At 47.3% G+C, this 71,251-nt stretch overlaps 1 protein-coding gene across 1 annotated transcript; it reads left to right on the top strand.

Annotated features, from left to right (window-relative positions):
• Window positions 1-24,567: 24,567 nt before the first annotated feature.
• Window positions 24,568-57,267, top strand: PPP2R1A (protein phosphatase 2 scaffold subunit Aalpha). The gene is made up of 15 exons (XM_059905926.1): window positions 24,568-24,825; window positions 36,547-36,637; window positions 39,591-39,691; window positions 44,657-44,889; window positions 45,889-46,036; window positions 46,156-46,311; window positions 48,134-48,248; window positions 48,358-48,428; window positions 48,862-48,996; window positions 52,336-52,509; window positions 52,783-52,843; window positions 53,564-53,718; window positions 54,558-54,700; window positions 56,575-56,666; window positions 56,822-57,267. The coding sequence occupies exons 1-15, from the start codon at window positions 24,748-24,750 to the stop codon at window positions 56,836-56,838; spliced, it is 1,770 nt and encodes a 589-aa protein (XP_059761909.1). The 5' UTR covers window positions 24,568-24,747; the 3' UTR covers window positions 56,839-57,267.
• Window positions 57,268-71,251: the final 13,984 nt, after the last annotated feature.

Raw genomic sequence — 71,251 nt, 5'->3', positions numbered from 1 at the left:
CCAATTTATATTGCCACCAACAGTGTACAAGGGTTCCCTTTTCTGTATAAACGGGCCAACATTTCTGTTTGTAAACTTTTTTTTTTATATTTATTTATTTGGTTGCACTGGGTCTTAGTTGCAGCATGCGGGCTCCTTAGTTGGAGCATGCATGTGAGATCTAGTTCCCTCACTTGGGATTGAACCCGGGTCCCCTACATTTGGGAGCACGGAGTCTTATCCACTGCACCACCAGGGAAGTCCCTGTTTGTAAACTTTTTTTTTTTTTTTTTTAATTATTTTTATTTTTGGCTGTGTTGAGTCTTCGTTTCTGTGTGAGGGCTTTCTCCAGTTGCGGCGAGTGGGGGCCACTCTTCATCGTGGTGCGCAGGCCTCTCACTATCGCGGCCTCTCTTCTTGCGGAGCAGAGGCTCCAGACGCTCAGGCTCAGTAGTTGTGGCTGAGGGGCCTAGTTGCTCCGCGGCATGTGGGATCTTCCCAGACCAGGGCTCGAACCCGTGTCCCCTGCATTGGCAGGCAGATTCTCAACCACTGCGTCACAAGGGAAGCCCCTGTAAACTTTTTAATGATAGCTCTTCTGACAGGTATGAGGTGATATCTCATTGTTTTCATTTGCATTTTTAAAGACTAACGATGTTGAATATCTTTTCACGTGCCTGTTATCCATTTGTATGTCTCCTTTGGAAAAATGTCTATTCCGGTCTTCCTCTCATTTTTTGTTTGGGTTGTTTGTTTTTTATATTGAGTTCATATCATTTGGATATTAAACCCTTGTCAATCATATCATTTGCAAATATTTTCTCCCATTCTGTAGGTTTTCTTTTCATTTCGTCAGTTGTTTCCTTTCCTGTGCAATAGCTTTTAGGTTTAATTGGGTGTCCTATTTGTTTATATTTGCCTTTATTTCATTTGCCTTAGAAGACAGATTCAAAAAAATATTGCTGAAATCAACTAGATTTCAATAAAGTTAAAAAAAATAGTGCTGCAATTTATGTCACAGAATGTTCTTCCTATGTTGTCTTCTAGGTGGTTTTCTTATAGGTACAGTACTTATTTCTCAGAGTCACATGAAACTGATGCTGACTAATTTCACATGCAGAATGGTACTGACACACTGATTTTGAATGTCTTACATTGTTTATATTGACAGGAGCCCCATAAAGAAAACATCTCTGTATATCCTAAGTGTGTGTGTGTGTGTGTGTGTGTGTGTGTGTGTGTATTTTTTAACCCCCTAAGATGTAGAATACATTCGCTGTTGGATTTTTTTAGCCTGGGATCCTAGACTTGGTAACAGAGCTTCTTACCACAGGATGACATTGCTGAAGATATTTTATTATTTAACATGTTTGGGTCAGAGGTCTCCAAGGCCCTCCTCAAGCTTGATGATGCATAGAGGACTCCCAATGCACTGTATTACAGTGAAAGGATACAGGCGAGAATCAACAAAGGGAAAAGGTGCACGGGGTGAAGTCCACAAGAAATCAGGTGTAAGTTTCCACATGTCCCCTCCCAGTGGAGTCACAATAAGGTGTGCTTGATTCTGCCTGAAAAATACGTGCCAACACATGGGAAGTGTTGCCAACCAAGGAAGCTCATCTGAGCCTTTGGTGCCGGGTTGTGCTGGGGGGTCGTTCACATAGCCACGCAGCACTCCTGTGACTGACGTCAGCTACTCATGTTACCGACCAGGGTTCTTGGACTCCTGAATAGAAATAGAGGCCAGACAAGAAATTCTGGCAAGGTTTTATTTGTTTATTTATATTTGTATTTATTTTTACTATTTTGGCAAGGTTTTATTTGGACTTGTGCTGCAGCTTGAGGGGGCCAAAACAAGTAATAGGTTCCCTTGCTTGCTCCCTGAGTGGGGCGAGCTGGTTCCCTATATGGGATGAAGGTAGGGATGGGTCCAGTGCTTGGGCTCGAGGGTAGCTTGGGTGGCCTGCCCACTGCCTTGGTGGTACATTGTGCAGGGCACACAGGCAGGACCCTGCTTTTGCTCCCAACTCCTCAGAAGTGGCAGTTGGCTTTTGCTCTTCTTGTATCTTGTTCATAATTTACCCAACTGCCCATGTACACAGTTATTTTTAGTCCTTTAAAGCTTCTTTGTATTTTGTTGCTGGAGAAGATGTTTGTCCGGGTGCAAGTACTGCAGCAAAGGGTCCCAGGTCCCAGGTTTCAGGTCCCAGCCTGTCTCACTCAGACCCCAGCCCTCCAGAGCAAAAATGGGCCTTCACCATTGTTAGGGTAAACTTACCTGATCTCACTGGTCCAGTATGGCCCAATGCCTCAAGTATAAGAAAAAAGTCTTATCCAGGAGAATATTCCCAGGGCTCAGAGGTTATCTTCCAAGAGTGAGCCAATCCTCGGGCTTCCCTGGTGGCGCAGTGGTTGAGAATCTGCCTGCCAATTCAGGGGACACGGGTTCGAGCCCTGGTCTGGGAAGATCCCACATGCCACGGAGCAACTGGGCCCGTGAGCCACAATTACTGAGCCTGCGCGTCTGGAGCCTGTGCTCCGCAACAAAAGAGGCCGCGATAGTGAGAGGCCCGCGCACCGCGATGAAGAGTGGTCCCCACTTGCCACAACTGGAGAAAGCCCTCGCACAGAAACAAAGACCCAACACAGCCATAAATAAAAATAAATAAATAAATAAATAAAACACTTTAAAAAAAAAAAAAAAAAAAAAGAGTGAGCCAATCCTGAAGACAGCCCTTTGTTTAAAATTTGCAGGTTTTGAGCAACCCAGGTTTGTTGAGTTAACACTTTCCTGCATGGTGATAGTGGATGGTTTTGTTGGTCTTTTTCTAAATGAAGACTGGGAATTTGCTGATAAGGTGAAGTGACACCAAGATAAGCAAGATAACCTGCGCAGTATGGAAAGCTGCCATGAATATGATGATTTGGGAGACATATATTGTCTAAACATAAAGCTTGATTCTTTAAGAGAAAGGTGCCAGAAATTTGACTCACAAGGGATGTTTCTTGAGGGAGGGGTACAGAGGGAATGCGAATTGGGCCAAGGTGAGTAGAACAGGGGAAAATATAGATCAAAGGGGAAGGGGGAGGTAGTGGAAGACAAGGCTGAGGTGCAGGGAATGGTGCAGGTATAGAGTTGACAGAGGGAACTAAATTCAAAGTAGGTGTAGAATGGAGGGTGGGGTATGGAAGTAGAAGGGTCAGGTGACGGTGGGTAGGTGAAAATGTAGATCCCAGGGTTTGAGTGTGATGGGGCAGGTGCTAAGAGATGGATAAAGACCTAAGGAGTCATGGAGTAAAGGTCTCTGGGCCATAGTGCTGGAGAGGGATTCATGATGGAGATAAAGGCTATGGAGTATCAGGGGCAGATTGGAGGTCACTAATTCGTCCCTCATTATTAATACCCTCGGTTACAGTGGAGTCACAAATCACTCATGGATCGTTTTTTACATTCAGCTCATGAGGTGAGAATCTTGCTCATACAAGATACTCCTACAGAATTTTTAACATACAGTAGGAGCACAGGTCGGGTGTTGAGTGACACCATGCATCTCTCTTTCACCCTTCCAGCGGAATCTCGGGCATGGGGAGTGACTGGGGTGGGTCTGACACTGGTCCTGGGCCCTCAGCGGGAAACCTGACCCCTTCCCAGTACTGTGTCTTCAACAACTTTTTTTTTTTTTTTAATTCAAACAGAAAGTCACAAAAATTATAATCATCCTCATCAGTTCACTAAGTCCCGTGTAATTAATTTTCTTTTTTCATCTTGATCTTTTGTTAGCACTTTTATGAGTTCATCAGTTTTTCATTAGAGTTCTGAAAATGCTTATTCATTCAGTTCAGCGGTATAGTCAGTTACCAGAAACCTGTACTTGTCAGAGTCTTTTCCATGAATTCCTTGAAGATGAAACCCTTTTATAGGAACATATTTGCAAAAGCATCAGAGTACACCCAGAACTGTCTGTATCTTCAACAACTTTTATGCCCCAAACTGATTTGATGAAACGCCCCTTATTTATTGTAGTATTTCTAAAATGTAATACATGCTTTATATAAGAAATAAAACATAACAAACAATAGAAAAATGTGTAGGTAATGTTTATTTCTTGTGTGAAACTGTCCTGAGAAGTAACCACTGGTAGTAGTTTTATGGATATGATCACAATTAAAAATGCTTTTCATTGAAAAAAAATCCTAGTGATGTAGGCAGATCTGCATCCCTGGTGTTACCCCTTAGTGGTTTATATTACATTACAGGCAAAAGGGACTTTGCAGATGTACCTAAGGTTACTAGTCAACTGACTTTAATAAAATAGGGAGCTTATACGCATTATCTGGGTAGGCCGTGTGTAGTCACATGACCCTAAAGAAGAGAAAGGCCCGTTAGATGCAACTGAAGAGGAACAGATTGAAAACAGGAGGGGGAGTCAGTGTGCTGACTCTGGCTTTCAAGATAGAGGGAGCTGCATAGAGACTGTGAAGAATTCTGCCAAAGTTGTGAACCAGCCTGGAATGAATTCTCCCCCAGAGGCTCCCGTTAAGAGCCCAGGAGAGCGGACAACTTGATTTTGGCCTTCTGTCTTACTGACCTGTGAGAAAATGAATGAGTGTTGTTTTGGGCTGCTAATATCATAGGAATTTGTTTCAGCAACAATAGAAATCCAGTCCGCATAGCAACACAATAATAAAATCAACAATAAAGTTAAGTAAAATTCCCATTTATTCTCCCACAACTTGATGCCATTTTGATCTTCACGTGTAACAGTTTTCTTCAGTTTTATGTTTACTTTTTTTTAAAATGTAGTTTTAGAGTATACTTAATATTATATCTGAAATGGCATAAAAATGAATTTTTTAAATATTCTGTTTTGGTCAGTGTTTACACATATATTGTCACACTGGACTTATTTTCCAATTAAATTGCTCTCCTCAATCACTGCTCTATGATGAAGATATTTTTAGTCCAGTATAAGTAGATCTACAATATTGTCTGAAACATCACGATTTACTCAATGGAGATTATTTTTCAATTTAATTTTTATTTTTTAATTGAAGTATGGTTGATTTAAAATGTGTTTCAGGTGTACAGCAAAGTGATTCAGTTATGTATATAGGTATATTTTGTCAGATTATTTTTCATTGTCAGTTATTACAAGATATTGAATTTAGTTCCCTGTGCCATACAGTAAATTGTTGTTGCTTATCTATGTTATGTATAATAGTTTGTCTGTTAATCCCATACTCCTAATTTATCCATCTTCCCACTTTCCCCTTTGGTAATCATAAATCTGTTTTCTATGTCTGTGAGCCTTTTTGTTTTATATATAGATTCATTTGTATTATTTTTAGATTCCACATATAAGTGATATCATATAATATTTATCTTTCTCTGTCTGACTTACTTCACTTAGTATGATATTCTGTGAGTCCATCCATGTTGCTGCAAATGGCAATAATTCACTCTTTTTTATGCCTGAGTAATATTCCATTGTATATATGCCACATCTTCTTTTTTTTTTTTAATTTTTTTTTAAATTTATTTTTGGCTGTGTTGGGTCTTCATTGCTGCACATGGGCTTTTTCTAGCTGAGACAAGTGGGGGCTACTCTTTGTTGCAGTGCGCAGGCTTCTCATTGCGATGGCTTCTCTTGTTGGCAGAGCACGGGCTCTAGGCGCGTGGGCTTCAGTAGTTGTGGCACACGGGCTTAGTTGCTCCGCCGCATATGGGATCTTCCTGGACCAGGGCTCGAACCCGTGTCCCCTGCGTTGGCAGGCGGATTCTTAACCACTGTGCCACCAAGGAAGCCCACCACATCTTCTTAAGCTGGTCGTCTGTTGATGGAAACTTGGGTTGCTTCCATGTCTTGGCTGTTGCAAATAGTGCTGCTGTGTACATTGGGGTGCATGTATCCTTTCTAATTAGAGTTTTCTTTTTTTCTGGATATATGCTTATGCTTATGAGTGGGATTGCTGGATCATATGGTAGCTCTATTTTTAATTTTTTAAGGCTCATCCATACTGTCTTCCATAGTGGCTGAACCAGTTTACATTCCCACCAACAGTGTTGGAGATTACTCTTTTCTCAGTGGAGATTATTAATGAGACATCTTTGTCAAAACACTCCCTGTTTATACATTTAAAGAGTGGAATGTCAGCTGTCACATCATGGGATGTGGATAGTTGGCCATGTTGCCTTGTATACACATGGATTATCTCAGTGGTTCTTAGGGATGGGACTGCTTCACCACCATGATTCACATTCTCACTGTGGGTGCATAATTGCTAAATTGCTCTTGCAATTGGCTGTAAAATGTAATACCCTACCATCTGTGTACCCACATACTCCCACCTTTCTTTTAACTATCACTTTTCATTTTGAAAAATTTAAACATACGGAAATTTTAAAATACAGCAGGAAATACAGACCTACAGAACCTTGAACCTACAGCATACTCTTCATCTAGATTCACCAAACATTACTATTTTTTGCAAACATTACTGTTATCACAAGTTTTTTCACCTGTTTGTTTCTGCTGTTTCATGTGAGAATAATTTGTAGACATTTTGACAATTTGCCTCTTGATATCTGAATATTTACCTCCTTATTTCGAGGTCATTCTCTTATCTAGCACAATAGAACCATCATACTTATCAAATCAACGCTATTGTGACACCATCATTGAATAGCTAGTCCATAAACAGATTTCCCCCAGTGAGACAATGATGTGTTTTCTATCTGCTTTCATAAATCTAGGATCCAGTCATGGTACGAAGATTGCATTCCATTGTCTTGATTCTTTAGTTTCTTTAATCTAGAATACTTGCAGCTCTTTTTTTCTTCAGTGATACACTTTTTTTTTTTTTTTTGATACACTTTTGAAGAATACACGCTCACTGTTTTGCAGAACATCCTTCAGTGTAGATTTCTCTGATCGTGTGCCTCATCTTGAGACTCAGGTTTAACATTTGAGTAGAACTTCCACACCCAGATGACGGTGGAACCTTCTTGTTGCATCACCTTGGAGGCACAGATTAGGGATATTTTCTGTTATTGGTGATGGGTTTGATTATTTGGTTATGACTGCATACTAGGTTTACTTTTTTTAGAGGTGACTTTTCCCTGTGTAAGTGATAATAATCCCTGGAGTGATACCTTCAAGTTGCCTGAATGGCTTAAATACTTTGACCAAATTATTCTAGCATCCACTGTAGATATTTCATCTGAATCAATCATCAGATGATGATTGCACATCATTTTTTAACATTCTCCTATCTCATATGTGTATTAATTGCCATTGCCCCGTAATGAAGAGGTTTTTCTTTTATCTTTTGATAGTGGATTCAAGGATTCCTTTTCATCTGAAGTGATATAATATTACTGTAATTTTCCTTTTTGGTGCTCTAATTTTTCCCAAGTTTTTCCACTGGGAGATTCTTCAGCCCGGCTGTATCCTGTCAGGATTTTTTTGTAAAAATTATTATTGAGCTAAAATACACATAGCGTGCAGTTCACCATTCTCAGGGGTACAGTTCAGTGACCTAGAATACATTCACAATATTGTGCAACCATCACCACTGTCTTGTTCCAGAACGTTGTCATAACCTCAAAAGGATATCTAGTTCCCTTGAGCCATGCACTCCCCCGTTTCCTCCGTCACCCTCCCTGTCCTGTCAGACCCACCGTGTTTGATCTGATACACGGTACCCTGAAAGAAAAGAGAAAATACTGTTGAGTGTCGTTCACCCAAAATTTTAGATGCTGTCCTCTCTTGTAGATTCCATTGAAGGGTACGGAGGGGCATTTTATCTGAGCAAGATTTTTGCCCATGAGCTGAAATTAAAAACCATAAGAAACAAAAACAGCTTATTGAAGAGGTATCTGCAATCCCTTGTTTATTACATCATTTTAATTTATTTTTATTTATTTATTTTTGGCTGTGTTCGGTCTTCACCGCTACGCGCAGGCTTTCTCTAGTTGCAGTGAACATGGGGCCACTCTTCGTTGCGGTGCGCGGACCCCTCACCGTCGTGGCTTCTCTCGTTGCAGAGCACGGGCTCTAGGCTCGCGGGCTTCAGCAGTTGTGGCACACAGGCTCAGTAGTTGTGGCTCGTGGGTTCTGGAGCACAGGCTCAGGAGTTGTGGCACACGGGCCCCGTTGCTCCACGGCATGTGGGATCCTCCCGGCCCAGGGCTCGAACCCGTGTCCCCTGAATTGGCAGGCAGATTCTCAACCACTGCGCCACCAGGGAAGTCCCTATTACATCATTTTTACAGCCTCCAAGATGTGGAAACAACCTAAATGTCTGGCAATGAATGACTGAATATATATTTGTATAATATATACACAGAATGGAATATTATTCAGGCATGACAAAGAAGGAAATCCTGCCATTTGAGACAACAAGGACGGATCTTGAGGACATGCTAAGTGAGATTATTCAGACAGAGAAAGACAAACACTGTGTGATATCATTTATATGTGGAATCTAAAGAAGCTAAGCTCATAGAAACAGAGTAAAATGGTGGTTACCAGGGGTGGGAGGTGGGAGAATAGGAGAGTTGTTGTCTAAGGGTACAAAGTTGAAACTAGTAGGCAACTAAGGCCTGGAGATCCAACACACAGTATAGTGAGAATAGTCCACAATATTGTGTTTTACTTATCCAGTGTAATCATTCTAACGACCTAAAGGAAGTGATCATTATGTGATGTGATACAGGTGCTATCACTCAATGGTGATTAGGTTACAATTTTATAAAGACATGAAATCAACACATTGTACACCTTAACTTTACACAATGTTATATGTCATATATAGGTGACTAAAAAAAGGAAAGGAACCAGGACTTCCCTGGTGGTGCAGTGGTTAAGAATCTGCCTGCCAATGCAGGGGACACGGGTTCGAGCCCTGGTCCGGGAAGATCCCACATGCCACGGAGCAGCTAAGCCCATGCGCCACAACTACAGAGCCTGTGCCCTAGAGCCCGCGAGCCACAACTACTGAGCCCAAGAGCCACAACTACTGAAGCCTGTGTGCTTAGAACCCATGCTCCACAACAAAAGAAGCCACCGCAATGAGAAGCCTGCGCAACACAATGAAGAGTAGCCCCCGCTCACCGCAACTAGAGAAAGCCCGCGTGCAGCAATGAAGACCCAACACAGCCAAAAATAAATTAAAAAAAAAAAAGGAACCATAGATGACTGCTGTGATTTGATCATAAATGAGGGACTAGATGGAAGGCGTAATCAGTTAGAGGTCTCCAGTCTCCCTCTGCCACCTACATCACTCCTGACTCATCCATGCTCTCACCCTACCGGCTACCTATCTTCCCCCTGCTACATCCTTCATCTCCAACCTGCGATGTTTAGGCCTCCACTGAACTTCCTCCTGCTCTCTGACCTCCATCCACCTCCTTTAGGTTTCCGTATTGCCCTCTCTACCTCCATTCTGGGACCTTTTTGATGTCCACCCCTCCATGACCATTATTCTAGGGACCTCAGTCTAACCCTCGGCAGCTGCATCACCCCAGCAAAGTCCATCGTCCATGCCCTCCTTCCTCTTGCTGTTCATCTGCACCCAGTTCAGAGAACTCATCCCATGCCCTGTGCCTTCTGTGCCCCTGCACTCTCATTTGCCTTGGCCCTCACCTCTCATTAGCACCCCCATGGACCCAGTCCACATGCTGCATCCTTTGTCCTCAGCCCTGTAATCCCTGACCCTTTGTCCTGGACTCCTCGGTTCACTCAGTGCCCACTGTCGTATCCAGGTCTCTCATGTCCTGTGCCCCTTATTTCCCCTGGGCTCCATCCCCTTTCCCACGCTCTATCTCACTGGGACTGTTACCTTCTACCAGGACTTGCCTACCCCACCTGAAGTCACCTTCTCCCCACACCGTGTTTTTGAAACCCATCCCACAACTGACCTTTGCTCACTTTTGCCCATTAACCTCTCATCCCCATTGGAACTTTTGTTCCCATGACTCTGCACCCCTTATCCCTCAGGTCCCCATATTCCCCATACCTCAACTTCCTTGCCCACTTTGCCCACTTATATTTTCATCCCTAGCCTTGCACTTTAATACTTAACCAACATTAAAAACTCTCTGCCTTTTTTCTCTCTGCTTTCTCTCTTCCCCTGCACTCTCTATAACCCCCTGCCCCCAGGCTCTTTTCACCCCCCCCTTATCCTTATGGCTCCTTTTCCCTGTGGCCTGTTCGTACTCCACTATCACATACCCTCACACAGTCACTCCCCCAAAGACTCTATGTTTCCCAGAGTGTGTCTTGACATTAGGTGGCAGTGTTCACTGCACATTTTAGGTGCTGTGCATTATAGTAAGTATTGTCCTTGTGATTGTTGCAGGGTTGGAAGAAATGTAAATTGTAGGAAGGCTCCCCCTTTCAGGCATCCAGAAGTTTGGAGATACAACTGTTTTTCTATGTAAGATCGTGTCACTCACACACACACGTGCATGTTGACTGTGCTTTTATGAAAGAGTGTAATTCTGGGTTTCTGTGTATGTGTTTATATTTATGAGTATTTGTACACGTGAGAGGGAATTTTCATGTGTTCAGTGTGTGCATTAATGCTTGTGAATGTGCAGTTGAAATTGTATGAGGACGTGAGTGATTGTGTATGTGCATAAGTATGTGAATGTGTGTGACTATATGTTTGAGTGTGTGAATGACCCTGCGTGTGTGTGTAAATGAATGTGTGTGTGTGTGCATGTAGGATGGGTTGTCCACCATTATGGCTCTAACAACTGACTTAACAATTGGGAGTGAATGTATAGTGACCCTGGATCAAAGAGTTGACTTGTGTGTAGGTAAAACCTAAAGAATTAAATTCAACTCATAAATATTTTTTCCTTGACCCTTCCAGAATGTATTTCTTTTTTTTTTAAACTTTAAAAAAAAATACATTTATTTATTTATTTATTTATTTACGGCTGCGTTGGGTCTTCGTTGCTGCACGCAGGCTTTCTCTACTTGGAGTGAGCGGGGGCTACTGTTCGTTGAGGTGTGAGGGCTTCTCATTGCGGTGGCTTCTCTTGTTGCTGAGCACGGGCTCTAGGCGCACCGTCTTCAGTAGTTGTGGCTTGCAGGCTCTAGAGCGCAGGCTCAGTAGTTGTGGCACACGGGCTTAGTTGCTCCGCGGCATGTGGGATCTTCCCGGACCAGGGATTGACCAGGGATTGAATTCCCTGCATTGGCAGGCGGATTCTTAACCACTGCACCACCAGGGAAGTCTGGGAATGTGTTTCTTAATTAAAAAAGCAATCACAATTCCCTAATGAAAATTTTGCACAGCAGTAAGTGTAGAGGACTGTATTGACCTCTTGATGGTCTTGAATTAAGTGAGTAGCATTGGCTTATCTGACAGTTATGGGAATAGTAGAATCTCCCTGGTAAACCATCTGATGCTGGTGCTTTTATTTGCAAGGGTCTCTTCTGGAACCTTCTCTCTTCTATGGGTATTATCTACTTCGGCTTCTAAAACTACTGTAGGTCAATATCAGTAAAGTTTATTTTCCTAACAATTTACATATTCACTGATATTGAGTTGTGCAAATAAGTGCAGTGATATCTAATGTAGAGTGTTGGCATCATGTGCTTCTTGTTACTTGCATCTGTTTTGAAAACCTTCTCAGATATTTGGACAAATACCATTTCTTTGCTGGTACGTTAATTGATGGTGCAGCTAGCTCAGTTGTATGAAATTAGGAAAGAACTCTCTTGGGTAGAATTTCTCAGTGAAGCAGAACCTCCACTGAGACACATACTTGCAGCCAGTCTCTTACCTGTCAATCCTAAGTACTTCCTGCTCCCTACATGTGAGCCCTGTCTGCCTCCAGAGATCATGGAAAAGTAAGTGGCTGTCACAGACCCTCCAGTAGCCTCTTCAGACATATCGGCTAGAAACTTATCATTGTCCTTGGTAATTAGCAACTGGGAAACCGTTTTCAAAAATAATCACAGCTCCCAAGCCTGTTCCTGCCGGTGCTGCTTCAGGTGAAGTGATAATTGCAGTTCTGAGGGCAGGTGAGGTCACAGGATCACAAACTCATATCTCAAGGTGGAGCTACCCCTCTTGCACGCGTACCGATTGCTTTGACCTTCGCCTTGAGCCCACCATCCAGGCAGCAGGAAGCAGTTGATGGTTTTCTCTGTATTCGTATGAGAAGTAGCATCTATAAAGGAAGGATTTGTATCAGGAATCTGGTGAGTGAACATATTGGACAAAGGGAATGTCCCGTGTATGAACCTGGTCCAGCACCAAAGCCGTGCAGGAAGGTGGGATAAATCCTGAGGTGTGAACTGAGATAGTAAAGGGAGTTGGAGTCCTAGACCTTCACCAACCCCTGATGGCTCCTAATGTAATGTATGCAATCCTCGCTAACTGATTTTTGTGGTTTAATGCAAGTGATAATGACATCTGATTTTTCATGTGCTTAAGGACTGTATTTCCCCAGTCCATCTGCTGTTCAGTCTACTTTTCAGGAATCATAGACATAGTTTTTAGGTTGAGAAGTACGGCCATAGTACTCCAGACTTGTAACAAAGAGTAGGATGAATCTGTAGGAATCATCTGACTGATACTGTGCAAAAACAATGTGTTTAGCAGCCATTGCTGGAATATATTATAAACGTTTTCTCTAACTCCTGCTTTATGAAGTACTGAGTAGATTTAATAATTGTGTCTCTATTAATTATGGAGAGGCTCTTCCCAGATAAAGTTAGGGAAGCAGAATTTAAGAGAAGTAGAACTTTATATGTTTCAGATACCATTTTTAGGCTCTGCAATATCTTGTGATATTTATGCTGCTTTTAAATATTATAATACAGATCAAAAAAATGTATGTCATTTATACAGTACACAAGTGGCTCACCATAACATTCAATTTTGCATGTGTCTTGTAGGTTCATATCTTTCACAAATCTTGCCGTACTGCTAATATTTTTATTTGACTTAGGTATTAATAAATATATATACATATGATCTGAAATTAATAATAATTTTGTTTCTACCATGCACTATTAATCAGGTATCAGTGTTTCCTTTCCCATAGTTCCTGTGACTTGTGCCATTGTACTTTTTTCCAGGAATGAAAGTAAATGAGTCTTTCAGTTTCCATCCTAATATTGAGCCATTCTTGTATTCATTAAATCCACCTTGTCATGGGGGCAGGTACCTGCAGTTTTATACTGCAGTCAGTACATTTACATTTAATTAAATCTCTAAAGCTTTATTCAGAGTTTGTATTTGCATATAGAATAAATCTTTTTCAATATGTGGAAACATGTCACTACCAAAATTTTAAAATAAAATACCACCAACATAAATTGCAATGACAAGGTGCAAAAGCAAAACTAAATTTAGATCTGGCTTATTGGAAGAACACAGGTGACCAGTATTTGAGTGTATTCCGGATTAAATGCACCCCAGCCAGGGTCAAATCTCCACTAACCATCTGCCCCTAACCAGTGAGTGAATTTAGAGGAAACACTTCACCTCTCAGTGCCGAAGTTTGCCTCGTCTGACTCATGAATTTGTGAGGAATAAAGAAGTTAACGCATGTGTGGTTTCATCCTAGTGATTTGTACATTGCATGTGTTCTTTAATGGATATACGTTCAACCCTTGGAAGCATTTACATGACAGGAAAACTTTAGGTAATTACTTGAAAGTAAGAACTATTGGTAAGTGGAGAATGTTGGATTTCAGTTGTGCTGGTACCTGTGGCCCACGCCTCATATTTTCATTCAGGATCCTCTAGCTCAGAAGACAACCATCAGTCACTGAGACCTGACAGCATGGCTGCGAGGGATTTGGCAGTAGGAATGACCTTTTTATTACAGACTATATTTGGAATCCTGGGGAATTTCTGTATTCTTTACCATTGTTTCTTGCTTTAGTGCACTGGGTATAGGCTGAGGACCATAGATTTTATTGTCAGGAATCTGATAACAGCCAACATCTTGGTTCTGTTTTCTACTGGATTCCACAGTGAGAAATTTGGGGTGGCACCACACGGACAGTGGTTTTACTTGCCGATTTTTCCCGTATGTTCGTGTGGTGGGCAGGGGAGTGTCCATTGGTACCACCTGCCTCTTGAGTGTCTTCCAGGCCATCAGATCAGTCCCCGGACCTCCAGGTGGGCAAAAGTGAATGCTCTCAAGTGCTTTGTTCCTCCAGTTATCCTGTGCTGGATCCTGAACATGTTGGTAAATGTCATTTATCCTACATAGAATATTGAGAATATTGTAGAATATCGAGAAACGAGAGCATCACAAACAGAAAAAGTTTCAGACACTGTTCTGCTGTTTGTCACGACCAAACCAGAGACACATTAAATGCAGCATTGCTGTCCTTCCCTGATGTCTTATGTTTTGTGCTCATGATCTGGGCCAGTGGCTCCACGGTTTTCATCCTGTACAGGCATAAGCAGAGGGTCCAAAACATTCATAGGATCAGTGTCTCCTCTGTATCCTCCCTTGAGTCCAGAGCCACCAAAACTGTCCTTCTCTTAGCGAGCACCTTTGTCTATTTTAACACCCTTTCCTCCATCTGTTACATTATTTTGGGTCTTTTGAACAATGGTAATTTGTTCATTTCCAACATCTCTGTAATAATCCCTTCATGTTTCCCACCTGTCAGCCCCTTTCTGCTCATGAGTTGTGGCTCCAGAATATCCAGGCTGTGCTTTGCTGGGAAAAGGATACAAATTCCCCTGCCCTTATGAGAAAGATGTAAATAGTATGTATTTTCACTATGGGTCCAAAACATTCATAGGGTCAATGCTCTGTATCCTCCCCTTAGTCCAAAGCCACCAAAACTGTCCTTCTCCTGGTGAGCACCTTATCTATTTCAACACCCTTTCCTTCATCAATAATATTATTTTGTCTTTTCTTTTAACAGTATTGGGTTTTTCTTTTTGAAAACCTCTGCAATAAATAGTTCATGTTTCCCAACTGTCAGCCCCTTTCAGCTCATGAGCTGTGACTCCAGAATGTCCAGGCTCTGCTTTGCTGGGGTAAGGAATAAAAATTCTCCTAATCCTATGAGAAAAATGTAAAATGTATGTATTTGGACTGTATTCATTTGGTAATTCACTCACTTCCCTCAGAGTCCTTAGTGAAATTGTGAGTGGCTTACCAGAGGATGGTAAACAGGACATGGTGAACATCTTCTTCAAAGTAAACAATGTTATAATAGTAATTGTAATTAAATATATAATTATCATGTAAATACTTATGTAATGGAAGTTTTACTAGTACTTTTATTGGAGGAGTTCAGAATTTATGCAGTAATAAACATCAGGTCCTGAAACAATCTGGATATTTTGGAGACGTGTAGGAGTGTATAACTTAAATGTATCATAGTACATTTCTGAAAAATGTAGTAGACATGGCATATTAAGAAAACATCTGTGAAAATGGAAGAGCATGTGGCAGATCATTACTGAAACTGAAGACAGTAGTGCTGGAGGGGAAATTCGGTCCTTGAGTAAAGCTTTTGGGAGCCGGTCATGAGTTTTGTCCATTATGTCCTTAGAGAGATGGCAGTTGTGTATTTGAAATGATATGTTATACAGGGAGGTGAGCATGTTTAAACATTCTCAGGTAGAAATGGCCAGATTGAACTGGAGTCAGCAAAGGAGAGCATAAAATTGCATTTTACCATATTTTGAAGCAATATCAGGTGGTTGTGACAATTAAAAAAGATGTGAATAGCATGGAATTGGGATCTGTAGAAGGCACATTTTTCTCTTCTTTTTTTTTTAAAACTTCAATGTCACACAAAGGGCTTCTTTTTTTTTTTAAATTAATTAATTAATTATTATTTTTTTTGACTGTGTTGGGTCTTCGTTTCTGTGCGAGGGCTTTCTCTAGTTGCGGCAAGCTGGGGCCACTCTTCATCGCGGTGCGCAGGCCTCTCACTATCGTGGCCTCTCTTGTTGCAGAGCACGGGCTCCAGATGCGCAGGCTCAGTAGTTGTGGCTCACGGGCCTAGTTGCTCCGCGGCATGTGGGATCTTCCCAGACCAGGGCTCGAACCTGTGTCCCCTGCATTGGCAGGCGGTTTCTTAACCACTGCGCCACCAGGGAAGCCCACATTTTTCTCTTGTGTGAAGATGACTTGGGCAAGTTGTCAAGAAAGAGGTTTGTAGGTATTGCTCATGTCCCTAAAGCAATGAAATTAGTTTCTGCTGGAGACTTCCATTAAATTCAGAGCATTGCAGGAAGAGCCATTTGAAAGGGAAAGACATGGATCCATTTTGTGTATGTGGAGTTTGTAGTTTGGGGCTCCTTGATTATTTTATTCTTGTCCCGCTGCTCAGTTTGTGGGATCTTAGTTTCCCGACCAGGGATCAAACCCAGGTTCCCTGCAGCGGACATGCAGAGTCCTAACCATGGGACTGCCACGGAATTCCCTGGGGCTCCTTGATTTTAAATGAGTAATGTGGATATTGCCTCAAAATTAGGAGAGAGTTTTATATGGTTTTCTCTGTATTGATATTCTGAAGCCAATGACAGTATTGAGAATTCAACAGTTTGAAAAGCAAAAGAGTTATTTTGACCGAATTGATATATAGATTGAACCTTGTATCACAAGGAGAAATCAATATTTTTATTTCACATGAGACACTTAAATATTTACCAGAAACTAGATCACAAAGGAAGAAGAAAAAAATATAGACACATACCTACAAATGTGTATATGTGTCTGTGATCTGTGTGTATATATGTATGTATGTGTGTGTATATATATACACACACATATGTACACATATAAAGTCAGTCATGTTTGTTATCCATCAGTCAGTATATTGGAAAGTTGTACATTAAGAAAAATTTAAAATAGTACTAATTACAATGGCAAATCTCAAAGTGTATGTTATCTGAGGAGTATATTGCCATGCTAGTTGCTTCTTAACACTCCAGGAAATGTTTTTTCATTTTCCTACTTTAATTCTATTATTTGGCCATATCTCAAAAAAAAATTCAAGAATATAATAAAAATTTGTGATTAAAAATTATGTAAATTTAATACAATAATTGATAGTATAATAATAGAGTATTCTTTTAAATTAATTTATCTTATTTATTTTTGGCTGTGTCGGGTCTCCGTTGCCACACGCAGGATCTTTGTTGCGGTGTGCGGGCTTCTCTCTAGTTGTGGCCTGCGGGTTTTCTCTTCTCTAGTTGTGGCACGCAGGTTCCAGGGCATGTGGGCTCTGTAGTTTGCAGCACACGGGCTCTAGTTGAGGCTCGCGAGTTCAGTAGTTGTGGCGCGCGGGCTTAGTTGTCCTGCAGCATGTGGGATCTTAGTTCCCTGACCAGGGATCGAGCCCGCGTCCCCTGCATTGGAAGGCAGATTCTCTACCACTGGACCACCAGGGAAGTCCCCCCTAGGGTATTTTCTTAGTTTATCTATGCTAACTTCTTTTCTATTAATTTTTAAATATAATTCTACATTATAATTCATATCTTTTCTTTGAAAAGTTGTATACTCATTATTTGTTAGCTTTTACCCAGAAATTACAGCATGTATTTAGAAGCTAATCACAGTGCCATTTTTACAATATGAGGACGTTGGAACAATAATCTATTTTCTGTATCTCATCTTTTTTTTTTTCCAGAAGCCTCCAAAGAGGGATTTATTTATTTACTTATTTATTTATTTACTTATTAACTTTTGTTTCCACTTTTTATTTTTTTAATTTAGTTTAGTTTTTTTTAAATTGAGGTATATTCTGTAATATTTACAATATTATATAAGTTTCAGGTCTATAACATAGTGATTCACTGTATTTAAAATTTATACTCCTGTTATTGTTAGTATAAAATATTGGCTGTATTTCCTGTGCTGTACAATATATCCCTGTACCTTATTTATTTTATACATAGTGGTTTGCAACTCTTAATCCCCTACCCTCTGCCCCTTTACCTCTCCCCACCGGTAACCTCTAGTGTGTTTTCTGTATCTTTGAGTCTGTTTCTTTTTTTTTTATTAATCTATTTGTTTGTTTATTTTATTTTTGGCTGTGTTGGGTCTTTGTTACTGCTCATGGGCTTTCTCTAGTGGTGGTGAGCGGGGGCTACTCTCTGTTATGGTGCATGGGCTTCTCCTTGTGGTGGCTTCTCTTGTTGTGGAGCACGGGCTCTAGGCGCATGGGCTTCAGTAGTTGTGGCACTTGGGCTCAGTAGTTGTGGCTTGCAGGCTCTAGAGCGCAGGCTCAGTAGTTGTGGTGCACGGGCTTAGTTGCTCCATGTCATGTGGGACCTTCCCGGACCAGGGCTCAAACCTGTGTCCCCTGCATTGACAGGTGGATTCTTAACCATTGCGCCACCAGGGAAGTCCCTGTTTCTTTTTTGTTATATTCACTAGTTTGTTCTATTTTTTAGATTCCACATACAAGTTATATCATGTAGTATTTGTCTTTCTCTGTCTGACATATTTACTAAGCATAATACCCTCCAAGTCCACCCATGTTGTTGCAAATGCAAAATTTCATTATTTTTTACTGCTGAGTAGTATTCTACTGTGTGTGTGTACATATATATCTGTATATATATCACAATATTCTTTATCCATTCATCTGTTGGTAATTCAATTTGCTTCCGTACCTTGGCTATTTAAATAATGCTGCTATGAACATTGAAGTGCGTATATCTTTTTGAATTAGTGTTTTCATTTTCTTCGGATATGTACCCAGGAGTGATTTTTTTTTTTAAATAAATTTTATTTATTTATTTTTGGCTGCATTGGGTCTTCGTTGCTGCCCACAGGCTTTCTCTAGTTACGGCAAGCAGGGGCTACTCTTCGTTGTGGTGTGCAGGCTTCTCACTGTGGTGGCTTCTCTTGTTGTGGAACTCAGGCTCTAGGTGTGTGGGCTTCAGTAGTTGCAGCACATGGGCTCAGTAGTTGTGGCACATGGCTTAGTTGCTCCGCGGCATGTGGAATCTTCCCGGACCAGGACTTGAACCCATGTCTCCTGCATTGGCAGGCGAACTCTTAACCACTGTGCCACCAGGGAAGCCCAGGAGTGATCTTTTTGATGATAGTCATTCTGACAGCGTATCCTATCTTTTTGATTGGCAATATGTATTTTAAAAATGTAAAGACACATGCACAGTTTATACGTGCAGAGCTCAATGAAAATTCAGAGTGAACACATTTTGGCACTCAGTACCTAGATCTGTAAATCGAATATTGTCAGGCTCCCAGAAGCTCTCTGCTCTTCCTTCCTATTCACTATTCCTCAGGGTAACCACTGCTCTGACATCCAACAGTATACATCACTTTAGATTGTTTGACTTTTATGTAAAATAAGTGATGAAGCGTAAACTTTTTTTGTATTTGGCTTTTGTCATTTCTCATGTTGTTTGTGAATTTATTGCTGGGTGTTGTTATTGATCATCCGTTTGCATTGCTGTGTAGGATTCTATCATGTGAATATAAAACAGTTACTTAAATCGTTCCACCGTTAGTTGGCGTGTGGGTTGTTTTCAGTTTGGGACTGTTAGGAATAGTGCTGCTATGTAAATTGAGGACATGTTTTGATGAGGCACGTACTAATTTCTGCTGGCTATGTATGTAATAACAGAATTGTTGGGTGACAGATTTACATCTTTACCTTTTAGAGACAGTGCCAAAGAGGTTTGGAAAATGTTTGGCCCAGTTTCCACACTCACCAGCAGTGTAGGAGAGTCTTGGTTTACCCACATCATTGTCAACACTTCCAATTTTTAATTTTCATTTTTATTTTGGACTTCTGATTGGTATGTGATGGTATCAAGTAGTGATTTTATTTCCTTCACTGTTATGGAAGTTGAGCATATTTTCACATATTTATTTCTCTTTACTGAGAAACCTCTTTTTGAAATGTATGTTTTAGCTTAGTTTATCCATTTTTTTTCTATTGTGTTGCCTTTTTCTTATTGATTTGTAGTAGTTCTATATATCTGCTGGACATGATGCCGTTCTTGTTTTTTTTTTTTTTATAAATCACATTAAGATTTTTTTTTAAATTTATTTATTTATTTATGGCTGTGTTGGGTCTTCGTTTCTGTGCGAGGGCTTTCTCCAGTTGCGGCAAGTGGGGGCCACTCCTCATCGCGGTGTGCGGGCCTCTCACTATCGCGGCCTCTCTCGCTGCGGAGCACAGGCTCCAGACGCGCAGGCTCAGCAGTTGTGGCTCACGGGCCCAGCTGCTCCGCAGCATGTGGGATCTTCCCAGACCAGGGCTCGAACCCGTGTCCCCTGCATTGGCAGGCAGATTCTCAACCACTGCGCCACCAGGGAAGCCCCATGATGCCGTTCTTGATTTCCTTTATCTCATGTTCTCTCTGTCTTCCTGTGTGCATGTGTGTGTGTGTGTGTGCCAATGAGGAGAAAGCCTTAATTTTAATGTAACTTAATATTTGCTCCTTTATAATGTTTATTATTCTGTTTAAGAAATATTTCCCGGGGGCTTCCCTGGTGGCGCAGTGGTTGAGAATCTGCCTGCTAATGCAGGGGACGCGGGTTCGAGCCCTGGTCTGGGAAGATCCCACATGCCGCGGAGCAGCTGGGCCCGTGAGCCACAACTACTGAGCCTGCGCGTCTGGAGCCTGTGCTCCGCAACAACAGAGGCCGCGACAGTGAGAGGCCCGCGCACCGCGATGAAGAGTGGCCCCCGCTTGCCGCAACTAGAGAAAGCCCTCACACAGAAATGAAGACCCAACACAGCCAAAAATAAATAAATAAATAAATAAAATTTAAAAAAATATATTTCCCCATTCCAAGACTACAGAGATGTTTGCCTTTGTTTTAAAATTTTTATTTAGTTTTAAAATTTAGATCAGCAATCCGTCCAGAATTGTTGTATGTGTGGACAGTGAATCATACATTCTTCTGATAAGCCAGCAAATTTCAGTTCATTCAGAATATGTGACATTATTCTTTCATTTGCTCTCACCTCTCACTGCTCACCCAGGTTAATGTCACCTCGCCCACAAAGTCTCCTGATAAATCTGTCTCTTTCTTACTTGTCCAGTCTTTTAACAATCGCACTGCACCACACAACCAAGGTCAGTCTTGGTATCAGAAATCTTCAATGAATCTTTTTACTCACTTTTTCCCAAAAGTTGAAGGGGAAGGTGCACCTTATTGGGAGACAGTTCTCCATGAGCCTCTCGATTTCTTTTTTTTTTTTCATGTCTTATATCAGCTTCTGTTCTGGACTATTTTGAAAGGGTTTTTGTATAACAGCCTTGGAAGATAGCAGTAGTGTCTGTCTTGGGGGCAAGGGCAGATTCGTTACCTAATAACTAATATAATAAAGAGAATGCCTTCCTCACAGGCAAAGGTTTGCTGGTGTACTTATAATCCACATTAAAAGATGAGGATTTCTTAAGCATAATGTTCTCCATCTGTGACACGAAACCCCACTTTGTGTGTGGCATGCACTGGCCCCCATGGGGGTTGTGGGAGCAGTGGGGACAGGTGTGAACTTGAAGCTCTTGCTGCCTGTTGTGCCACAAATAATAATATCCTGTCTCAGTCCCAGGCGTCTCACGTCTTGTGCCAGCATCTGTGAAACTGGCAAGTAACTTGGTTTGCAAATGGGGTAAAATCTTACACCCTTTACATTTCTTGAAAGTCTTGGCAATGAGGATGGGGTAGTGACTGAGCCATACAACGAACAGCCTTAGTGCATTATCACAATTGCAGACGGAAGGTAAATCGATGAGGTGGTTGGGGGTCTATCTCAGTCTGTTTGGGCTGCTATAAAAAAAAGTCCACAGACTGGGTGGCTCATAAACATCAATTTATATCTCCTAGAGGCTGGAAGTCTGAGATGAAGGTGCCAGCATGGTCAGGTGAGGGCCCTCTTCTGGGTTGCAGACTTCTTGTTGTATCTTCACAAGGCAGAAGGGGGCAAGGCTCTCTCAGGCCTCTTTTGAAAGGTCATTATAATCCCATTCATGAGGGCTCTGCCCTCAATGACCTAATCACCTGGCAAAGGCTTCACCTCCTAATACCATCACCTTGGGGGTTAGGTTTCAATATTTGAATTTTGAGTGCACACAAACAGACCACAGCAGGATCCTTTGGAAAAATTCAACATTCCACATCAGAATATATCAGGAATTGTTGTGTTACATGCTTGTGTTTCCCTATCCCACAAGGGCCAGAGGTGAGTATTCCAGTAAGGGTGAGATGCTGGTAGACAAGTGTTAGTGAGACAAACTACCTTTTTACTTGTCACCAGAGGTAACAGAGGGTGGGTAAGGATTTCAATCAAGTGCCACTAACCTCTGATGTACAAAGTTTTCATTATATAAATGATATCCTCTTTGTTGGCAAGTGAGAGGCCCCAGTCTCCACAGCCCTGTCTAACTTGTCATCACATCTCTGCCAGTTGGGGCAGCTGATATAACCTGGCCAAATTCAAGTCCTGTTTTCCAGCGAAAGTTTAATGGGACTCAGTGGGACTCATTACAATGCTCAATCCTTCCAGCAGTGAAGGAAAAACTGTTGTCTTTGACTCCCCGTTATCCAAAGGAGGCTCAGCCCTTACTAGACTCCTGGGACATGGGAGACAGTGTCCTGATGATTTTGTCAGTTAGAGCCTCTGGCAAAGGGATGCAGCCTCCACCTAAAAGTCCCCATTGCTTTATGAACTCAGGGCCACTCTGACACTACTAACAGGTGCACTGCTTTTAAAAAAGCAGTAATTAGTTTGCTAGTAAATGCGCCTCAAAACTGAAGCCTGATATGTAGAAGCCTTGTGACTCTCTGGCTTGATATTCCAAATCTGGGGATGAATCAACTTGGACTCCACTACCAGCAAGGTAGGAAGGGCCCCCAAAGTCCTGCATCTCATGCAAAGCACTTATTCAAGAATGAACCCAGACTGGCTCCAGCAACATCCTGGCTTTACAGGAATAAGTGGTACCTCTCCCTTTGGGGGAAATTTTAAGCTCTACACTGTACCCAAAGCCACTGGCACTACCAACCCTCAGTCCTCTGAGACTTCCCTAAATGCGTGGTCTGACTATACGGATGGTTTAAGTAAGCTGAAACCTAAAGGTGTCCCCTGGGCCACTGTGGCTGGTTAGTCTTAGTGCCAGCTCTGCAAGAATAGAAAGCAGATGTGATTGTTCTCATCACTGGCCGGAGACCTGGACTGCTGCCACTGTGTCCAAGGGGCACACAGGTGTTTAGTGTGCCACTTGGACATCCCTCTTTTAGGATGTGAACTGTGGAAACAAACAAATTGCAGTGCTGAGAGAATTGTCTGGGTCACTCATTTAGATGCTCACGGTCAGGGCCTGTTCTTTGAAGAGTCTGACCAGAATCAAGCTGCTGACTGCATCTGTCCAATGCAGAGACTATCTCTGCAAGGCACACTTGGGACGTTTTTTTTTTGGTGGTGGGGGGGGGGCTTTACTGAGGTATAACTGACAAATAAAATTCTAAGGTATTTAAAGTGCATCTTTAGCTAAGGAACCTGTAGTCTCAGTGGGCTGGCAGGGTTGGGTTGGGGGAAAGATCCTGGGAATGAGGGCAAGGATTGAAATAGGCAACGTCTCCCCCCCACCCTCCCGCCCCCTTTTATAGGGAGTAGTTTCCTAACTGGAGTGGGTAAGGGGTCTTTGGAAAAGATGCCTGGACCTGTCCTGGAGTCCTAGCTCAGCTGTGCCCTTGAAGTGACACGATAAGGGGGAAGGTGCATCCCAGGCCTCCGCATCCCCCAACCCTGTTAGCGTGGTTCTAAAATTGCGGGTGAGGGGCTGTGTTGAGGCAAGGAACGGAGATTCGTCAGCCCCAACCCTGCTCTCACGCTGTGGACGGTCACGGCCCCAGCCAAGGGATAGGAATTCTGAGAGAGCGAGCGAGATTTGATTATGTGGCTCTGGGGCTTGAGGACCAAGCCTAAAGAGAAGAAGGGAAGGGGAGATATTTACGTAGAGATAGGACAATTTAATAGGAACTGCTCTCCAAATAGAACGTACGGTTTGGGCAAAGACTTGTTGTAATGAAAAAGCATGATGTGCTCAGGTAGCTAATTTTCCAGAACCGCTGAAGAGTAAAAAGGGGAGGTGGGAGACGTGCGTTCGGTAAGCAGATCCACATACCAGCCTGAGGGGCGTGAGTTTTATCCAGAGAGTAAGGCAAGTCGCCACTCTTCTCTGGGCCTCGGCATAATAAGGCAGAAATGAAAGACTCACTCTCTCCTCCTCCCGCACAAAGGCTCTGGGAGTCCGCCCGCCAGCCGGAGGGGCCATTGCCTCCCAAGCCGAAACCTGCAGACTGTTCTGGTTTCCCCCCCCCCATGACGTCACGCACTCCTAGCAACGCACTCGCAGAAGCTTTCTCCGGGACTCGGAAAACGGGCTTCGCCACCTCCCAATCCTGCCCCTCATTGGCTAGAAACAACTGCTCGTCTAGGCCGTTGTTAGCGGCGACGTAGGCGGGCACAATCTTTGTCGCTAAGATACTGCGTACTTCCGTTTCCTCTTCCCCCTCTTCTAGGCTCTGGCAAACTTAAGGTCGTCTCTTCGGCCAATGGCAAATAGGTGGTAGGCGGGACTTCATTTGTTCGGACCAAAGAAACGCAGGCTTGGCCCGGTCATTGGGCAATGACTGTGGGGCAGCCCCTGTAAAGTGGCTCGGGCGTCCCCACGCCCTCTTTTCCTCCTCCCAGCCCAGCCTCTGCCTACTGCAGTTTTAGTAAGGCGCTGGCCGCAGTCTGACAGGAACAGGACGGAGCCAAGATGGCGGCGGCCGACGGCGACGATTCGCTCTACCCCATCGCGGTGCTCATAGACGAGCTCCGCAACGAGGATGTTCAGGTCCGGAGGCAACGGGGGACTTGGGGAAGACGGGAAGGGGGACCTGGGAGCACGGGCGTCCCTCGGGGAGAGGGTTCAGTGTTCGCTGAGAGTGGCGGAAGGGGGCGGCGGCCAATCAGCGTTCCGCTCTCATCTTTCTCGGTCCCCGGACTCAATGAGACGCCGCCTAGGATTGGGTGTCGGCCCAGCGGCGGGCGGGAGCGAGGGCGAGCTTGGAGGGTCCCGGGCCTGCCAAGTGCGCGCGGCGGCCCCGGGCCTTGGGGGCCGCGGCCCAGGAGAGGCTCGGACGACTGGGTCGGGGAGAGGCGAGGGGAGGGCTCGGTGATTGGCGGCGGCCCTTGAATGGCCCCTTGGGGATGGGGTGGGCGCGTGACTTGCTCCGAGTTGGGGAGGGGCCGCCTGGTTGATGGGGACCCGGGTAGGTTTTCTCCCTGCTGGGGCTCAGCGCTGTGGGGTAAGCCCTCCAAATGGGGACTGAGATGTGAAAGCTGACTTTCTAATTCCTGCCCTCCCACCCGCCTCCACTTGTGGTGTAGATCCCCGAAGGGGAGAGGGAGGCGAAAAGCCCGTTCCCAAAGGGGCAACTAGCTAAATTCAGCAGCAAATTACGAGGTGGAAAGCCGCCCCATTTCTGGGAGCCTCCCATTACCTGGGGGGTGGGCAGTGTACTAAACGGGCTAACATTTCTGGTGAGGGGGAGAGGGGGCTCAGGACCCTGAGCCCAGCCGGCGAGGGATTGAGAAGAGCTAGGGTTCTAGGGTTTGCCCATCCCAGCCCCGCCTCTCACCCGCCGAGTGACCTTGTGCCGATTTCCTCAAGGATCTGGGCCTCTGTTTTCCGTAGACTGTGGTCTAATAATAGTCCCGGCCTCATTGGGTGGTTCTGAGGGACTGAACGAGTTAATAATACGAGTCACGTAGAATGGCGCCTGGTCTGTTGTAAGGGTCCAATAAGTGCGAGCTGTAATTATGGGGAGTGGTGACTGAAGAGTTCGTATCTGGGCCTCAATTTCCCCGTTTATGAAGTTGAGCGGGTTGCACTGGCCCAGCCTCCGAGGTTCCGGCTCTGTGACTCTAGTTCAGTAGTCAGACAGGCAGAGGGTGTGCTCTTGGCTCTTGCACTTCTTGCTGATTGACATGGGTAAGTTAATCTTTCCAAGCCTCGGTTTCTTCTCTCAGATAGAGGTGATTGTCTGACTCATAGGGCTGTTGTAGGAATTCGTTTGTTCAATAGACACCTGCCACATATCAGCTGTGGTGCTGAGAATGTGATTGATCGTGATGCCAGTTGTTATACAAGAGACAGATGTGAAACGGAACCGAATACATTATTCACACGTATGAGACGTGGTGGTGGGCAGGAAACAGCAGAATGTTGTGATAATGAGTCAGTAAAAATTATTGGGCCTCTGCTCTGTGTTGGGCACTGTTCTAGGCACAGGTGTACAACAGGGAAAAAGTCAGACAAAATCTGGCCTTGTGGAGCTTACCTTGTAGAGAGGGGAGAAAGACAATAAACAAGGGCTTCCCTGGTGGCGCAGTGGTTGAGAATCTGCCTGCCAATGCAGGGGACACGGGTTCGAGCCCTGGTTTGGGAAGATCCCACATGCCGCGGAGCAGCTGGGCCCGTGAGCCACAACTGCTGAGCCTGCGCGGCTGGAGCCTGTGCTCCGCAACAAGAGAGGCCGCGATAGTGAGAGGCCCGCGCACCGCGATGAAGAGTGGCCCCCACTCGCCGCAACTAGAGAAAGCCCTCGCACAGAAACGAAGACCCAACGCAGCTAAAAATAAATAAATAAATAAAGTAGCTATTAATTTAAAAAAAGGCAATAAACAAGACAATACGGAAAATACATATCATGTTAGATGGGGATAAGTACTATGGAAAAAATAAAGGAAGCGGGTGGAGAATGCGGCTTCAGAGGGGTCATGGAAGGCCTTGCTGAGAAGGTGGTGTCTGAGCAAAGATGCGAAGGGGGCAGGGGAAGGAGCCTTGAGGCTCTCTGGGCAGAGTACCCAGCAAGCACAGAGTGGGGTGGGGAGGATTCCTCTTAAGAAGGTCAGTCAGGGAAAAGCCCTGTGAGGATGCAGCGTTTAAGACAAGACCAGAAGAAGGAGTCAGCTCCCAAAAGAAGATGGGGAAGAGCCTTCCCGGAAGAGAGAGGAGACAAATAATGCCACTAGCTCTCAACCCAGGGTGATTTTTGCCCACGAGGGAACATTGGCAACGTCTGGAGACATTTTTGCTTGTCACAAGTGGGCAAGTGCTCCTGGCGTCTAGTGGATAGAGGTCAGGGATCTGCTAAACTTACAATGCATAGGACCGCCTCCACAGCAAAGGATCATCCACCCAAAATGTCCATCGTGATGAGATATTGCGAGAAGCTCTCTATGGGAAATCCTGAGGTAAATGTAGTGGTTTAAAAGAACACAAATTTATTATCTTACAGTTCTGGAGGTCAGTAGTCTAACACGGGTCTCACTGGGCTAAAATCACAGTGTTGGCAGGGTTATAGTCCTTTCTGGAGGCTCTAGAGGAGAATCCGTGTCTTTACCATTTTCCAGGTTCTGGAGGCTGCCCGCATTTCTTGGCTTGTGGCCCCTTTGTCCGTCTCTAAAGCCAGCAGCGTTGTGTCTCTGTGACCGTTCTACTGTAGTCACATCTCCTTCTGACCAGCCGGGAGAGGGTCTCTGATTTTAAGGATCCATGTGATGAGATTGGGCCCACCTGGGTAATCCAGGATACTGCCCCCATCTCAAGGTCCTTAACCTTGATCACACCTGCCAAGTCCCTGTTGCCATGTAAAGTGACATACAGCTTCTAGGGCTCAGGATATGGACATCTTTGGGAGGCCATTATTCTGCATACCATAGTCGCTGGGTTGGAAGGTCAAGATTGAGAGGGAAAGTGGTAGGAGTTAGAGGATGGTGGTGAAGTGCCTTTTTTTTTTTTTTTTTTTAACATTTTCAAGCAATTTAATTTTTCTTTTTGTTTATTTGTACTTTTATTGCATTGAAGTCTGAAGGGGAATTATTTATTCAGGGAACACGTAAGGAGTGCCAGGCGCGTGCTGGCGCCCTGAGATGGGAGCATGCTCAGTGCGTTCAGAGAACACCAAGGCGGCGTGGTAGCTGCAGCTCAGTGACTGGCAGAGCGGTGGCAGGTGAGCACTAATCCAGGGCTAGATCAGGTGAGGCCCGTGGACCGGCAGGGCGGAGACTCTGCTGAGGCGGGGGAGCGAGTTCAAGGCTTCGCGTAGAGAAACGACACGCTCTGACTTCTGGCCGCCGAGTAGGGGCCGGGCAGGAGCAGACAGACTTAGCAGGATGCCAGTTGCAGAGCACCCAGGACCAGCGCTGGCAGGCAGGTAGGGGGAAGTGGTGGGATTGGGGGTATCTTGAAAAGGAGGGTTGTTGTTGAGATTTGCTGATGGATTGGATGCGCCGTGGTGAGTGACGTGGAAGGAGGAGGAGTCAGGGATGACGGCGGTTTGAATCCCATCTCTACCAGTGTGCTCCCTTTGTGCCCCGCACCAGTGCCTTCCCCTTTTTTGGGTACAGATTCCTCATCTGTAAGGAATAACGATGAGGAAGCAGCATCTACCTGGTTGGGAAGTTGCAGCGGAATTGGCATGTTAAGTGGCTGCCTCAGAGAAGGCGTTCAGTAAGTGATGACCTTGTTCGGTTGTCATGGTAGCTTGTGGTCTTCTACTTGGGAAAGTGAGCTGCAAAGAGATCGCCTCCCCAGCCAGTAAGAGGCCGTGGCTGGACTGCATTATCTCAGGGGTGTTTGGGGCACCATGTTTCTTAAAACGTGGTCCACTGGTTGAGAGGCCAGGTTTCTGTGTTACTAATACTGCCTCTCTGCCTCAGTTTTCTCATCTGTAAAAGGGAATAGGGAATTCCCTGGCGGTCCAGTGGTTGGGACTCGGCACTTTCACTGCCGTGGGGCCGGGGTTCAGTCCCTACTTGGGGAACCAGGATCCCTCAAGCTGCGCAGCTTGGCAAAAAAAAAAAAAAAAAGGAAAGGAAAAAAATGGGAATAATTTTTAATTTAGCAGTTCAGAGGGGTGTTGTGAGGATTAAATAGGTTAGTACGTGGAAAACGCTTAGAACAGTGCTTGATGTATTTTAAGTTTTCATTAAGTGTCTGCTGGTGGTGGTGGTGAAATAACGAGGGCCTCAGTTGTCCGAGGTGAGGTGCTGCAGCAGGCATTTTAAAAACTATGCTTCTAATGGTTACTCTAGAGCAGCGGTTCTTACCAGGGGACAGATGTCTGGGGATATTTTTGGTGGTCACGACTGGCGGGGGCAGTGCGGCAGGCAGCTAGCGGGGGAGAGACCAGCGATGCTGCCCGACGTCCTGCGATGCTGCCCAACGTCCTGCGCCGCCCGGGCCCCTCCCCGCCGCAGAGGACGGCCCCGCCCCAGAGGGCAGTGGTGCCAGGGTTGAGAAACCCTGCTCTTTGCCAGCCTGCTAAAAGACATCTGAGATAGGTGCTACTTTTCTTTCCAGTAAATGGTTTTTGATTGTCAAATTTCAAACAACAGAAAAAATAGTACCAAATCCAGATTCAGCAGTTTTTTAAAAGTTTTACCACATTTTTTCACCGGTTCCTCATCCTTCTCCACCACCCCCCCACCCCGTTTTTTTATTTTTGACTGAATATTTTAAAAATAAATCCCAGGTCCCAGATATTTTCTCCTACGTATTTCGTTATGCACCTATAAAACAACAGACATTTAATAACCACAATGCCGTTATCATAGCTAACAAAGCTTTTGTTTTGTTTTTTTATCATAGCTAACAAAGTTTTTACAGTGATTCTTTGGTATCATCTAGTAGTCGGTTCATAATCAGATTTCTCTGATTGTTCCAGAAGTGTTCTTTTACAGTTAGCTTGTTTAAATCAGATTCTGAATGTGACTATGAATCTTCAGTCTGAAATTCTTCCCATTTTTTTACGTAAGGCTACTCAATCATTGTCACACCACCCAGTAAATAATGAAACTAGGACTTAGCCAAGGGCACTGGGTTTCAGGGCAGCACTCTTCACCACCGAGCTGGGGCCCTGTGGGGACAGTGTGTAGGCCCAGAGGAGACGCAGAGGAGACAGTGCCCTGGGTGGACGCAGTCCAGGATTTCAGATCCTGGACTGGCCACTTTACGAGTTACTCAACTCTTCTGGGCCTTGATTTTCTTGTTAAATGAGGAAAAGGGTGGAAGACCCACCTGGCAGGGCTGTTGTGAGGATTAAATGAGATTAACTGTAAAGACAGCAGGTACTCACCACGGTCAAAGACATCGCGGCAGCATATGCCCCTGCGTCCTCATCTTAGAAACATGACAGCACAGCCTCCGACTTCTTTTCAGGGAGTACATGGGGATTTGAAGCAGAACTTAGGAATAAGGCTGCCCTCTGAGAGTTTAAAAAAGAGAAGTTGGTATAGGGTGATGGTGAAGAACATGGGTTCAAGTTCTAGGCTCTACCATGCCTTCACTGGGGGACCTGGCATTTTTAAAAACTTGAAAAATATTTATATTTTTGCTTTTTGATGTGCCCAGCCCAGTACTAGGTTCAGGAGTCACCAGTTGCTAATAGTCGTGTCCCTTCCTCATCCCAGAGACAAGTCACCTTCCAAATGGGGGCACAGGCACATCCATAAATAATTATAACACCAGGCAAACTGCTAGGGAAGTATTTGTTTGTGCCGCAGTTTCCAGGGAGGTGGTGAGATTACTTTTTCTGTTTCAATTTACCTTTTTCTTTCCCCTGCTCAAGAAATACAAATATGTGAGAAATAACGATGAGAATAATGGTTAACACTTGGGTGCTTGCTACGTGCCAGGCTCTGTCTCTGTGTCTTCCTTATTTGATTATCCCAGCAATCCTGTGAGGCAGGCATTGTTGTAATAACCATCTTACAGTGAGGAAACTCAAGCTTTGAGGGGCCTGGGATTTATCTGGAGACCCTTAGCTGATTGGTGAAGCCAGAGTACCTGCTCATTCGTTACTTTAAAAAAAAAAAAAAAAAAAAGCTCCAGAAATAGAGATTGTGGTGCCCATTTCACTCTTGGGTGATGCAGAACTTTTCACACCCATCCACCCACACATACCCACACACATTATGTTGATTTAAAAACATTCTTCATGGAATGAGGTGGAAGGATGTTTAGGACATTTTTTTTTTTTTTTTTTGGCTCTATTGGGTCTTCATTGCTGCGTGCAGGCTTTCTCTAGTTGCGGCCAGCGGGGGCTACTCTTTGTTGCGGTGCGTGGGCTTCTCATTGCGGTGGCTTCTCGTTGTGGAGCATGGGCTCTAGGCGCGCGGGCTCTAGAGCGCAGGCTCAGTAGTTGTGGCGCATGGGCTTAGTTGCTCCGCGGCATGTGGCATCTTCCCGGACCAGGGATCGAACCCGTGTCCTTTGCATTGGCAGCCGGATTCTTAACCACAGTGCCACCAGGGAAGTCCCGGATGTTTAGGACTTGATAGGAGGTGAAGAGGCACTTGTGTCGCTCACTGAGCATTTCCCCGGGCTGAGGCTCACTGTTAAAGCACCCACGTTGCAGACCCCTCCACACTGCTCATTATCAGTGACCCGCTCTACCAAACAGTAACAGTTTGGAGCATATTCCTCCAGATTCTTTTCGACTCTTACTCTTTGCCAGGCGCTGTCCTGGGATTTTGGGGCACAGAGTGCAGAAGACAGAGTCCCTGCCCTTGTGAGGCCCACTTTCTAGTGGGGAAGAAGAACAGTTGACCCTTGAACAACACGGATTTGAACTGTGCAGGTCCACTTATGCGGATTGTTTTCAGTAGTAAATACTACAGTGCTACATGATTTGCACTTGGTTGAATCCACAGATGTGAAACTTCAGATACGGAGGGACCACTATAAGTTATACTCAGGTTTTCAACTGGTGGGAGGTTTTCAACTGCACCCCTAACCCTCATGTTGTCCAAGGATCAGCTGCATATGTCGGAAGTGATGAGATAAGATGTATAGAGAGTGACGGGGGCGTGCTCGTTTACCCAGGGTAGTCATTGGTGAGGATTAAGCAGGGGCCTGAATGCAGTGAGAGGGGCCCTGGGCTGTCTGGGGGGAAAGATGTCTCAGGCTGAGAAAGCAGCAAGTCGGCAAGCGTGAAGACCTGGGCTGACAGTACGTTTGCATTTTAGTTACTGTCAAGGGAACCACTGTGACAGGAACCCAGGGAGCAAGAGGAGGGGGTGGGGAGTGAGAGTGGATCCGCGCATAGGGACCCCGTCATGTTGGGCCTTGTAGTCCATAGGAGGGCCTTCGGGTTTTACTCAGCTTGTGGAGGGAAGATGTACTACCTGTGGGCTCGTACTGTACGTGGTCATGTCAGGGAAGCTCCATGGATTGAACGTGATGTGGGTTTTAAAAAGTGAGTAGTTTTTCTGTGTGGATGTAGTGGTGGGAAGGGAGATTTTATTTATTATTTATTGTGTCTCATGTATTAGCCTGAGGGCTGCTGAGGACGCAGGCAGCCCCAGCCCGTGGTGATAAGCGTGGCCATGGAACCATAGATGAGCATTGTGGTAGGTCTTGGTGGGGACATGTGTGGGGACAGTGCACAGTGAACTCTTATGGCTACAACGTGATGAAAGGACAGTAAAGGTTTCTTATTGATTTTAATAGCTGCTCTCTCAGGAACATTCCAGAGAACTCAACCAACAGTCATTTAAATAAGGGTTCACTTTTTCCTCATATAACAAGTTCAGCAGCTCAAGGATATCACAGAATTGGGTCAGAGTGTGCAGTTCTTTTGGTCTGCTTCGTGTGGTCACGAGATTGCTGCATCATCTGCTGTCTTTGCGTCCTCGCGGAAGCACCCTGAAAGCGGGGGCCGGCCGCAACAAGGAGGTGGTTCTTGTCCTCCTCCCTTTGGTCAAAGAGGAAAATCTTTCCTGGAAGCTCCTTGGCCAGTTTGTCCTTACGTCTTTGTGTCCAGAACTAGGTCATTGACTGGGTTAGTTGGGATTAAGGTTGGCTGTAAATAATAGGAAAATTCTATAAATATATGAGACTTAAATGAGCTTGAAATTTATTTCTGACTCACAATCAAAAAGTCTGGTGGCAGTCCAAGCTGGTGTGACACTCTAGGTGTTAGGGTCCCAGGCTCTTACACATTGTTTTCTGTTTGGCCTCCATCCTGCCCTCCCCATTCTCAGGTTACCTCAAGGCCCCAAGATGGCTGCTGAAGCCCCAGCCATCCTAGCCCCATTCTAAACAGGAAGGAAGGATGAAGGATGTGACCCCATCTCCCCATAAGGACACTTCTAGAAGTCACACACACCACTCCCACTTGGATTTCACTGGCCAGACATTAGTCTCATGGTCATATCCAAATGCGCAGGTGATTCAGAAATACCTTTACCGGGGGTTCATGTGCACAGATGAAAACCAGAGGTTATGAGCGGCAGTATAGCCCAGTGCAGGAGCTCTTAACCTGGGGCCCATCTGGCATTCAGGGCAGGTCCATGAATTTGGATGAGAAAAATAACATCTTTATTTTCACCAATCCCTAACTCAAATTTAACTTCTCTTCTATTATGAATTACATTTATACATAATAGCACATTATAGCGTATTATAAATAGTGTCAGCAAAACCTATGACTCCGTCCCCGGTGGTAACGATGACTCCTCAGAGCTCATTTCAGCTGTTGCAAATGCTTCTAGTGCCGTTTCTGCTCACCTCTGTTTCAAAGTTGTGGTCATTTAAAAACCTGCTGAGGGGTTCATAGTGCACCCCCCAGCTGAAAGACACCAGAAAACAGAAATACGAATTGATAGTGTTGGCTCAGGGCCAAGTGGCTGGGGTTCCAATCTTGCCACCGGAGAGCTGTGTGAGGTTTTGTTTTCTCTGCCACAAAATGGGTGATCCTGTGGTTACCTCACAGATGTTGTGAGGATCAAATGAGTGAAAACGTTGGCACCTAGTGAGTACCAAGGAAATGTTTGCAATTATTACTCTGTCCCTGTGAGAGAAGGGAAGAGAGACGTGGGTGGACAGCTAGCCAGCTGCTGCCCGTGTCCTTGAAACCTGAACGAAAATCGGCGTGCTGTCCACCGAGCGAGGTTGCCATGGCTGCCATTACTCTCCTTCCTCTGGTGCCAGGCTGTTCCCAGTATCATGTCACTTTGTGCTCACAAAGTACGAAGGATAGGTATTATTACAGTCCCCCATTTCACAGATGAGAAAATTGAGACTCAAAAAGGTACAAAGGGTGGCCCAGGATCCCACAGCTAATGTGAAAAGCAGCTTCGCCTTGAACCCAGATAGTGTATCTAAAGCCCGCCCTGTTGCTGCCTTTCTTAAGTGTTCACGGTGCCATTTATGCTGAAGAAACCAGCAGCTATTCTTAAAACCAAAACCGGAATCTCCAAAGACGGCAGTGGAAGGAAGGGGGCTCTCCACCATGGCAGAGTTGGCCTGGTTCTCCTGGGCCGGTTCCCTGGGCATCGTTCCTAAATGACAGTGTGATGCTGAGATTAATAAGAGTCAGGGCATCTGGCTTCTGGACACGGCTCTGCACCTTCCACCAAGTGACAGCTTCTCTGCATATCAGCGTGCTCGCCTTTAAAAGGGAGGGTTCTAGTAACACTGCCAGCCTCAGAGCACGGTTCTAAGGAGCGAATGTATTAATTATCCGTGTCAAGCACTTGAATGCTGCCAAGCACATAGTAAGCAATCAGTAAATGCTAGCGGCTGTTGTTACTGTCATTATGATTATCCCCTGCCAGCATCCTGTGCCCTGGCCCACGTGTACTTTTCCCTGTAGCCCAGCTGAGAGAAGAACACAGAGATTAAACTTGAAGGGGACAGAGAAACAGGCAACTAAGTCAATACTTACTCCGATATATTCTTGAGGAAAATTTCAGACATACAGAACATCGAAGGACTAGTACAAGGGCCAGAAAACTACAGCCTGTGGGCCAGATTCGGCCCCGCAGCCTTGCAGGTGTGGTTTTATTGGAATGCAGTCATGCCCACTTGCTTACATATGGTCTGGGTCTTTGGCTGTTTTTGTGCTACAGAGACACAGTTGAGTAGTTGAGATAGAGACCGAGTGGCCTGCAAAGCTGAAAATACTTACTTCCTGGCAATTTACAGAAAGTCTGCCCACCTCTAGACTGGTACAGTGGGCAGCTGTGTGCTTCTCGCTCAGACTCACTGAGGGTTCGTGTTCACCATGTTTAGTCGTTCATCTGTTTCTATAGGTCTGCCTTTATATACATTTAATTTGGGGCTAAAAATAAGATGCAGGCCTGTAGTCCTTAATCTGAAGATCCTTTTACTACCAGGATGGTGAGTGCTCGGACTACCTCAAGCCCAGGTGGTCCAAAAACCCAGTGACGGGGTATGAAAAGTGCGGTGTGTGTGTTTTTCTGAGGTGAGGCCACTGTAGCATTTCTTGAGGTTCTCATCACTGTGATTCCCAAAGAGAGTCTTAACCCCTTAAACCAGAGGGGATGCAGGACGCCAGTCACTTGCAGACCTCTTCGCAGCCGCGTGGGGCCTGGGAAAGAATAGGCTGAGGGAGCCCTTGCTGCTCTCCTTGACCTGGTCCCTCCTTATTCTTTCCTTCATTCCGGGAGTGGGAGGAGGATTCCCGCTTGGCCTGGCACGGCTTACTCACCCTTGAGGGCGTCGCCTTCCACTCACACACGAGCTCACTGCGTTCCGGCTGCAGCCCTGGGGGCTTGGCAGGAGCGGCCCTGTGGTCAGGATGGAGACACAGGAAGAGGGGTTTCCCAGTCGCACGGCCGCAGCTGGGCTTGGGCCTCAGCGCGCTCAGTGCTCGCTCAGGCAGGTTTCTGTGCCTCCGTGGTGGGGGAGGGGTGGCGCTACTCACGCTCCCGGGGCCGAGAGGGTCAAACGAGGTCCTAACGCAACAGGCTGAGCCTGAGACCCGCTGTGTGTCAGCGGGGTGTGTGAGGTTCCGAGGGTCACCACAGCAAAGCATCACATCTTTGGTGGCTTAAAACAGCCAGTGTTCTCTCTCAGTTCCGGAGGCCACAAGTCTGAGATCAAGGTGTCAGTAGTGTTGAATCCTTCGAGAGGCTGTGAGAAGAGCTGTCTGAGCCTCTCCCCGAGCTTCTGGCTGCCGCCATTGTGGCATTGTTTGTTCTGTTATCACTGTTAGCCAGCAGTCCTGGTTACGGCCCCGCTCTACACCGTCTGAGCTGTGTGACCCTTGGAAGGGACTTTCGTTCCCTGAGCCCGTTTCCTCTTTTCTGCGGCAGGGCTTGTAACCCTCTGCTGGTTGTGAGCGTTAAATGAGGCAGTGCAAGTGAGCGCTTGGGCTGGGACTGGGCCCAGAGTAAGCTGGGGACGTGGCTGCCGCTGGTAGCGTCCAAGGCGCAGTGTGTTAGCCTTGCTGAGCGCAGCAGGGGGCAAAAGCAGGAGGAGGGTGGGGACGGTGGGGAGGCGGGCGCAGTGGTCCTCCAAAGTGCCACGAGGGGTGTTGGCTCAGTGAGACCCAACGGATGCTTTTGCTGAGGCTGCCGCTGCCATTGTAATTTAAATGACTCAAGGTCACAGGGTGACTTGGTAGACTTGCCAAGTTATTACTCAGCACCCCACACATGTTTAGGAGGCTTCCAGGGCCTGACTGGGTCCCGAGGTGTCAGACTCCCTTAAGTCTGGACTTGCTAACATTCTCCCTTCCTTTCCTTGTTCTCTCATTAGCTTCGCCTCAACAGCATCAAGAAGCTGTCCACCATCGCCTTGGCCCTCGGGGTCGAAAGGACCCGCAGTGAGCTTCTGCCCTTCCTTACAGGTACGGGGGACTCCTGGGGCCCAGGTCGAGTGGGGGCTCCCGGGGGTGGTTCCTGCCAGGTAAGAGAAGCCCCTCTGGATTTAACAAGCTGTTTTTAAGTGCCGTGTGCTGGGTGCTGGGCCTGGGGCAGGGACTGGTGAAAAGCGCTCTGGAGGCAGATAGAGCCAGCTTTGAATCGAAGCCCCAGTAGTTAGAAGCTGGTGACTTTAGGCGAGTTACCTCACTGTTCCGTAGAGTTCTTATGTGTAAAATGGGCATAGTCGACATGCGATGTAGCATTGATGTGAACATTCAATAATAACAATAACAGCTAACGCTTATTGTATATATACCATGTGCCCGGTGGTGTTCTAAACCCTTTCTTGTGAGGATTGAGTTCGTTCACATAGCGCTGTGCTCAGTAAATGTACACCACCATCGTTGTCCAAGTTAATCTCACAGTAACTCCTTAAGGTAGGTAAGACTGCTGCCCCCATTTTATAGATGAGGAAACCGAGGCGTGGAGAGGTGAGGTAACTTATTTGGTCCTACAGTTAGGAGGTGCCCCAGAGGGGATATTTATCAAGGCACGCTGGCTCCAAACTGGACAGTGTTGGGTAATGACTCATAGCACAGACTTGGGCCCCAACTACCTGGGCTCAAATCCTAGCTCTACCACTTTCTAGCTGTGTGACCTTGGGCGAGATATTTCACATCTGCCCGCCTCTGATTCTTCACGTGTGAGAAGGGCATTAACAGTACCACCTAGTATGAAGATGAAATAAGACCCCCTGTGAAGTGCTCAGCATGTGGTAAGCGCTGCTCAGGTGTTAGCGATTAGGCAGTTCCTGCGCTCTCCTGTCTGTGAAGATGTACTTAAAGCCCTTGACACAGTGTCTGATACAGACTGGATCACTGGTGAATGGTAGATCCTCTGTTCCCATCACTCTTATTATGACTTCGTACTTCATACTAATTAAAATCGCCAGTAAAGGCTCAGAGTTAGCTGTGCTTTGTCCCTAGTGAAACTCTTTCATCTCTGATCCTCTCACTTGGGCCTAGTGATGGTGCTGGTGGGGGGGGGGAGGCAGGGAGTCTCACCCCCTCATCATTTCACAATGGGGGAGTTGAGGCTTGAGGGGATGTGCGGGGACTTGCCCACAGTCGCAGCTGATGACTGAGGAGCTCAGGGGTGTCTGCCTCTGGACACCACGTGGGGAGGAGGCATCTGCACACGTGACATTGAGCAGATGACCTCAAACCAGTGGCTTCCACTGGTGAACTGTTGGAGAGACTTGAAGGCTTTAGAACGCTGAGACCCGGACGGCCTCGGGGGCAAGGGGTACAGGGAGTGTGGTACGGCAGTGTAAAGCAGTGGCTGAAAAGTTGTAGAGAAAAGAGTTGGAAGGACCTGGGTGTGAAACCCTGCTGGGCACACGTGGCTAAGCCATCCCACCTCTCCCAGCCCCGGCTCCTTCTCCGCAGAGCGGGATAAAGCAGGCCCTAACTCACAGGGGGGCTGGAGGGTCCGGTGGTCCGCGCAGCACGTGCTTCTGGTAGCTCTTCGGTGGAGGTGGCGGGGAGGCTGCCTGGGGGGCAGCCGGCAGGAGTGAGCGGCGAACGGAGCCAGGATTGAACGTGGTGCTTTGCCTGATGAGGGCCGCAGGGAGAGACGCAGGGGCAACGTGCAACGTTAGGGTGGAGGTTGACAGGTCTGGGCCAGAGAGGCCGGGAGGGCAGTTGTGTAGAGGTGGGAAGGGTGGAGATCTGAGGTGCTGGCAGGTCCCGTATATTTGGCTTTCAGGGATGCAGCTTGGCCAAGGGGTCTGGACTGGGGGTTGAGTTGAGTAGGAGTTGAGGGTGTCCTAAGGTCTCCAGGAAAGGAACAGAGCAGGGAGGCGATCTGAGCCGTCCACAGGGGGAGCCGGCGAAACCGAGGCTGGGAGGGAGCCTGAGAGCAGGACACGCCAGAGCCACGCCGCCGGAGTTTACTAAAGCACTAACTCTCGTGCTGGGCCCCACGCTGAGCTCTTCACAGAAAGCAGTTATTTCCCCTCAGTCTCAGAACAACATTGTTGTTGGATTTGGGGGATGAGAAAAGAGTCTCAGGCCGGGTGAATTGCCACACACCCAGCCAACGGTAGAGCAGGATTTGAACCTACCACAGGATGGGCATATGCCTTACGTAAACTCAGGGAGCTGAGATGCCAGCCTAGACGCGAGGGATGCTAGCGTCTTCTGCCATAGTCGTTGCCATCGCCTCAGCGAAGGGAGGGTGGAGCTCGAGAAGGGCCTTTGGATTTAGGTGTTAGGACGGAGCAGTTCTCTCTGCGCACGATCATCCCTTCTTTCAGCAAAGTTGAGCGGATTGAGTGCCCACTGTGTTCATCTCTGGCAGAAGCTGGGGCACAGAGAGGAGCCAGTCCTGGACTCGGGTGATCATAGCTCGTGGTGAGGTCTCTGATAAGGGGGGCCTGGTTGGGCAGTGAGCCTAGAGAAGGGACCTGACCTGTCTGGGTGGCATCCTGGAAATCTTCCAGGAAGGAGTAGCTAAGCCAAGTGTCGAAGGACAGAGAAGACTTTCTCAGGCTGAAGAGAGCGAAGTTCCTGGCAGCGAGAACAGTGCTGAGGGTAGAAGCAAAAAGAGCTCCCGTTTACCAGGCTCTGCACTTGTGCACATGGTCTTATTTGCTCCTCACTCTGACCGTCGCTGCGGGCAGAGGTGACTGGCACCATTTTACAGGTGTGGAAACTGGGATGCAGGGAGGTGGTCTCACTCCCCCAGCGTCCCACACCTAGTCACGGGCACTCTGCCACCTGCCCCCAGCCTCTGCCTTCATCTCTGCCCACCCCGCTGGAGGGCGGCTGCCAGTTTGAGGGAGCGGAGTGGAGCCTGCTTGTTCCCAGCTTGGGTTACTGAAGCCTGGGGTCATACGTGGGGTGGAACCGTCACCCTGTCTGTCTCGTCCCGCAGATACCATCTACGATGAGGATGAGGTCCTCCTGGCCCTGGCGGAGCAGCTGGGCACCTTCACCACTCTGGTCGGAGGCCCCGAGTACGTGCACTGCCTGCTGGTGAGTCTGGAAGGTGGGGAAGGCCCCTGCCTGCCCCTGGCAGGGTCAGACCCATGGTCCTGGCAGCCAGGGCGGGGAGGGGAGAGTGCAGGAGAGGCTGGGGTCATCTTCTCGGAACAGCTGGGCCTTGGACATTCACTTTAATCCGGCAAGTCAGCAGTGACATTTAATACATCAGCACGAAAACGCGGGTGTCTTCCTTACCGTTGACTGGGCGTGCCTGACCAGCGCCAGGCCCCCCCTGGCACTCCACGCGTGAGGCTTTCAGTTTGGAGTTAGGCTGGGTTCTTCTACTGATTGCTGTGTGACTTGTAAGTTACTTAACCTCTCTGTGCTGTACTTCCCTTATCTGTAGAGGGAGAGTCATTAAAACTTACCTAGAGAATCGACTCAGGAAGCCCTTAGCACAGCACTTGGCATGTAGTGAGTGCTCACAGATCTTAGCTCCGTTGTCATGAATGCCATATGTTGTGAGGTCGTGTCCACCCTTTGGGGTAGAGACAGCCGCCTGGAGCAACGAGAGGTTCCGCGTCGAAGGTTGCACGGCTAGCGAGTGGCAGAGCTGGGGTTCCAGGTGTGTCCTGTTGACTCTCCCCCAGGCCCCACCCACTTCCTGCCTGTGTGACCCTGTGCTGGGTGATGGCTGGGGACAGAGATGGTCAGATACTGATAGCAGCTGCTGTTTGGGAGAAGAGAAGGGAGGAAGTGCTCCAGTCCTGTGACCTGGGTTGAAAGAACCTTGGAGGTTGCTCAGTTTTCACTGTTCTTCAGAGCCGTGGAACAGCTCTGCCTCCTTTTTTTTCCTCCCAATAATTCTTTCATGGTTCCTGAAGGCATGTTATCATACTCTGGCATCTGCACTTGATGGTGTTTTACAGTTACTGTCAGCAGGCTTTGTTCCTTTTAGTGGTATGTGAAATAATGTGCTTCTTATTGGGGTCTTGGATTTGAGCAAATATGGTCATTTGTTTTCTTCCAAACACGCATTAAGCATTAACTCTAAGAAACTGTGATAATTATCATTAGAGTCTGGTATCCTGTCTCTCATCTGAGTGCACATGTATAATTTGTATATGTACACACAGAAAATTGTATGTGAATGAGGTCATTTCATACATTTTATACAGAACAGGATTGCTTAACACCAGGAACGTGATGAGGTCCCTGGACCTACCTGAAAGGGGTCCCTTGAACTCCATGGAACTGTCTGCAGCCCGTGGTGTTTATCAGTCTTTCTGAGGAGAGAATTAATAGCTTTCAGCAGCTTCTCAGAGGACTCAGGAGCAGAGAACACTGTTGAGTACCCCACAGCTTCAACCAGAGCCACAGGCCTGCAGACAAACGGCTGGAACCCGGGGTCCTTCCCCTGCCGAGTCAGGGTCTTCCGCTGATCATTCCCAATGAGGGAAGCCCCTGTCACCCCATGCTTCTGTTTGGGGAGCAGTCCCGTGTGACCTCTGGGACTGGTGTCCATGAGGATCCTCTGGGCCAGGCAACACCGGGAACCCGCAGGCAAGTCAGGTCAGGATAGCTTCAGCTCACTCAGCACCTGCAGTGTGTGTTCTCAGTGCCTCGTGTACAGTAACGCATTGTGTCCTGCAGCGACCCTGTGAGACTCGTGCTGGTGTCCCTTCACAGATGAGGAAACCGAGGCACAAGCTGGGCAGAGGCAGAGCCAGGGTTTGAACCCAGGCCCCCAACTCGTCGCCACTACCACTCTTCTGTACCATCTTCAGAGGGCTCCTGGTTGCCCCACAGGCTGATCCAAGCTGGAAAAAAGGGAAACCAGGGGCCCTTAGAACCCAGAAGAGGCGGCTAATCTGGGTTAGATGGGATGGGGGAGCTGTCGAGGAGGAGCTCCTGGAGGAGGTGGAGTTTGACAAGTTATGGGAAATGGCTCTTTTGCAACCTGTTCATTCCATGAACATGAGCAAGGCCTGTGGGCTCCGGGAACCCAGAGGTGTGTCAGACCTGATCCCGGCCCTTGTTCTCTGCAGTGTGAGTGAGATGGAATTTCACAGAGATCCGTGTAGCTATAGTGTGAGGATTTTTTCTGTATCAGCAGCTCTTAACCCTTTTGGAATCATGGGTCCCTTAGATGAAAACTCCAGGCCCGCTCCTCAAATGAGTGTAGATGATTTTAGGAGGTTCACGCCTTTCCCCCTCCTCGGGTTTGAGAGCCCCACCCTCCATCGCACAGAGGCCTCATGGCAATGGGTCTTCGTTATGCAAAAGCATCATTTGGGGTTTCCTCAATGTGCACCTTCCTGGGCCCTGCCCCCAGAGTCTGATTCTTTAGGTCTGTGCTGGGAGAGGCCTCCTAGGTGATCCTGCTGTGGGTGGTCTGGGAACCACACTGTGAGAACCTCTCCCTGCAGTAACCCACTGGGGCAGAGGCCCTTGGGTGATGTAACTACTGCTTAGCCTTGGTCCCCACCCCAGGCCTCTGTGATCGTGACAGGTTACCATAAGTTCCACTTACAGTCACTTGCTAAGTATTAATCAATTATTAATCAATATTTACTGAGTGACTCTAAGTGGAAGATTGAGTGCCTCCTGTGTGCCAGCCTGGGTAGTGGGAAAAGAAGGAAATAAGAGGAAACTGGTCCCTGCAGGACCCGTGACACCACGTCTGCAGCCACACCTCTGTGAGCCAGTCGTGCGCCCAGAACCCTACGACAGCGTGTCCCTGTGACACAGGCCGCACGCTGAGGGTCCCCAGGCAGGCATGGCATCACGGTTTCCTTTTGCATCATTGCCCCCTCCCTCCCTCCCTCCCTCCCATGGCCGTGTTGGGTCCCCGCCACTGCACGCAGGCCCTCTCCAGCTGCGGAGAGCGCGAGCCACTCTGCACCGTGGTGCGCGGGCCTCTCATTGCAGTGGCCTCTCCTGTTGCGGAGCACAGGCTCTAGGCGCGCGGGCTTCAATAGTTGTAGCGCACGGGCTTCAATAGTTATAGCACGTGGGCTCAGTAGTTATGGCTCGCGGGCTCTAGAGCGCAGGCTCAGTAGTTGTGGCACACAGGCTTAGTTGCTCCGCGGCATGTGGGATCTTCCCGGACCAGAGCTCGAACCCGTGTCCCCTGCATTGGCAGGCAGATTCTCAACCACTGCGCCACCAGGGAAGCCCCCATTGCCACCTTTTTAAAATGAGTTTTTAAAAATTCTGTTTTTGATTTTTTTTATCATGGTAAATTATAAATAATATTTACCATTTTTAAGTGTACTTTTCCGTGGTGTTAAGTACATTCACGTTGTGGTACAGCCATCACTATTCATCTCCAGAACTCTCTCATCTTCCCCAAAGAAACTCTGTACTCATTAACCAGTGACCGCCAAGCCCCTTACCCCAGCCCCCAGCAACCACCATTCCACTTTCTGTCTCTGTGGATCTGACTACAGACATACGTCAGAGATATTGTGGGTTTGGTCCCAGACTACCATAGTAAAGTGAATGCTGCAATAAAATGAGTCACATGAATTGTTTTGTTTCCTAGTACATATAAAAGCTGTGGTTACACTTTAGTCTATTAAATGTGCAATAGCGTTCTGTCAAAAAAAGGCACATAGACCTTAGTTAATACTTTCTCGCTAAAGAATACTAACCGTCATCTGAGCCTGCAGCGAGTTGTAGTCTTTTTGCAATAGTAACGTGAAAGGTCACTGACCGCAGGTCACCGTAACAAGTACATTAATAATGAAAAAGTTTGAAATATTGCGAGAATTACCAGAATGTGACACAGACTTGAAGTGAGCAAATGCTGTTGGAAAAATGACGTTGATAGACTTGGTAGACGCCACAGACCTTCAGTTTGTAAAACAATGCAGCATCTGCAAAGTGCAGTAAAGTGAAGCACAATAAAACGAGGTGTGCCTGTGCTCTGGACACCTCACATAAAGGAATCATTCAGTATGGAGTCTTTTGCCACTGGCTAATTTCATTTAGCATAATGTCTTCAAGGTTCATCCATGTTGGCGCATGTGTTAAATGAGGTTTTTTTCACAGATAAGAACCTGCCCCTTTTGGCTGCTTTTGGGAAACCAGATTTGCTTTTACCAGCCATGTTTCCCCGTGGTGACAGCTGACAGAGCTGGAAAGCAGCTGTACTCCCTAGACTGTATGCTCTCCAGTTTGCCCCAGTCTGTGCCTCGGTTGTCCCCACCTGTCACCTTTGCCCATTGCTTCAATTCTGTTCCCTGCATGGGCCCTGGAAGCGTTTCCATTTATCATTTCTTTCTACTTTCTTTACCTGTCAGGGCAGGTTGGACTTCAGACCGCAGATCTCCACATCTTTGTTTGAACAGATTAGGGTAAATTGAGTCTCCCTTCATTAGGTCAGTAATTCCCGAGTTGCTGCCCTGTGCCGAGAGGTCTGCTGGGGTCGGGGGACGCGGTGGTGAGCCAGTCAGATGTCCGTGAAGGAACGGGATCCCTCCAGGCCTCACAGAACAGACCCGCGAGAGTCACGAGCCTCACAGTTCCCCGTGTCAGAAACCACACCTTTGCTTTTCTCAGCCCTTTGGAGGTTCTGGAGCCAGCAGCCCGGTTTAGATCCTGGCTTGTGGCTGTTATGCTCGGGCAAGTTTCTTAGCCTGTCTGTGCCTCAGTTTCCTCTTCATAGGACCTGCTTCCTAGGATTCAGTGAGTTAGAACCAGTGCCCGCCTAGAGTCGTGGCCCTGCTCAGAACACGTAGTAAATAGATGTTCCAGTCAACATCAGTGACGATTCCTGCACTTTGAGAAGCTGGTGACAGTTGTGGCCCTCCTCAGAAAGGGACGTGTGTAACTTTGAGGTGTGTGGACCCCATCGAAGCGCCTTCAGGGACCTGTGAATGAGGTTCTCCAGGGAAGGCAGGCTGGGCGCAGGCTGGCTTGGGGGTCAGGGAAGGCCTGTTGGAGGCGCTGAGCAGCGTGGGTGGGGCGGGGGGAGGGCGCTGGCCGGTGACCTCGTGCTCTGCCCCCCAGCCACCCCTGGAGTCGCTGGCCACGGTGGAGGAGACGGTGGTGCGGGACAAGGCGGTGGAGTCCCTGCGGGCCATCTCGCACGAGCACTCGCCCTCCGACCTGGAGGCCCACTTCGTGCCGCTCGTGAAGCGGCTGGCGGGCGGCGACTGGTTCACCTCCCGCACGTCGGCCTGCGGCCTCTTCTCTGTCTGCTACCCCCGCGTGTCCAGTGCCGTCAAGGCGGAGCTTCGACAGTGAGTCCCCTGGCAAGACCCAGCCTCCTCTGCTTGGTCCCCTTCTCTCAAGCCTCGGCCCCCGCTAGGCCCATCCAGGGCCCAGAGGCCCCTGAGCTCTTCCAGCCCCCACTCCCCTCTGCCCACCCGTCAGAGACATGGTGTCTGGACACAGCCGGGTGTGAACCCAGGCGCTGCCTCTTGGTCATTGAGGAAGTGGAGATAATGATGGTTCTTCCTCCCACTGGTTAGTGTGAGGATTTAAAAGAATTGCTACATATAAAATGCTTGGAACAGAGTCTGATACACAGAAGCCCTCAACAGTGATGTGTGATGCTATCTTAGGCCTGTTTCCGGTTGGCAGATAGGAGGCCTCCTCCTCCACTACCCTTCTCCCCTTTGGCTTGATACCCCAGGGAATTGCTTGCACGTAAGACTTGGCTCCCAGAAGAATCAGTGAAAATATTTTTAACTGGATTAAAATTTTCCATTAACGTGTGTTTCCCCTCCCTCTGGACTTCTGTCCATCCACCATCTTCGTGAACCATTGAGCAGCAAGCCCAGGCCCTGAGCCATCACTCCTGCCAGAATACTGGTTTACAGCTGCCTGCAGGCACTTAGAGGGCTGCATGTGCCCCCGTGCATCTCTAACTGGAGCAGTCACTGCTGGAAGGGAAAATCTTTGAGTAGCCTCAGCCCAGCACCTTAGCCAAGCAATTTTATGTGGTCATGATAATATAATCAGTACCTACCATTCACTATAGACTTACGTGCAGAAAGGCTGCTGATTGTTTCCTGCACCTTGTCTCATTTAAACCTCACAGCGACCCAGTAGGGTGGGGACTGTTATCAGCTCCATTGTGTAGGGCTGGGAAGATTCAGAGGCCGTCGCTCGCCCAGGGTCACCCAGGCACAGCCAGGAACTGCGTGACTGCAGAGTCCGTGCTCGCCCTCCGTGGTGTTGCCTGCTGCCTTGGCATCCCAGGGGCCCCTCCTCCTGAGCCCCATCCCAACCCCCAGGTACTTCCGGAACCTGTGCTCAGATGACACCCCCATGGTGCGGCGGGCCGCAGCCTCCAAGCTGGGGGAGTTCGCCAAGGTGCTGGAGCTGGACAACGTCAAGAGCGAGATCATCCCCATGTTCTCCAACCTGGCCTCTGACGAGCAGGTGGGGTCTGCGCCGCAGCGCTCTCCTCTGTCTGCCTCCCGTGGACCCTGAGTCTGACAGGGAGCCCCAGGGCTGATGGCGCCTCTGCTGCCCTCCCCTTGTTCCCGTCCTCTCCTCAGGACTCGGTGCGGCTGCTAGCGGTGGAGGCGTGTGTGAACATCGCCCAGCTCCTGCCCCAGGAGGATCTGGAGGCCCTGGTGATGCCCACCCTGCGCCAGGCTGCTGAGGACAAGTCCTGGCGCGTCCGGTACATGGTGGCCGACAAGTTCACAGAGGTACGGGAGGGGGCTGTTGGCAGCGTCTCACAGATGGGGAGACTGAGGCCTCAGGCAAAGCGGAGGGCCCACATACAGGAGCTGGGGTTGGGGTTTAGTGAAGCCCAGGGGAATCGTCGGGTGTTTAAGCAGTAAGGTCTCGGTAATCATCCATTTGGATCTCACTTCACTTGCCAGCCCTGATTGAAGGGTTCTGAGGCCAGCTTAAGGTTCTGTGGGAGAGAACCACAGGAGCAGAGAAAGGGTAGCATGTATGTGTTCCTGACCTAATCGAACTTTATCTCCTTTTACAAAAGGGAAGACATAGTCTGTTTGCTGGGGCTGCTGTGGCAGAGTACCACAGGCTGGGTGGTACTTTTATTTCCCCACCGGTTCTGGAGGCTAGAAGTCCAAAATCAAAGTGTCAGCAGGGGTGGTTTTTCTGAGACTTCGTTCCTTGGTTGTAGATGGGTGTCTTTAATTGTGTGTCTGTGTTCTCATCTCCTCCTCTTATAAGGACTTTAGTCATTTTGGATGAGGGCTCACCCTAATGACCTTATTTTACCTTATGACCTCTTTAAAGACCCTGTCTTCAAGTACAGTCACATTCTGAGGTTCCAGGGAGGTGTGGGGTGTGTTAGGACTTCAGTGTATGAATTTCAGGGGAGATACAGTCCAGCCCCATAACACAGCCCAGAGGTTAGACTGGTCAGAGTGACACCATCAGGCGGGCAGAACAGGGACAAGATGCCACGTGTCCCAGGACAGTGCTCTTTCCACAGAAGTCTCAGTTTGCTTATCCCACAAACAGGTTTATTGAGCACCAGCTCTTTGCTGGGCATTGCGGGTACGGTGAGTTCAGTACATCCCTGGCCTTCAGGGAACAGACAGCCTGAAGGGGGAGACCAGCTGAGACAGGGGGAAATGTAATGTTAAAGTGTGACAGGTGCGGGCTGGCGGGTGTCCCCCGGCCTGGAAGCACTGAGGCAGGTTCTGGAAGATGAGTGGGTGAGGGCTGGGGTAGGGACACTGTCTGGCGTGGGCAGCGGACCCTGGGCGGTGAGGGCAAGTACGAGCAAGGACATTTGGGACTGGCTTTGGGGGGAGGGGACACTGGAGAGATGGGCACCAGGCCCCCGGGGTCCTCACCTCTCCCCTTAGTCAGGAACTGCCCTGTCTCCCCCCAGGCCTCCAGAAGCGGCGCTCCAGCAGGACCCGTGCGCCTCCTCTTGCCTGGTGTCATGAGATGCGGAGGGCCTAGCGTGCCTGCTTCCCGCTTGACCTTTAGTATTTCATCTTAATTACAAAAGTCACACGGGCTCTGGTAGCCGATCTTAGAGCACACAGAAATATTTAAATCAAAAAGTGAGAGCCAACGCACATCATTAGACTGTTTTTGGATCACGTAACAGAAAGCCCAGCCCTGAACAGCCTGAACAGGAAGGAGATCCGTGGTCATTTCTAATGCAGACAACAATGCTGTGCAGTAGGTACCCTCGTGGTTTGAGGAGACACAGGCTCAGAGACGTACAGGCACTCCCCCGGGGTCACACAGGGGGCAAGTGAGAGCAAGAATTCGAGCCAGGCACTTGGACTCCAGGGCCGTGCTCGGGACCACTGCACTACCCAGCCCAACTCGGCACCATACAACAAGGAAACCAAGGCTCAGAGAGGCTCCGAGACTTGGCCAAGGTCACCCCCATGGCCCTGGCGTTACATCTCAGTAGTGATTCCAAGGGCTGTTTTTGCCCCATCCCTGGTGCCTTTATCTTTGATTTTGTTCTCATTCACTTAGAATACCTGCCAAGCCCTTTGACCCCCCCCTGACCTTCCCTTTCTGCAGCTCCAGAAAGCAGTGGGGCCTGAGATCACCAAGACGGACCTGGTCCCTGCCTTCCAGAACCTGATGAAAGACTGTGAGGCCGAGGTGAGGGCCGCAGCCTCCCACAAGGTCAAAGGTTGGTGCTGGCGACCAGGACACAGTAAGCGGGTGGGTGTCCGGGAGGCTGAAGGCAGAGCTAGGACATCGGGTCTTACCTCCCGCCACCTCCCTTTCCCTGCCCACAGAATTCTGTGAAAATCTCTCAGCTGACTGTCGGGAGAATGTGATCATGACCCAGATCTTGCCCTGCATCAAGGTAACAGGGAATTTGGTGGGAGGAGCAGAGCAGATCTGAGCCTTCCGGAAAGAAGGGATGGAGATTGGGCCTTAGGGGCAGCCAGGTGCAAACCGAGTTCCCCGCCTTCCGGGACCAGGCGGTCTTGGGTTTGGAGCAATTAGGAGCCCTGAGTGCAGGCAAAGTCGGCTGAACGTGGAGGTGGGGAGTGCGTCCCCCTCGAAGCTCACTGGATCTCCTCACCCAGAGAGCTTTGGGATTGGGGTGAAAGCTGCTGGCAACAGGGGTCGTTGAACTCTAGGCAGGCCGGACATGTACGGACCTGCAATTCCCCGTGTACACTAAGCCTGCCCTGGATTGAGATGGCGAGAGCAGGCTGTGTCTCAGGGCTTCTTAGGAGTTGGAGTCTTCTTGGCACTGACCCTGTGGCTCCCCCATTCCTTCTTCCTCCCAGGAGCTGGTGTCAGACGCCAACCAACACGTCAAGTCGGCCCTGGCCTCAGTCATCATGGGCCTCTCTCCCATCCTGGGCAAAGACAACACCATCGAGCACCTCCTGCCCCTCTTCCTGGCTCAGCTGAAGGATGAGGTACGGGCACCGGGAAGGCTCTGTGCTCTGGCTGTGACAGGTGGGGCAGCTGCTTTCCCGGCTTCGCCAGGATCTTCAGCAAACACCCAGATTGCCGAGGAGTTGAATGTTTGTGGGCATGATGGACTGCACGTTAGCTTATCTGTTTATTAGGCGTTTGTTTTGCAAATTCTGTACTAGTCCTTTTTTCCTGGGCACTAGGGATTCCAAGAAAAAAAAAAAAAAAAGAACGAGACACTTTTGGTCCTCAAGGACCTTCAGAGACTGGCAGTGGAGAGGGACAGATGGGCAGTCCCGTGATGCCCTGATCATACAGGTGCTGTGATACATTCCTGGTGATCAGAGTTCAGGCTAAGGTGCTGTAATAGAGACGCCAAAATACAGCGGCTTAAATAAGGTGGAGCATTATCTCTCTCACAACAGTCCAGAGGTGGGGTGGACCTACACTGGGGGGTTGGCCCTGCTGACCTGGGCACTCTGGGTCTGAGGTGGCTGAAGGGAGAGGGCACCGACCAGCAGCAGGCCCAGTCCTCTCAAGAGTAAGACCCCAAAGAGGGTACCCGTCCTGTCTGTTCACACCCCGTTGGCCAGAGCCAGTCACGCGACCGACCTCACCTAGCTGTTTATTTGGCTTGGAGCACAGAAGATGAGAGAGAGCACCAGGCGATGGCTGGAGAGGCCGTGGGGTGACAGCCGGGGAAGGAGTGTGGACTTGGCTCTGAGATGGGGGAGGTGGAGCAGATCTGGGTGTTAGGAAGGAACCCTGAGACTGGTGTCGAGGACAGATGCAAGTGCTGCGGCCCGAAGAGCTGCAAGGAGCCCCGACTGGAGGCTGCTGCTGGAGTCTGGGCGAGGGGCTGCGGCTGCAGGGGTGCGGCTGGTTTCGAGAGGCAGGAGGGGCCGTGCCGGGGCCTGGGGGCTCGCAGGCTCCCCGGTGTTTGCCTTGGTGGTGACCGGGCAGATGGTGATACCACAGGCTGGTGTGGGACCTGTTAGTGTAACTTCTGTGTTCGCAGAGGCCTCACCCTGATGTACATGCACGTGCACACGAGCGTGCGCACACCACACACAGGGCACACGTATGCAGTGCACTAGGAAGTTGAAGGGGACATTGTAACAGTTCATTTCTTCACATGTGAGTCCCCTGGTATGCACACCCCTCCCCCAGTTATGACAGTTGAGGCTTTTATAATCATAGGATATAATGTCCTTTTAAGAAAAAATAAGTAAGCTTAAAATTAAATCATTTATGTTATTTATGTAAACAGTGTTTCATGAACATTTGCAGCAGCTGTATCTAGTGGAAGATTCAAACGAACGTAACAGAAAAAGAGTGAAACTGACAAGTTGATGAGCCCTGGGACAGTTCCTTCCCTCTCCCTGTCTCCCTGAGTATCCTTGGCTTTAGGAAGAAACACATTAATCCAGTGAAGGGGAGGGAGGTTGTGTTGGCTCTGAGAGTCTTCTTCAGCTCTTAGACTAGGTAGTAGGAAATTGGCTGTCTTTCATTCCTAAAGGAGACTCTATTATTTTTGAAAAGCGGGACTTACGTGCTTTTCTCAAAGGATTTGTTGGAGAGGCCTTTTGGGAAATCTCACTTTGGAGCCAGCAGCTGAGGCTGGCTTGTCTTTTCAGCGGTTGCCATTACTCTTCTTCATTGCTTGCTGGGTCTTAGTCCCCATGGCCACCCTTAGCTCCAGTGATTTGCCTGAACAACCTTCGGAACTCAGAAAAGCTGTTATGCTCATGGTCACTGTTGATTACAGGGAAAGGATACAGATTAATATCAGCAAAGGAAGAAGGTGCATGAGACCAGGCGCCAGTTTCCAGTTATCTTCTCCCAGTGGAGTTACGCGTAGTGCGTTTAATTCTCCCAGCCCCAGCGTGTGACAGCACGTGAGGAGACTGCCAACTAGGGAAGCCCGCCGAGCCGTGGTTTCCAGGGTTTTTGTTGGGGGTTGGTCACGTAGGCATGGAATGGAGCCGTTCGCATGGCTGACCTTAGGTTACTCTGTCTCCAGCCCCTGTAGAGGTCAAGCTGATGCCACATGGCCCAAGGTCCTCACCATAAATCACATTATTAGCGTACTCTCTCTGGCATGGCCCAAGGCCCCCAGGTAAACAAAGACCCTTTATCAGGTTGGATATTCCAGGTGCTTAGAGATCGTCTCCCAGGGGCTGGTCAAGGGCCAGTCCTTTGGAATGTGCCAAGTTTGAACAGCCTAGACCTGTCCAGTTAAGCCTTTACTGCACACTTGCTTATCTGGTTCACTGGTTCATTTCAGTGCTTGCTTCCTTACCCCACAGCTCCCAGAGGGAGACATAGAAAAAACTAACTGTGGTGTCTGCCATCCAGGAATATATGATGTTGGACAAGGAATTAATTGTGTTTATGTGCCTTTTCTTAAAAGTTGCTTCAAAGGTTTTTAGAAGCAGATGGGGGCACAGATTTCCCTGCTATCCTAAGGTAGAGCGTTCTTATGAAGTCGCTCTTATAAGTCGAAATGGTGTAGAGCAAAGAAGCAGTTTTTTTCTCTCATAAAAGCAAAAATTCTCTTTGGGTGTGTTCTGGTTAGCAAAAGCAGGCACCAGTGTAGGTCTTTCATAAACTCAAAGTGGTGTAAAGCGAACTTTCGAAAAATGGGGGATACCTGCATATGTGCACATGTTGTAAGTCAGAGCTCATAATATTGGTAGTCACCTAGTGGTTCAAAAATATTTCTTTATTCCTTCGTTTTTTTCTTTCAGCTGATGTATTGAGCACCTACTATGGTCCAGAAACTCTGCTGGGTACTGGAGACATAAGGATAAATGAGATGTGCTCCTTGCAGAGCTCAAAGACTAGCAGAAAGAGTAAAAGTAACAGAAATGATAAAAGTACTAAACTCCCACGTGCCAGGCCCTTTGTGGATCAGGCCATTCAGTAGCCTCAACCACCCTTTGGGATTAGATGGCCGTTTCCGTGTCACAGATTGATACCCAGAACCGTTAAGTCCCTTGCCAAAGGGCTCCCAGCTAGCAAACGGCAGAGCTGGGATTATTACCTTGTCTGTTTTTCCCAGGGTACCATGTTTTTGCACTGTGGTTCCTGCAAATTCTTCAAAAGGACTAAACATTTTTTGTGCTGCTATGATGAGATTTGAAAAGCTGTTCCATCCATGTTGCTTGCTTTGTGTGTGCTTTTAATGTGTCCCCAGGGTGGCGAGCTGGGCTTGGGCAGTGGTAGTCTGCCCTGCAGAGATGTTTATTATACGAGGTTGGTGTGGTTGAGCTCTGCTCGCCCTGCCCTGGGCTCTGTGTGCACTGCCTTCTCTGAGAACCCTCCTCTCCTCTCCTCAGTGCCCGGAGGTGCGGCTGAACATCATCTCCAACCTGGACTGCGTGAACGAGGTGATCGGCATCCGGCAGCTGTCCCAGTCCCTGCTTCCCGCCATTGTGGAGCTGGCTGAGGATGCCAAGTGGCGAGTGCGGCTGGCCATCATTGAGTACATGCCTCTGCTGGCTGGACAGCTGGTGAGCGCGGAGGCCTGGTGCCAGGCACGCTGCCCTGGGAGGGGTGGACGGTGGACCCGGGGGCTGTGAGGACTGTCCGGGGAGTCGGAGGAAGGTACACAGGGGAAATAGGGCCTTATAAGATGGATAGAATTAAATGAGAGAGGGGAGAGAAAAAAGCCCCTCAGGTGAAGCTGAGCAGTGTCCCGGCTGCTTGGGGTGGCTGTGGTTTCCCTGAGGTTTGCTGGAAACTACCCAGTCTCCCGTGATCCCGTACTTCCTTGTCTTCTGCAGGGGGTGGAGTTCTTTGATGAGAAACTCAACTCCTTGTGCATGGCCTGGCTTGTCGATCATGGTGAGTACTTCTGGTATCTCTGGGAGGAGATTGGGGCTCCAGGAAGGATGCAGGGGTGGATTGTCTGGGGCAGGCGGGGGGAGTGGGGGAGGCTAGAGTCACTCTCGCATGCTGTCAGTTGCTCACGTGGACCAGCTCCCTTGCTTTTTGGAGTCCCAGAGAAGAGCAGGGGTAGGAGGCGGACATAACAGGTCACCCAGCGGCTGCCTGCTACAGTCGAGAGTCCTAGGGCCACCAAGCAGACAGCCTGGGTTTGAATCCCACCTCCTGGCTGTCGAAGCTTAAGCAAGTCACTTGCCGTCTTTCAGCCCACGCTCATTCTGTGAAACATGGGACTTCTCATCCCAGTCTTTCAAGGCCGTTGTGAGAACTGCTCATTGTTTTCACTAAGAGTGGCAAAAATAAAAGTTAACATTTTTCTGTAACAGGCAGGCTCCATTCCATGTGCTAAGTACCAGATCATTTGCTTGGGCAAATCCCTTCTCAGAGCCTCAGTCTGCCCGTCTCTATCTCGGAGCTCTTGAGGAGGAGGTACTGCGTGGAAAGAAAACCCTACATTTAGCACACAGCAAGCCCTTTCTTTCTCTTGGAGTTTCTTGGTTCGTACGTGGCCCGGTACCTAGCGCTGCTCGGTAGGCGGTAGTGCGTGTGACTGCGACTCCCCACCCGAGTCAGTCCTTCACCTCTGAATCACCGCCCCCGCCCCTCATCCTTCTGCAGTCTATGCCATCCGCGAGGCGGCCACCAGCAACCTGAAGAAACTGGTGGAGAAGTTTGGGAAGGAGTGGGCCCATGCTACTATCATCCCCAAGGTCTTGGCCATGTCTGGGGACCCCAACTACCTGCACCGCATGACTACGCTCTTCTGCATCAATGTGAGCACGCCCACCTGCCTCCGGCCTGTCCCTGAGGGATGGCGAGTACCTAGGAGAGGAGGAATGGCAGGGGGTCCTCAGGGGAGAAACCTGGCTTGGGGGTGGGGAAGGGATGGCATCTGGGGTTGCAGGGGTGAGTCCTTGGGGGACTGCAGGCCAGAGGTTGGGGCTCCCCAGTTGGAGTCACAGGGCCTCTGGGGGTGGGGACCTGCGTTGTGGGAGGCCCAGGACTAGGGAGACGTGGCCTCTCGGAACAGTGATGGCCAAACCTTTCTGAGCATCCTCTCCGTCCCCACAAAATGTGTATATATCTATTTATGATACAGTGGTTCAATGTGCAGTTTATAGAATCAGATCTGCTTTTTAATTCTAGCTCTGCCACATATTAGCTATATTTAATCACTTAAATAAACCATACACATAACTAGAAATTAAAGGGTAGGATTTCAAAACTAACATAACTAAGTGTTCTGATAATTTCTTCCCATGCCTCACTTTGGAGACCACTGCACTAAGGAAGGGATCCCAGGGGTCAGGAATCAAGTCCCATCCCAAGAGGATGAAGGGGAGTCTGAGGGTGGGGAGACGGGATGGGACAGTGTGGGCTGGGAGTTTGCAGGGCAGGGAGACGGTGGTGTTAGGAGGGTGTTAGGGGAAATGGGAGCTTCCAGAGCATAAACTACCCTCAGCGTGGGCGAATCTGGGCTCAGGGCTCCCCCTGTTGCTCAGCTTCGCCCTCTGGCCTGACGCTCACCAGGGTGGCCTGGTCAGAAAGGGAGAGAGATGGGAGTTAGCCGTGAACTTTGGGTGGTCACCCTCTGCTGCCCACTGACCTCCAGGTGCTGTCCGAGGTCTGTGGGCAGGACATCACCACCAAGCACATGCTGCCCACGGTGCTGCGTATGGCTGGGGACCCCGTCGCCAATGTCCGCTTCAACGTGGCCAAGTCCCTACAGAAGATAGGGCCCATCCTGGACAACAGGTGAGGCCTGGGCCCTCCTTCACACACCAGCAGCGCTGGTTTGGGGCATCTTAATCTTTGACTTTTGAAGGTAGAGCTTAGGGTTTGAGGCCCAGCACTGCTGTTTGCTCGCTCTGTGACCTCGAGGTCTTAGTTTCTTCAAATGTAGAATGAGAATTCACATGACCTGCCTCACATAGTGGGAGGGGGTGAGAAGGTGGCAGTTCTATATAATAGCAACAAATCATTAGAAAATAAAATTAACAAATGTGTGTGTGTGTGTGTAATTTACAATTGCACCAAAACCATCAAATACCAAGTAATAAATTTAATGAAAGATGTGTAATACCTCTAGTGAAAACTATGAAATGTTGCTTTGAGAAATTAAAGAAGACGTACATAATATTCATGGATGGGATGGTTCCCGAGACTCAAAAGTTTAGTATAATCTCAGTTGATCTCAGCAGGTTCTTTGTTGAAAAATTGACAAGTAGATTCTGGAATTAACGTGAAAATGCAAAGATCTGGAATAAGCAAGGTGATCCTAAAGAATAACAGAGTTGGAAGACTTATCCTACCAGACACCAAGACTTAACTATGATGCCACAGTAATTAAAAAGTGAGGTGTTGGCACAATAATATTCAAATAGCTCAATGGCACAGAATTGAGGGCACAGAAACAGACCCTCGTGTATACCACAGCCGCTGCTACTGCAGTTCAGTGGGGGAAATGGATCGCTATGTCAGAATGGCTAAACTAAAAAAGCTCAGTGGCGCAAGTGTTGGTGAAGAACTCTCTGGTGTTGGTAGACGGCTGGAACTCTCATATCTTGCCGGTGGGGCTGTAAATAATAAATGGGCCTAATCATTGAAAATTGGTGGAGCTGAGTGAAGCTAATGAGACGTACACCCCGTGAGCTGGCGTGTCCTCTCCCGGGTGTGTCCTCTCCCGGGTGTATCCTCTCCCGGGTGTATATTCAAGAGAAAGGAGTGCTTGCTTCTAACAAAAGAATGTTCATGGTAGCTTTATTCATATTAGCCATGAAGTGGAAACAGCGCAAGTGCCCATCGACAGTATAGTGGATAAGTTGTGGTTTATTCATATGGTAGGAGACTGTATTTAGCAATAAAAAGACTCCTTCCTGCTGTATGCAGCAACCTAGGTGACTCTCAGAGACTCACCTGTGTGAGAAGCCAGGCCCAAGAAAACCTATCCTGGGATTCCATTCATATCAACTTCAAAAATGGAGAAAGGGGCATGTAGGTGATGGAAATGAGAATAGTGGTTATATTGGGGGGGAGGGGGAGCTCTGTGAACTGGAGGGGACATGTGACACCTGCACCTCTGACTTCTGTCTCTGTCCACGACACAGCTTCGTACCTTTAGTTTCTCTCTGAAGTCCACCTTCGTTTCCCCAAACAACTGAGTGTCGGTGCAGATGCATTTCCCTGGGCCCCTTACCTCCCTGGGCTCCTGTAGGGCCAAGTCCCTTCCTTGTGGCACTTGCCTCTCCTGTTACTCATCGTCAGTTTGGTCTGTGTCTTCCTCCCAGCCCAAGCTCCACATGGGTGCGAATCAAGAGGGTTGGATTTTCCACTGTTCACACCTATCACGCAGTAGGCCTCAATAAATACGTTAAACGAATGGAAGGCATCCGATTGCCAAGGCTCAGAGACTTGTGGGTTCTGGATTCCACTTTTCCACATTGTCTGACCTCCCTGTACCTGTTCTGGGCCCCAGAGGCCTCTGTCCTGGTTTGTCAGACTTCCAACCTTCAAAGTAATTGTTTCTCTGGCCCCTGAGACTCTTAATTCACTTGTGTGTCTGTCTATGTGCACACCTTGTGCCCCCGGCCCCACCTGGCTGACCCGGTGCCCTCCTCTGCTCCTCCCAGCACACTGCAGAGCGAAGTCAAGCCCATCCTAGAGAAGCTGACCCAGGACCAGGACGTGGACGTCAAGTACTTTGCCCAAGAGGCTCTGACCGGTAAGGCATTGAGAACTCCGGGACCCCAGCGGCAGGGTGGTCTGCAAGGACGGCGCTAGGCCTGGGGGCAGCCGCTCCAGGCGGGGAGACGCAGGAGCAGCTGTGGGCAGAGGGCTGCCTGCTGTTCTGACTGCCAACTGTTGCTGTTTCCCCAGTTCTGTCTCTCGCCTGATGCTGGAAGAGGAGCCAACGCCGGCCTCTGGTGTCCACCCTCCCCCCGCAGTCCCTCCCTCAGGGAGACATTGGGGGGCCTTTGGCTGTCACTCCCTGTGCATGGTCTGACCCCAGGCCCCTCCCCCAGCACGGGTCCTCCCCTCCCCAGCCTGGGAATCCGACTTCTCACCGTCCACCTCCCGAGGGGCTGAGCGGAGCGCAAGGTGGGACAGGGCAGAGACCTTGGGAGGAAGGGGCCACTCCCGCCCACGCTGGGGGAGAGATGTGAGCATCCCAGGTCGCTGGCTCCTGCTGCTGTAATGGGGACCCCCTCCGCCATCTACTTCTCCACCTCCCTTCCTTCCCCTCGGTGGTTTTTTTTGTGTCAACTGTGTCGTTTTTATTCCTTTTTTTCCCCTTTTCACAGAGAAATAAAGGTCTAGAAATAGCTGGTCCTCTGGTCTTAGTCACTAGCATGGAGAAGAGGGCACCACCTCAGCGCCACTGTCTTGCCCTTCTCTCTGGGGAGGACCTGATTACTGGGCTCGCACAGCCCTGTGTCCTGCGAGTGAGGAGGATTCTCTGGGAAGCCGACGGGAGTGCAGCTGGCCCACGGGGTAGAGGGTCCACGAGGTGTCTCTGGCCAGCACGGTGCTGCGGCGCAGTGCAGTCTCACGGACGCTGGCTGAGTATGTGGTGGTAACAGCAGGTGCCCTGGAGCCAGACTGCGTGCATCCGGGTCCCGGTTCCTCCACTTGACAGCCGTGTGGCCTCCAGGTCCCGGTTCCTCCACTTGACGGCCGTGTGGCCTTGAGTAGGGGGCCCAGTCTTTCTGAACTCAGTGGGGGTAACAGCAGAACCAGACTGAGGGGCCGGGTGTGAAGACTCGATGAGTTAATGCACGTAAGGTGCATACTGACTCGGGGGGGCATGAGAGGAGTCGGTCAGGGGGGCTGTAGCTTGCTGGAGAAGCCCCTGTGGTGGGGAGGTCTCAGGATAGTCAAGGCTGTGACAGGGAGCGGGCCGGGGGCTGTGGCTGCACAGGGCCAGTTATCCCTCAACATCTGTCCGCCTGTTTCTTTGCTAAGATGGACACCCTGATTTTCAGCTGGGCACAGGACTGCCTGGATTCAACGCATTTTCCCAGGGTCTCTTGAAATTTGGTGTGGCCTTGCGACTAAAATCTAGCCAGTAATATGAGAACAAAGTGGTATGTGCAGCTCTTAGGAAGTGTTCCTAAGCGGGGAGGAGATACGCTCCCGCTCCTTTCCTGCTTCCTGTGCTCTGGAATGTGGAACAGATGGCCGGATGGGAGCAGCCATCCCAGGCCAGGAAGTGATCTTAGACGTGTGGGCCCAGCAAGGCAGCAGAACAAGATAGGCGGAGCCTGGGTTCCTGATGCTGTCGAGACCCACACAAGTTACCAGTCAGTCGCCTGGGAGAGTTAAACTGTTTAAGTGACTGTTTGGGGTTTCATCGCTTGCAGGTCACCCGAGTTCTAACTGGTGCGGGGGCCAAAGAGCCCCGGAGAGAGGAGCCGCAGACGTAGTGGATGGTGGTGCGTGTAAGGTTTCACAGAGGACGTGATACCCGAGTGAGATCTGGCTCCGCAGGGTGGAGGGGAAGTTGGCGTTGGGTGGCAAGGCGCTTGCACCAGCTCAGTCCTCATGTTACTGAGTCCCTACTGTTTGTTAGACCAAATCGAACCCTGGGGGGTGAGGGTGAAAGGGACTCTGTTCCTCCTGTGATTAGCTCACCTTCATCTCCTAAGGGCAGGGCCTGTGGTTAAACGCAGTCCCCCCACCCCACCCAACGCAAATGTACCTTTCCTGGGGTATAAATATTTGAAGGGCTGAACGAGTGAAGAATTCACGAGGTGGGGAGGCAGGCAGTGTAATAATCACTTGCAGCATGATGTTGAATGTTCAAGCTTAGTCATCAACCTGCCGGTAATGGTTGGAGGAATGTTCAGATGAGTGACTATGGTGTCCCACTTAACATTTTACTGCACGACAACCCAACCCCGCAAACTTAGTGACTTCAAGCAATGAAAGGTGTCATTCCTCATAGTTCTGTGGCCTGGGCTTGGCTCAGTTGGGAGGTTCTTCTGCCCCGTGTGCTGTCTGCTGGGGCTGCAGTGTTCAAGATGACTTCTTCATTGCCAGAACCCCTGGGGTTGCTTCTGCCTTCCAGGGTAAAGCTCCAGTCTTCAGCTTGCTCCAGAATACTCTATATGCCCTGGAGTCAGCCTCATCTCTCTATGCTGTTGATGCGTCCGCATGTCAGCAGCGGAGCTAAGATGTCTCTGGACCACACGTGGTAGGACTGTTACGTGGGCAGCCTCCAGTGGACCACACTCCAGGACTCACATCTTGAGTGGTCCCCTCCCACACTGGCTCTGGGCTTGGCCACGTGACTTGTTTTGGCAAAGGAGTGACAGCCTCAGAATTGAAGTGGGGGAGACTTGAGGCTAAGAGATCCAGGAGGATTCTGGTCTAAGCTGGAGCAGGTGGAGTTGGGGAGGTGGCAGGTGACGAGGGTAACAGGAGGATTCCATAGGAGACAGATTGGGACTTGGTGGCACCTGCATTAGGGGAGTAAAGGGAAGGTTGCAGTCTCCTTGGCACCCAGGATTCAGATCTTCCCAGTCTCACCACCCACCACTCCCTGGCAAACGTTCTTGGCTCCTGCAAACCCACACATGCTTCAGCATCTCCAACCTTTTGCCTGTAACATGAACCTCTACCTGGAAAGCTTTCCCTGCTCCTCCCTCATTAGGGAAACAAGGAATTCAGTATGGAGAGTGGGGAAGTGAGACGGAGTTACCCAGGGAGCATGGAGGCGTATGTAGGGGCCAGATCCCGAGGAGCCTCTGAATAGCAGGGTGCAGGGCTTGAACTTGGTCCTGAGGGACGGGGCCCAGTAAGACTTGGGGAGATCCTTCTGGGGTCAGACAAGGCCAGGAGGCCAGGGAAGAGGCTGGGATGGTGGTCCTGGAGGCTGAGGACCTCATCTGGGCTGTGGTTGAGGACAGAGGGCAGAGAGATTGAGGAGGTGGACCTGATGCCACTTCTCCTTTTCAAACCCACAAGAAGTTACACAAGGAGCAGCCGGAAGCAGCCGGAAGGAAGGCCCGGTCTCTCTGCTGTCCTTGGCTCTCATCAGAATATCTGAAGTCTCAGCACATACCTGTCATCAGCCCTCCCCTGTGGAGGAATCCCTGCTCCAGCCACCCCCTTCAGTTCTTCCCTGTCCAGCTGTGTTTCCCAGATGGGGGAACAGACCCAGAGTGCGTTGGGTGTGTGATGTGGGCCCTTACTGACTGACCGACCGACCAGACCAGAACTCCACAAATCTCCCAGAAGAAAGGAAATGCCTTGATTTCCTCTTGTAGCTTGAGAGCCTCTTCAGCTCAGCCAAAGAAGGAAGCTGGCCTGACAAGCTAGACGAGGAGGGACATGGCATGGCTGGCTTAGTAGCGCTACCGGAATACGGGTCCTGATCTCTTAGCCGTGATGCACGTTGTGGAAATCCTTTTTAATGAGTCGGGGCAAAACCTGATCTGACCTGAACTGCTCTAGTGACGAAACCTGACTCAGGCCGTTATGTAGAGTTTTATCCGTTTTCTATGGAATATAAAGCCCAGCAGAAATGCTCTTGTGTTTGGAATGTATGGAATATACTGAATTAGTAATCAAAGAAACCATCCACAAAGAGAAGCCCAGACCCAGATGGCTTTACTGAATTCTACCAAAACATTTAAATAATTAATACCAGTTCTTCACAAACTCTTCCAAAAAATAGAAGGGGAGGAAACACTTCCCAGCTTATTTTGAGGCCAGTATTGCCCTGATACCTAAAACCAGACAAAAACACCAAATGAAAGAGATCTACTAGATCATTATCTCTTAAGAACATAGATGCAAAAATGCTCCAAAATACAACCTGAATTCAGCAACACGTTAAAAAAAAATTATACACCATGACCAAATGGAATCTATCGCAAGCATTCAAGGTTTAACATCAGAAAAATCAACATAATACACCATTAGTAGAATAAAACACAAAATCACATAATCATCTCAGTGGATGCAGAAAAAGCATTTGACAAAATCCAACACCTTTTTGCGATAAAAACACTCAACAAACTAGGAATAGAGGGGAACCTCCTTAACATTATAAAAGACGTCTCCAAAACCCCACAGCTAACATAATACTTAACGGTGAAAGACTGGGTGCTTTCCACGTAAGATCAGGAACTTACAAGGCACTCTTGTCCCTTCTACTCAACATTGTACTGGAAGTTCTAGCCAGAATATTTAGTCAAGAAAAAGCAAAGGCTTGCAGATTGGAAAGGAAGAAGTAAAACTGTTTGCAGATGACATGATCTTATATATAGGAAATCCTAAGGAGTCCACTAAAAAAAAAAAAAAATGAGCTACTAAACATGTTTAGCAACATGGCAGGATACAAGATCACAAAAATCATTTGTATTATTGCAGACAATAACAAGTGTTTGGTGAGGATGTGGAGATAATTGGAACCCTCATGCACTGCCGGTGAGAATGTAAAATGGTGGACCCACTTTGGAAAACATTACCAAGCAGTTCCACTGCTAGGTATATACCCAAGAGAATTGGAAACATGGCCACATAAGAGCTTGTACACGAATGCTAACAGCATTGTTCACAAGAGCCAAAACGTGGAGCCCACTCAAGTGTCTATCAGCTGATGAATGGACAAATAAAATGGGGTGTATCCATATAATGGATACTACTTATATAAAAATGACAGAAGTACTGACATGTGCTGCAACATGGGTGAACCTGGAAAAAAAACCATTATGCTAAGCGAAAGGAGCCAGACACAAGCGGCCATATATTGTGAGCTTTCATTTACATGAAATGTCCAGATAGGCAGATCTATAGAGACAAAGTAGATAAGTGGCTGAGGTCGAGGGGTCGGGGTAGGGGGTGGTGGGCAATGGAAAGTGTCTCCTTAAAAAAAAAAAAAAAAAAAAAAAAAGAAAGTGTCTCCTTAATGGGTATCAGGCTTCTTTTGGGGGTGATGGAATGTCCTGGAACTAGTGGAGATGGCTTCACAACTTTGTAAATATACTAAAACTCATGTAATTGTACACTATAAGAGGGTAAATTTGGTGATACATGAATTACATCTCAATGAAGAACAGTCACCACTAAGCCCTATCTGGCTACCCCGGTCTAGGTAAGTCGGTTTGTAAGAATAAAACAGAATTTTCTTCTGTCCTCTCCACAAAGTTATTTATACTCCAGTTGGCCCTCTGCACCCTTGGGTTGAGAATATTTGGGGGGGGAAAGAATTCCAGAAAGTTTCAAACACCAAAACTTGAACTCTCTGCATGCTGGCAACTATTTACATAGCGTTTACATTGCATTAAGTATTATAAGTAATCTACAGATGATTTAAAGTATATAAGAGGGTGTGCGTTGGTTATGTGCAATTACTACGGCATTTTATATAAGGGGCTTGCTTGAGCATACGTGGATTTTGGTATCCATGGTGGGTTCTGGGGTTAACCCGCATATACCAAGGGATGACTTTTTTTCAGGTGCTGTTTAGAAGAGGACTTTCCTTATATTTGCTATCGATTTCTATCTTCTTTGCACTATAGTTAGAGAATATGTTTGATATTTTTAAAATCCTTTGATAACAGCTGAGACTGACTTACGGGGCCCGGTATATGGTCAAGTGTTGTAACTCTCTTTGTGTCATTGAGTAGAGTCAGCAGATGTGAGCAACATTCTGCAAGGTCCAAAAGACCAAGTTTATTGTTTGTGGTAGGTAGACCTGCTATTCATTTCTAAATTTAGCTTTTAACAAATTAATACTAAGAAAATTGCTCAACTCCCACTTTAATTGTAGAATTGCCTGCTCTTTCTATTAGTTTTATAAATTTCTGCTTTATGTATTTTGAAGCCATGTTTATAGAGGCATTTTAAAATGAAGACTTTATATTTTAGTGAATTCAGTCTTTTATCATTATGAGATTACTTCTTTACATTGAGCAGGACCTTTTCATGTCAAGTTTTATTTCTCTGATACTAATATAGATCCTTCAGCTTTCTTTTGATTAGTATTTGCACGGTATGCTTGTCCCATCCTTTTGTTTTCAAACTTTCTGCAGCCTTAGGTTTTATATATAGCGATCGTAAATGGCATATTTTTAGAAAATCCAGTCTGACGATCTTTGTTAACTGATATTTAGTTCCAATTATATTTAATGTACTTAACTAATATATTTGCGCCTAAATCTGCCACCTCCCTTTATGCTTTCTATTTCTTCTACTCTTCTGTTTTTCTTTTTCTCATTGCCTCTTTGTGGATTGACTTAGGATTTATTTTACCAATTCATTTCTCCCCTCTTCCTAGTTTGGAATCCACAGATTCTGTTTTTATTCTTTTAGTGGTTCCCCTAGAACAGTGTTCCCCCACCTGAGTACTGTTGATATTTTCAGCCTGATAATTTCTTGTAGGGGCTGTGCTGTAGTAAGTTTATTGGCATCCCCAGCTTCCACTAGCTAGCAGTAACACCTCCCACCTCCTCCATGGCCAGAAATGTCTCCAACATGGCATATATGCACTAGGAGGCAAAATCCCTCCCAGCTGAGACCGCTGCCCTAGAAATTAGCACACGCATAACCAACATGTCAAAGTCTAACAATCAACACCTTTATCCTCCCCGTGTTAATACAAGAACCTTAGAATTTTTTTTTTTTTAATTGAAGCTAGGTTTTTTTTTTTTTTAATTATTATTTATTTATTTATTTATTTTTGGCTGTGTTGGGTCTTCGTTTCTGTGCGAGGGCTTTCTCCAGTTGCGGCAAGCGGGGGCCACTCTTCATCGCGGTGCGCGGGCCTCTCACCATCGTGGCCTCTCTTGTTGTGGAGCACAGGCTCCAGACGCGCAGGCTCAGTAGTTGTGGCTCACGGGCCCAGTTGCTCCGCGGCATGTGGGATCTTCCCAGACCAGGGCACGAACCCATGTCCCCTGCATTGGCAGGCAGATTCTCAACCACTGCGCCACCAGGGAAGCCCTAGAATCTTTTTTTTAAATAAATTTATTTTTATTTTATTTTTGGCTGCATTGGGTGTTCGTTGCTGCACGTGGGCTTTCTCTAGTTGTGGCAAGTGGGGACTACTCTGTTGTGGAGCACGGGCTCTACGCGCGTGGGCTTCAGTAGTTGTGGCACGTGGGCTCAGTAGTTGTGGCTCACAGGCTCTAGAGCGCAGGCTCAGTAGTTGTGGCACACGGGCTTAGTTACTCTGCGGCATGTGGGATCTTCCCGGACCAGGGCTCAATCCCGTGTCCCCTGCATTGGCAGGCGGATTCTTAACCACTGCGCCACCAGGGAAGCCCAGAGCCTGCGGGATGGACCAACAGCCTTGGCGTCCCCTGGGAACTTGTTAGAAATGCAGAATGTCTGATCACAACCCAGATCTGTTTGATTTTATATTTATGGTACTTCTTTTGTCTTTTATGCTGAAAATCTTAGTTTTTAATGACATTGACATAATCATTTGTGTTATTCACATTGCAGGATATGTATATAATTATATAATACTTATAATTACATTTTAGGATATTTGGAAACATTAAATATAATTATATAAAATATATAAGTATCATAAATAGAGTATATGTTATATAATTATACATTCCGTATATCAGGAAGGCACATAAAATATTTGTAATAGTTCCAAAATGACTGACAGATTTACTAATAGTCTACTGAGTATAGATTAACATTTCTTTATGGCTCTTTTTTTCTTTTTGTTTTTTTTGAAGAAATTTCCCACTCATTGTGACCTGAGGTCAGTCACATGGCCCTTCTAATCCACCCACTCTCATTTGTTGAGAAGTGCCTCAGCCATGGAATACATGGAAAAGGTCACTGGCCCTGGGGGCCCATCCTCTGAGTTCTCCAGTCGTATCTTTTCCACCTAGAGGGTGACTTGGTTTTTATGAACTTCAAGGTGGAAGAATCAAATAAAATGATGAATGTGTGATATTAGGTGTATTGTTACGAGCAGCACTCCCATGCCACAGGCTTTGCTTGCTGTGTAAGCTGACCCTTTCTGTAAGAGCTGACATTTGCTGCTCCAAGTCCTTGATCCCGTCAGAGTGAAGAGACCGGGGTGGAGCCAGAATGAGCTACGTGGCCCTGATGTCTCATCCCCTGCAGGCTTAAATCAGCAGTGGTGCATCACTTGTCTCCAGTGGCCTCTTCCACAACACCATTCATGAGAACCCCCCACCCCAAAGTAACATTGTCTCCCTTTTTGATGACTCCACTTCTTTGGCTGGATTTTTTTTTTTTTTTTTCTCTTTTAACCACCAGCTTCTCCATTCAGCCCTTCAAATACTTCGACCTAGATGACCTGGAAGTGGATGAGTTTGAGGAGCCATTTGGTACCTTTGGCTGCTTTAACTTCAATAGTCTGAGTAGAGGTCCTAGCAGAGCCCTAGAGTTACTGTGTTCTCATGAAGTCAACCTGTGGTGCATGAAATGCACGTGTTTCCTCGGAGGAGAATTACCATGGCTGCCTAAGCAGATAAGGGCCACAAGGGGGGCGCTTTGTTCTTGATGTGCAAACTGTTCACAAGAAGGACAAGATTCTAAATATTGTCATCAAGTATGGATGGAAGGAAGGCACCGGGTTCATCTTCCCAAATGGGTGATGACAGGCCTGAAAACATCTCTCAGACGTCTTTGTGCTTAAAGAGAAGTTCCATGCACATTTCTGCAGGGATGCATCATTCTGGCCTAGAGTTCATCCCTGAGCCACAAGGATATGGGACCTGGATCTGTTTGTGTGTATGGGTGGGTGGTGAAGATGAAGATGATGGGGGTGTTTTCATTCATTCCCACCAGGCTGGCTGTTCTTCTCCCCCTTCATTCATTTCCTACTCATTCTATCTCAGCTGCTTTCTTACTCTGCTTCATTTTCACTACGGCAGCATGTGGTTACCTCATGAACACTCCCACCATTACCGGAGGATTTCTTTACACTGCAAGGAAGTCATCAAGACAGACATGTAATCTCCATAGGGAGAGTCTCCTATTTCCCATAGTGCCACTGAGGGCGAGGTGTCAGTGTCAAGTTCATTTTGTTTCCAGACAGAGTAACATCATAAGACAGACCCTGACATGTTTCTAGGCCTTACCTTCTCTTCCCAGGATCCATATAAAAAAAAAAACTCTCCAAATAGATAGCTCCACTCAGTACCCTTCCAGAATTACTTCTGTTGGACACTGATTATATTTTCTAAACTGCAACAACAACAATGCCACTGATTCTAGGAAAATGTTCCTGTCCCTGAATGTCTTTGGAGTGGTGCTGCCTTGTAAAGGGAGGGAATGGGGAGAACTTGCCCAAGTCAGGGGTCAATTTCTGTGTCCCTAGCTTGGAAGCCATTTCCATCCAGTGGCTGGAGAGATACTTGAGTGCTGCTCGAAAATATGAAAAGATTTCTTGCCCAAGCCTGCAAATAGCATGTCTTCTTTCCCTTCCAGTTTTTTAAGGCCTGCCCTCTGCTCCTTCTTCTTCTGGCCAGTGTTCAACAGTAAAATAGCTGGGGCTACTACAGACATACTCATGCGTCATTACCCTTCTCACAGAACTGTGTGCCCAGACTCTAGGTTGAGATATTAAGGGAAGGGCAGTAACCTCTCAACACTCTTCATTTGGGGCAGGGAGCTGAGCAAGGCCCACACCAGGGTTCCTAATAGCTCCCCTGCTTCCCCACACTTGGAGCTGGAAGGTCTATTTTTCCTAATACTCTAGAGTATATACACACAGGGTAGGGGGACAGCAGAATGGGAACCGCTCTTCATTTTCATTAAGGCTAAACTACAGGGTGGGGAGTAGATTCCAGCCCCTCAGCCTCCATTGGGAAAGTAAGGAGCTCTTGGGGGCAGGGGGCAGCTACTCACCGTGAAGAATACCAGGGTCACATGTTTCTCTCCATCCATCTGAAATCAGAGTCTAGCCAACTCAAACTTCTAGTTTCTGATTTTGTGACATGTGGAGCTACTTTTCTTTTACCCTCCTGGAGGCTGAGTGGGGAAAATCCAGCTCTACCAGGCCTGTAACCCCACTCACCCACAGGTATGTGATGTTTAAAACACTGAGGGAGAAGGGCTGCTTGAGCCAGATCCTGGGGTTGGGTCTTTATTAGATTTTCTCATTTGAAGAAGTCCCTGGATTTTTTTTTCCAATTTTTAAAATTGTAGCAAAGTACTCATAAAATTTACCATCTTAACCATTAAAAATTGTACAGATCAGTGGTATGAAATACATCCATAATGTTGTGCAGCCATCACCACCATTCAGCTCTGTAACTCATTTCATCTTGTAAAACTGAAACTCTATACCGATTAAACAATAACTCATTTCCCCCTTTCCCTGATCCCTGGAAACCACCACTCATACTTTCTGTCTCCTATGATTTTGACTACTATAAGTATCTCACATAGTGGAATCATACAGTATGTGTCCTTTTGTGACTGGTTTATTTCACTTAGCATAATGCCCTTGTTAACCTAAAACAGCCAGTTGTTTTACCAGCAAAATGGGTTTATGCAGGAGCTGCAAAGAATTACAATTTGGGACATGCACCTGTGAGGAAACACATGTGTGAGTCCAGTAAAGCGAAGAGGAGGAAAATTTTATAGAGAAAGGGCAGTTGGGAGGGACTGTTATAAACAAAAAATCCATTGGCGGAAACTGGGAGTTCAAAGTACAGTGGTTTTTCATTGAGTTGTGACAGTCTCTCATTGGTTGAACTGTTGCTAGGCAATGAGAAAATCTTGCTTCCTCTTGCTGGTGGTAGTAAAGCAGCGTCACTTCCTGCTGGAGATGCAAGGTAACATCTCTTCCTGCTGGGATCTGTATTGAGATCCAGTGGTACGCGTGTGAGAGCTCCCCCTGCTGGTCTCCCGACACCGTATTGGTGAGGGTTCCCTTTATTAATGTTCACATCCTCAAGGTTCATGTTGTATTATATCGCAGAATTTCCTTTCTTTTAAGACTGAATAATATTGCATTTTATGTATATACCGCACTTGTCTGTTCATCTGTTGACGGACAGTTCGGTTGCTTCCATGTTTTAGCTATCAAATATCTCTTTGAGACCCTGCTTTCAATTCTTTTGTATAGGTACCCAGAAGTGGAATTGCTGCATCATATAGTAATTTTATTTTTAATTTTCTGAGGAGCTGCCATCCTGTTTTCCAGCGGCTGTGCCATCTTACATTCCTACCAACAGTGCACAGGGTTCCAGTTTCTCCACATTCTTGCCATCAAGTGTTGTTTTCTATTATTTTGATAGTAGCCATCCTAATGGCTATAAGGTAGTATTTCATTGTAGTTCTGATTTTTTGATTTGCATTCACCTAATGAATAGTGATGTTGAGCATCTTTTCATTTGCTTATTTTTCATTTGTATATCTTCTATGGAAAAATGTCTATTCACGTCCTTTGCCAATTTTTAAATTGGGTTATTTCTGGGTTTTTTTTTTTTTTTTTTTGAGTTTTAAGAGTTCTCTCTGTATTTTGGATATTAATCTCTTATCAGGTATATGACTTGCAAATATTTTCTCCTATTCGGTGGATTGTCTTTTTACTCTGATGATTCTGTCTTTTGATGCACAAAAGCTTTTTAAATTCGGTGAAGTTCAGTTTGTGTTACCTGTGCCTTTGGTGTCATAGCCAAAGAAATCATTGCCAAGTCTAATGTCACGAACCTTTTGCCCTTTGTTTTCTTCTAAAAGTTTTATTGTCTTAGGTCTTACATTTAGGTCTTTGATCCATTTTGAGTTAATTTTTGTTTGAGGTGTTAAGGGTCCAACCTCCTTCTTTTGCATGTGGATATCCAATTTTCCCAGCATCATTTGTTGAAAAGGACTGTCCTTTTCTCACGTTGCCCAGAACTTGGGTGAGAAAATTTCCACTTGTTCTAGGAAGCATTCTCCTATCCCTTAACTGGGATTCTGAAGGATCTTTGTAATTTTCTCTCTGAGAAAATCTTGTCTCTCTCGGCATCACATCCTCATCATCATGACTGTTAAGGAATGTGAAGAAATGTCTTAGATTTTACCCTACTGGCAAGGTAACAAATTATCCTGTCAACTTTATGGATGCTGTCAGAAGGCATGAGACTCTGGGGTCTGAGAAAGAAGACTTTATTATTCACGACATAGTAAACAGCAGAAGCTTCATGTTTGCCTTTGTTCTTGTCCAACTCAAGTTCCTCAGAGGTGATACAAAGAGGCCCAGGTGGATGCATCACAAGTGAGGATGTTGTCAAGGTTAAGAAATCCAGGGGCTTCCCTGGTGGCGCAGTGGTTGAGAGTCTGCCTGCCAGTGCAGGGGACACGGGTTCGAGCCCTGGTCTGGGAAGATCCCACATGCCGCGGAGCAACTAGGCCCGTGAGCCACAACTACTGAGCCTGCACGTCTGGAGCCTGTGCTCCGCAACAAGAGAGGCCGCGATAGTGAGAGGCCCGCGCACCGCGATGAAGAGTGGCCCCCGCTTGCCGCAACTAGAGAAAGCCCTCGCACAGAAACGAAGACCCAACACAGCCAAAAATAAATAAATAAATAAATAAAGGAATTCCTTTAAAAAAAAAAATCCAAATATTTCAAAGTTGGTCCTCAAGAAACCTGCCGAAATTTTGCCTCAGAGGAAGGGACTATTTTTTATTATGTTGATCCAGTAATTAATCTGTCCTTTTCCCTGGAGGAGGTACTGCAGACATTATCTGAAACTGATTGTTATACAAAAAAATCCTTGAAAAGATAATTTAGGACAGAAGCTGATACAAGCTGTGAAAAAACATAAGAGACCAAAAATTGTCTCTCAACATGGTGCAATTTTCCCTTTAAAACATGAGAATAATCAAAGCTCTAAACAAAAATTTCCACTGAAGATTTCTGGTACCAAGACTAACCTTGATTGTGTGGCACACTGGGGTTGTAAAGATTGAAAGAGACAAGAAAAGCCTGAATCACCAGGAGACTTGACAGAAAATCAGCTCCGAGGGTGAGGTGATGTTAAACTGAATGAGGCAATGATAGATGACAGCGAATAAAAAGAAAGGCAAACACAACATTTTCAGAATAAATGGGAATGTGTTAGCTTGATGGATAAAAAGACTTAAGTCACTACTAACACATATAACAAATTATTCTGAATAGATTGCTGATGTAAAATTTAAAGGTATAAAATGATTTTTTAGAAGAAAACAAAGAACATTTTTGAGATCTTATAATAGGAAAAGACTTCTTAAACAGAACAAAAATATTGACTATAAAGGAGAACATGACAAATGATGTTGTATTGAAGTTAAGAGCTTCTACTCATCAAAAGACAACAAGATAGAAAAAGCGATAGAGAGAGAGAGCCAAGAAAGACCTCCTATTTAGTGTATATAGAGAACTTCTTAAAATTCAGTAAGAAAAGGACAGAAAACACAAAAAATGACAAAGCAACAGACTCTTCAAGAAAAAAATACTCAGTCCTCTTGATCAAGATGGAGGAGTAAAAGGACGTGGAGCTCACCTCCCCCACAAACACATCAAAAATACATCTACTTGTTCTCAGTGGAAAGAGAGAGGTCTGTTTGTTAGGCGTCCCATTCCGAGATTTCCCTGAACATCCCAGGCCTCCCCCACCTCCCCCGCACAGAGATGGAATGGGACACCTGGTCTGTAATACCTAGTCACTAGCTACAGCTATTGTTCCACAATTCTAGACCACATGGAGCTAATCTACCAAAGATCCCGCACACAGGGGATTTTACCTCCTTGGTTAGATGATTTCTTAGGTATCTTATTGTTTTCAGTTTTTATTGTTTTTAGTGCAGCTTTAGGTGGTATTACTTTCTTTATTTTACTTTTCGATAGTTTATTGCTAATGTAACTCATGAATAATTTTATTGCTTAGCTATTTTATATCCCTGTGCTATAAAGTAAATTCTCACTGGAAAGTAACTGGAAGCTGGGAGAAGGACTCCTGTACAGCCAAGGCTGTAAGAAAGATACACGTGTAATCAGGTAGGAAGGGAAGAAAAGCAATTGGGTCAGGACCTGTGTCCCACAGTGCACTTTAAACACGCTGCACTCTTCAACCCCTGTGTACATTTTAACCCTCTACAGTCTCTCTCTTCCTGCACTTTATCCCCCAACCCCCATGCTCCATGAATCACCACAATCTTGTTCTTATATCCCCCTTTCCCTGTGCCCTCTTCCTTCCCACCTCACTTTATCACGCCTATTCTCGGTCATACCCCACTAACTCCAACTTTCTCATCAAACTCTCCCCCACCCTCACCTTTTGTGGCAGTGCTCAAAGACTTTTTTTTTCTAATTTTTTATTATGGTAAATA

The sequence above is a fragment of the Balaenoptera ricei genome, chromosome 19, assembly GCF_028023285.1.
Source record: "Balaenoptera ricei isolate mBalRic1 chromosome 19, mBalRic1.hap2, whole genome shotgun sequence".
Taxonomy (NCBI): Eukaryota; Metazoa; Chordata; class Mammalia; order Artiodactyla; family Balaenopteridae; genus Balaenoptera; species Balaenoptera ricei.
This window is presented reverse-complemented; position numbering and strand designations above follow the sequence as displayed.

What these genes read in the sequence shown, in the direction of transcription:
- PPP2R1A (XM_059905926.1), top strand. Translation starts at nt 24,748, where the DNA reads ATGGCGGCGGCCGACGGCGACGATTCGCTCTACCCCATCGCGGTGCTC. An exon ending in CTCTGCTGGCTGGACAGCTG is followed by an intron (nt 52,510 to 52,782) that starts GTGAGCGCGGAG and finishes TGTCTTCTGCAG; the next exon opens with GGGGTGGAGTTCTTTGATGA. An exon ending in GGGCCCATCCTGGACAACAG is followed by an intron (nt 54,701 to 56,574) that starts GTGAGGCCTGGG and finishes TGCTCCTCCCAG; the next exon opens with CACACTGCAGAGCGAAGTCA.